A 72089-nucleotide genomic window follows, 5' to 3' on the forward strand; every position below is an offset into this window, starting at 1 on the left:
GTAAAAGGGAAATACGAGTATGCAGGGAAAGACACACCGGAAAAGGGGATTGCCTATTTCTCCTGGGTGGGTCAGGCAAGGGGTATCATCTACGTGAAGTCGGGACCGGGTTTGTGGCCTCTGCCGGGGGCAGGGGGGCTGAAAGTTCAATCACCAGTCGACGACTCTACCTCCAGGATCTCCTTTTACCGGGACGCGGCGTAACCACTGACGGCAAGCCGTGGGACTAGGCCGAATCCCGCTCCCTAGGCTCGAGTCAGTGGTGACGCAACTAACCAAACGCCGGCCCCTGCAGGTAGTGCAGCTTTTGTGGTTTAAGCTTCAACAGCCTCCTTTTTTGTTTGGTCGCTTCACCTGTGCATAATGTTAATATCTTCAGCAGTGCTCTGAACTTCTACGTATTGTAGTGCCTTGCCAAATTTTCCGCAGCGTGCAAGAGGCAATTTTATCGGTGCTAACGCAGCCTTATAGACCTATGGAGTAATATATTCGCCCAAAACGCCCCGGCAACGAAAAATGCATTGAAGTATTGATAGACTTCCGCTGGGGTGGCATTTTAGGCCAGCATACTAAGAACATCTGTCTTGAGTTTTGAGCACTCCTGCGCTCTCGTCACTGCAGGCTTTCGCCCCGCAGATTGTATTGTTTTTTTAGAAATAAATAAAAATCGCTTTTTGGGTTTATTTATCCACCATACCCTTTCAACAAAGTGAAATATCAGAGTGCCGATTTGAGACATTTTACCTGGCACCTTTCGTAGCGCAGTGGAATATTATGTACTCATCAATAAAGAGGGTCCATTTATAAGCACGAAAAATGCTTACAAGATTTATTGCAGAGACCCTACAGTTTATTTTGGAGAAAAGTAAAGAGGGTCCCAAATTTATAAGCACGGAAAATGCTGACAAGGTTTATTGCAGAGAACTTATACTGGATTTTGGAGAAAAGTCAACGACCACTTCAGTAGCAACTTGTTCTTCCAAGGAACAAGGAAACCGGCCCCGGACATCTGCAACCACCAGGGCAGCCGCCGCGAAGACAATCCTGAAAGCAAGAAAACTTTAATCGGTGCAGTCGAAAACAAACAGCTTATTTATTATTATTAAAAAAGTTATCTGTCTACGTGTATCAAGTGCACAACACCATAGGCAATGCGCATGAAAACTCTTTAAAAATATAAGTGCAAGAAATACAGCCCGCTTATTTATTCCGCAGCGAGTTCGCGTTTTCATACGGCAAAATGAAGTGCTTGTCATTGATAAAAAATCATGCAGCTAACAAATAATGGTGTTGTGGCAAATAATAACATACACCCTGAAGGCACACCTAAGCAATATTTGCAAAATGTAACAGCACGAAGGACGGGACGAAATGCACAAGAACCACAAGATGAGTGCAGCACTCGTATTGGGGTTTGTGTCTTTCGTCTCGTCCTTCGTGCTGTTATATTTTACAAATGTCGCACCAACTTGCCCAGACAATGTCTCCACCTAAGCAATACACATACTCATTCATTTAGTTCAGTATTCGAATTAAAAATACGAGTCATTGACCTTGCAGTACACTCATGGTCTTATTTCTATCAATATATTCCTGTCAATCGTAATAGCTATATAATGGTTCCAGTAAGCATTGATATGAGCATGTATTTTCCTCGTTTACATTGTATTTCGAAACGCATGAATAAAACGTACACAAAAATCAAATTATGTCCAAAGACAAAGAGTCTGTGCTCAAGTTTATGGTTTTACATAGATGGCTGTCTCTGACAGAACAAAAAAATAACCGCCATATCCACGAAGTGAATGATGTTAGAGGTGCTTGCTCGGAGATTATCGGGTAACACGCGAATCCTCCGTACACATTGTTCTACCATGATATACACACGTGACAATGTTGTGCAGCTGTGGCCGAACGTGTGGTCCAGGAACTCTCACTTGAAGCGCGCGTCGGCACCGCCAACCTCAGGTAGCGACCGCTTTTGACGCTTCGCTTCCGCCTCCCGGGCTCTCACCGCAGGGTCTTGGTGGCGAGCCCGAGCTGCAGCTGCGTTGCGAGCCCACCGCGCTGCTGCCTTGGCTGGGGTGTTCGTGCAGCGGAGCGGCAGCGATGAGTGTTCACTGTCGGCGAAGAGAAAGGAAGCGGGCCAAACACGAGCGGCAAATTAGAGGCGCCGCCCTCAAGGTCCCCTCTCTAACTAGCGCACGCGCCGAGGGTGGTGTGCGCCGGTGCGCCGCCTTGAGCGGCTACGCGCCATCTAGTGAGCATTCTTGAAAACACCGGAGAGAGCGCAGCTGCACCTATCAACTTTTGGCGGGACCAATGAGAACTAGTGTACACGTGGCCGACAGACAAGGCGCGAGCATAAGAAGCTTGGCGAGCAAGCTCCTAAAATAGACAAAGAAGCGAAGGTTGTGCTTGGAAGCACAACCGAGTGTGTAATAATTACAGAGTTTTAATTTTTACGTTGTTTGTGATATATTCAAGTAGTCTTTTTTGCGTCTGCGATACATGAAAACAGTACTCACGGCATATTTTTACGTTTCTATCTCTGTGCGAAGCACGATCAGCAATATTCTCAATGTTATCTACCGACGTTACTTGTACATGTTACTGCTTATCACCCACGCAAGCATCAGTCGCCTTATCACGGGTTTGCCATACAATGAATGGACTGTGCAAGAATAAATATATCTTCATTTTCAAATCAAGTGTTCAACTGATTTACTATATTCGCGACGACGCGGACCGCCCCGGCGTGGCCGCCGTCGAAGAATGTGGGATTGATTTCTGCAAGATCGGCGAATATCCTTTTTGATACGGACGCGGCTTGGGATAAGTGCGTTGAGTGATTCCAAATCTTCTACGTGGTGAACAAGATAACACGTACAAGCGGAAAAGACAAGTTCTGCTGACTTGTTGCGGCAAAGTAGCGTGTGGGTTCATCAAACCCTGGTGAAGCATTTAAGCCCAGCCATGGCAAGCTACGACGAAATCAAGACGACGGTTCGGAAGCTCCTGCATCCGAAGCCTTCGGAGCTACATGCTATGTTTTTTGTTCTACAGAAAAAAATCAGTTTAACCGCAAGGGCGAAGCAATGAATGCGATAGCAACAAATTGTAGTGTTACGCGAAGTGAGGCTGGCAGCTAACTCTTTTTATTCCAATCTCGCGTAACTCTACAAAATGCTGGTGAAAGAGAATACGGCCATTCCAGGGAGAGATGCTTTTTCCACACAATTTTTTCGCGTTGAGAGCGCACCACGTAGATGGAGGGGTACCAGCCGCCCACTGATGCCTGCCGAGATTGCGCGCGTGCCAGTGATCGCGACCGTGCCCTTAGAATCAAAGTTCAACGTTTCTGCTCAAGCGACAACCCCGCCCCAGCTAAATCACCACCTCACGTCTTTTCATGCTGGTTCAAAACGGGTTGGGCGTTTCACCTCTGCTTCGGCGGCAGTGCTTCCGAGTGCGGTGATGTTATCGCATGCGCCCTCCGAGTGACGGAGATGGGCCGCTTTGGTTCATCTCAGCTTCAGCCGCGTTCGTCGCCAACGCTCGAGCGCTGTTACCCGCGGTAGAACATACGATGCGGGGGGGGGGGGGGGGTCATCAATTCGGACTTTGTACGAGAAATGACGGTCATGGCACAAACCGCTCGAGACTGTCCATATAATTGTCATCACAATAAGGCCAGGCAGCTCAAAAATTGGCGGCCCACCACGTTACTGCTCTGCAAAAGTTAACCGAAAACTGCGTTTTTGGTGATAAGCAGTTAATGTTGGACGTCATAACCTGAGATCGTATTTATATGGCATCAAGAACGAATCTGTCCAGCAGTGCCATCCTGTAGAAAACAACTTTACGTTCCAGGTATACAACATGGCCATTACAGTGGAAGCTACGGTAAAACAGGAGCGAGACATACGCAACGAGGAAGGAGATGAGGCAAATGACATCCTGGGTCTAATGCAGGCAACTAGAACGAAGGAAAATACCGTGGCGCAAGATTCCAGGTGCTGCCCCTGCAACTGCAATCGCGCTCGGCATTTATTAAGCTTTAAATACATGACAAGTCTCAGATGCAAAAAAATGTACACATATCAAAAGCATGTCGTTCAAAATACGAAGTTAGAACTTTTCAAAAGAAGACGCCACATATGCAAAAGTAGAAAGGAAGTAAGTGCAGGGCGTCTACGAAATAAGCAAAATATTTTCTCTCTGTGAAGTGAATAAGACAAAAGTCATCGTAGAAGTATAGATCCAAGGGCAGGATGTACAGATGGAGGTCGATTTCGGTGCGTCGTTCTCAGTTGTGAGTAAAGCGACGTTTACATTATTCGAGGGGAATAAAATATATTAGCCGTTCGAGAATCGAGCTCAACGCTCGTACCCTGGTGAAAAGAAGGGTTTGCTGTGCGGGGTTGCGCAAGTGTTGCAGTGCAATTCACGGACCGGAAGGCAAACCTGCCTTTCATGGTAATAGAGTGCGAGGCAAGAGTTTGCTTCGGCGGAGCTAGTTTAGGCCGTTGGGCACTCGGTTGCATAGAATTCAGCAACTGAAGGTAGAAGATGTGACCTCAGGTTTTTCTGACGTGTTTCGAAGCGACCTTCCTGGCTTTAATGGACCGCCACTTCGCATTGACTTGAAAGCCGACGCTAAATAGGTGTTCGAGAGTTATGCAGCTGCAATAGCACTGAGTCCATAGTGTCGGAACGGAACGAAAACCGAAAACGAAAAACGAAAAAACGATATTTTTGACCGGAACGAAAACGTAACCGAAACGTTATTTATTATTTCGTTCCGGAGTGAAACCGAAATTTTGTCAATCGTTTTTCGGTTCACGAGAAAATTTCGCAATCCGGGACGACTGAGCTCATGCAATGTGAGCATATCTCAGGGTATAGTATTAGCGCGTACCTCAGGCAGGAAATCCAAAGCAAAGATATGTTGAAATTGTGCGAAAAACGAGAACAGTGGCCACCAGAGATGTTCATATTAACGCAAGTGGACTTTTGCGCGCCTGTCAAGCAGGCCAAAGTGGAGAGGGCATTGTCAGCGCTGAAGTTTGTTACAGCGAAAGCTGTTATGAGATCACAACAGCCGATTTTGGCTCCATAGTTGTCCGCAGCCGCCGGTGTACGTGACCGCTATCGCGTGGTATAAGAAAAAATTAAATGAGAAACAAATTTCTAGGATCCGCGCCATCTGCGTGGCAGTCGGGTCTTACACCACAGTGTCACGCTGGTGCTTATATCTCCATCGCAAAAATACTCTACACAGGCGTCATGTCGGGCAAGGAATCGCGTTAACATATGTAATATAGGGGTGGCCGAAGAGTAAAATAACAACCAGTCATCACACAATGCTAATAGCGCAACGAGTGTGTGGTTTAATGCTTCCCACCAGTGTTGCGGAGTTACCACTCCGGAATTGGAATGACTCCGGAATCTTCAACATTTTCGCGACCCAGCAATGGAATGGGGACAACGCTCGGAAGAATGGAATGGGAATGGAATTACGTCTTTTTCCGAAAATAGAGGACGTTTTCGTCTACGTGCTGTTGTTCAAGCCTCAAACGTTAGTAAGTCAGAGCCTCGCAAGTTAACACTAAAGCAGTATTTTTAAAATGGCTTAGCTGATTACAAGCATGGTACATTTATAAGCAACGCGCCTACTACAAACGGAGGCATAAGTTAGTGTACAAACAAATGCATTATCCCAGCAGATAACGAAGGGAGAAACAAATTACACCTGCGCGTTGGTTCCCATTGATACCCCCACCCGAAAGTGGCGAATACTCTATGCACAGCCTCATCTTTATCTCACGAGTAGTTTAGTACCTGACACACGTAAATAACCTTTGCGACAAGGAAGACATTGCATACCTGCGCACAGGCGAACACAGAAAGGTCTCCTCACCCCATCCATGCTTGCGAGGCGCGCTTGACAAGCGTGAGTGCTGACGGGCAGTGCGGCCCAGTGTTCCGTATTCGATGCAAAGGCGCTTTTGTGAGCATAAAAATACGCTATGTCGTCATTTTAGCATTAACAGATTTAAGCTTAAACAATATTGAAACACCACCATTCGTTCAAACATGTTGACCACGCAAATACTATCGGTAGCGAGAAAACTGCCCCTATGGGAATTAGTAGGGTGGTTGTACTGCACGATATATGTCACCAAGCCACTATTCCTCGACCTTGGCAACGTGTTTTGCGTACTTTTGCAGTTCTTAATGCATTTGATGACATCAGCTTTATGGGGCGTTCATTCTTAACTCGATAAAACTGTCAAGATGCCTTTTCTACGTTGAGGAATTACAGGAATGGAATTGGACTGCCAGGCCATTCCCTGAGTGCCAATGGGCTGAGTTTTTTTCATTCCGGGGAATTGAAAGGAATGGAATAGCGGCAAGTTCTAATTCCCCGGAATGGAATTGGAATCGAATGGAGGCGCCCATTCCGCAACACTCCTTTCCACCCACTGCAAAGTGCTCAGCCATAATTCTTCATTATCCGCCACAGCACAAAGTGCAGATAATGCCTTACAGATGTGTAGCGGGTACCGCGATTCTCCGAAGAATGAAGAAAAATGGCATAGTGAGAACTTCGCTACTTCAGAAAAATTGCGACTATTTATGACGTAGTGGGTATGTTGCATGTTTACTTATATTAGTTGCCCCAAGAGATAACAACGAGCTCTACAAAATCCGCTCTTCTAGCTTTTGCTGTGACTTGCTGCATGTTTCACACAGACCTGGCGATCTTTTTATCAGAAACGCGGTCTCGTACATCAGAGAGTACACTCAATGACGTGCTGCTTCTGAGATCGTGCTCACTCCCTTGACACAAAGAATTAGGCCAACTAAAAAAAATTCGTATTTTTCTTGTGAAAAAATAAATACTATGGCTTTGAAATGAATACTGGTTTGTGCTAGTTGGTAGGAATACGTGGTACAGTTACTTCCGCTCCTCTGAAGAACGTGTTTTACCCTTGTCCCACTTTAAGAGGAGAGCAAGTAACTACATCACAAATCCAATCTTTTTTTTTTAATGATTGCTTGACCTTTTTCATACCTTCTTTTTTTATACATAGAAAAAAAACCGTTACGAACCGTTACGGAACGTTTTTTTTTCGTTCCGTAACAGAAACTAAACGGAACTTTTTGCGGTGAAACGAACTAAAACCGAAACGAAAAACATTTCGTTCCGACACCCTGGCACTGACGAAAGACGGCGTGTCCACAGAAGTGGACGGCTTGGTGGAACAAAAAGTCCGCGAACCACTCGAATACCCTAACTGGGCAACTCCGCTGGTAGTGCCCAGAAAAAATATGAAACGTTACATCTCTGCACTGACTACCGTATCGCGTTAAACAAGGTAGTTAAAACCAGCGGGTATCCTTTGCCGCGGACGCATTGCCGACCTTTGGGTGAATCACAATATTTGCTAAGCTCGACCTAGCTTAAGCTTATCAACTTCTTATTCTGGATAATGTGTCGGCCTGGGCACTTACATTTAGGACAATAAAGGGGCTGCAGAAGCTCAAATTTCAGTGGAGCCGCTTGTGTTGCAATGAGTCATCCACATGTTGTCGGCGGCATTCCTAGCAGTAAAGCTTATGTTCTTCATATCCAGATTTCCCGACGTGACGCGTAAGGGCACACAGAAACACTTGAGTCTTTGTTGCCGCGTATGTAAAGAGAACAGTTAAGATTCAACTAGGACAAGTGCGAACTCGAGAAGGCGAACATTCGATTTTTGAGTCACGGGGTCGACGACGCAGGGACACACCCGAGCCGAAGCAAGACTGACGTCATCCAGCACACGCCAGTGCCCACTACCAAGAAGGAGTTACAAGCCGTTTTGGGGCTACTGAGCTACACCAGTTTTCTTGAGGACACGACTGAAGTGGCGGAACCTCTCTATCAGTTCCTGAACCGTGAATATAACACAACAGTGTACCGCTGAGCACCAACGGGCATTCGAGAGGCTGAACAAACTACTTAGCTCCGATGCCATAATTCAATCTTATGACCTCAGGCGTCCCTTGAAGCTATGCTGTGACGCCTCTCCAGTAAGGGTTGGGGCAGTGCTGGCCCATAGGGCACCTGACGGGACAAAGACCTCTAGCTCATGCTTCACAAGCTCTTGACACTATTGAGCATATCAACGCTCAAATTGACAGAGTGTTTAGCCGATGTCATCGGGGTCAAAATGTTTCATTAGTACCTTGCCGGGTGATAGGTCACGGTAATAACAGAATACAAACCTCTTTCAAGTTTGTTTAACGCGTACAAGCGAGTACCGGAATTACTATCACCGAGAAACCAGTGGATTTTTTTTTCTGCTGAGAACCGTTTTATCCATCACAGTCGAGGCGAAAACAACTCCAACGCCGGTGCACTGAGTCGACTGCCAGCCCCCGCAGACGAGGACGCACTGCAGCCCCTGGAAGCGTGCTTCTATGCCAAGCTGTCGAAGCTGATCAAGAAAAACAGTATCTCATGCCAAGGTGCACGACCGGATCTTCAGTGGCTGGCCATCGAAACAACTCGATAACACGGTTTAGTCTATCGCAGTACGGTTAGTCATACCATATTTCTGCTTTACCCACTCAAATTGCATGCACTAGATATGTGCTGACGGCAAGCATTCCAAAAAATATCTAAAATATTTCGAAATTCCCTCCGAAAAGCCCCGCTACGTGCTTCTCGTCAAACACGGTACTGACTTCACCGACGCGATCGTGTGTAGCACAATATTTTTCGTAGAAGTAATATATCACATGTTTAGGCATCAAGAATGTTTAATTTGCCCATCACTGTGTTCTTCATTCGTACTAGTGCACATAAATGGCGAAAGTAAGTCATGTGTGCAAATGTAAACGCCTTGTCGCAAAGTGATGTGCAACCTGCTCTTCAGATATTCTACAAGGCTTGTAAATTTCTGTTTTCTGAACTGATTTTATTTATAATTGTCACACAATGTAGCACAGGTGACAGCGGGATAGGCTTCTGCTTTTTTTAGCCAAGTGATCCGTGAGGAAAGCAAGGAATAGTTGTAGATGAAAAACAAACAATAAATATTGACTAAATGGTGCGATGAGAGGTGAAAAGAAAAAAAGTTCGACAGAACCACACGTTCTGGGAATCGGTTGCATGCGAAGCAGTCAGCGAGCACTTCTGTGCTGTATTCTATGGCATTGAGCCAAGCGTTACGAGGGGGATTGACGTGTTTTTGTTAGTGTAGCAGCTGTGTGCACATCGCTAGTCTACCAGGCACATCGACAACACTGGCGTTTAAAGGGTAGCTTGTGGTGCGACGTAACGTCAGCCCTCACATTACAGTACATACGTCAGTATTATCGAAACTGAGAACACTTTATGGCGCAATCATGCGAATATCATGTCTAAATTTAGTTAAAGTATTACTCCGGGGTTCGTGTTGTGTGCGTTTCAACTAAATGTTCACTCTGCTCTTTCTTACTCTTCTTCCTTCTTGTCTATCCTATCTCTTATTCCCCCGTTCCCCACCCCACGTGTAGGGTAGTCAACCGAGCCAAAGCTTGGTTAACCTCCCTGCCTTTCCTCCTCGTTTCTCCCTCTCTCTCCGGGGTCAAGCAATGCTTCAATATAGTTTGCTGAATCATAGGGATAGAAATGCAATGTTTATTAGACTGCTACAAAAGCAGAGCCAACACTTGCACCACAGACGTTAATCTGATATGACGCCTGCATCGTACGAACACATATCTAGTATTTATTGTTTCCTTGTAAAATTATATAGCCTGCACCAAAACCACAATTGACGCTGCACCGACATTACGCTTGCATAGGCTGTTTTTCCAAACAAGTTTGGGTTCGATTACTGCTGAGTTCCTAATATTTATTCTTTCCATTCGTCAGGTCAACGCTACCGATGTCGGTTTTTCTTAAAGCTCTCGCATTTAAATTACCGATGTCTTCTCTCGCCGTTCCTGAGTAGATATAAACTGTCGATCACCTGTGGCGCATACCCGTACACCGCGGCCCGTGGTAAACGGGTATGTGCCACACGTGTCTGGAAGAAAGGGTTTGATGACGTACGCGACGGGATTTTCACGTCATTCATGTCATGACCCGACAGTCATATTCGTCAAATCATCTTACCCTCCCACGCCAGTTTTGGTCTACACCAAGTTAAGGAGGCGATCATGAGCAGGCGGTTAGATAGATAGATAGATAGATAGATAGATAGATAGATAGATAGATAGATAGATAGATAGATAGATAGATAGATAGATAGATAGATAGATAGATAGATAGATAGATAGATAGATAGATAGATAGATAGATAGATAGATAGATAGATAGATAGATAGATAGATAGATAGATAGATAGATAGATAGATAGACAGATAGATAGATAGATAGATAGATAGATAGATAGATAGATAGATAGATAGATAGATAGATAGATAGATAGATAGATAGATAGATAGATAGATAGATAGATAGATAGATAGATAGATAGATAGATAGATAGATAGATAGATAGATAGATAGATAGAAACGCTCAAATTGCTAAAGGTTCGCTAGGAATGCCTCGAATTTATTAAATGGTCAATTGTTAACGCATTTCTTTTGTCATTTAAATAGCAGCCCTTGCGTCTTTTTTTTTCGTATCAAAAGCAAACTCAAGGTGATGGCCCGACGGATGGACACACAAATTGCAGATAAATTGGGTGTACTAGAAAAGTCACTCAAAACAGGAAGGAGTACAAGGTGTTCATGTGATGGGACACTTCAACCCCCCCCCCCCCCCCACCACCATATAAATCCCATTAAAATATTACGCCAGATAACCGGAGCAATGCGTGAATACTTGACTAAACGATAACGATAGGCCGTTGACCGAACACTTGTTTCATCATTCGGTGACTTACAATACTGCACGGTTACAGCGTTCAGTTAAATAAAATTCGTTTTGCGTCGTCACATTGAGTGCATGTGTTGTCATGCAGTCAGTTTAAATTTAAGAACGAACTTATCATGGCTCGTAAGCCTTCAGGTGGCCTTTATAAAAGCCTACTGGGAAACTCCTAATATATTTCGTGCGTTCGAAGACTTGCGCAGAATAATGCAACACTATAGCGTGTTCTGCATTTCTGATTGGCTGGCCATGCTCGGCAACACCTCGTTTTTGTAAATCACAGTGCTTGTGTGTCACATGGTGCGACAGAAACCACGAAATAACGTCATCGTAAAATGACAGTTTATACAGGATTAGATGTAACATAAGAGAATAAATTACTAGAATACTGTGTCTTCCTCGCATTTAGTCGCTCGCTGTTGCACAATATTGTTCCGTCTGCGCTCAAATCGCCCGGCATTTGCGCGACGGCACCACCCCATACAGCACTCGCGACTGTCAGAATGACGTAAACGTTTCAAACAGCTGATTTATATGCCTATGGAAGCGTACAGTTTCATATATTCACTTTTGACTGCAGCTACAAGCGCACCTTTCAAAGTGATTGAAAGGCAGCAAATCTCTATTACGTTTGGAATGCTCCGTTCCAAACGTAATAGAGTTTGGCTGCCTGTCAATCACTTTGAAAGGTGCGCTTGTAGCTGCAGTCAAAAGTGAATATATTTGAGTATAAATGAAGATTCGCTTGGTGGTATAACGCCGTCGAGCCGTTTTTGTACCTTCCGAAAGCATTCTGCGAAGTATGCTTTGCTGCTGATCCGTTTTTGTTCAGTCTTGCTACAAACTGCCTTGATCGCTAATAGCCCCTAAGCGATAAGCATGAGAAAGCTAACCAGCCGGAAACAGGCGGAGCCGTTATTCTACATTTTAGTTCCGAGAGAGCTTAGCCAAACTAAAATTGTCGCTTCTGCGCGCTTGTCGAGTGAGATCAGCCCGTAGATGATGAATGGTGCCAAAGCAGGCAATAGCGTTCGTTCTTCAAGAAAGAAAAGGGGATGTCTGTGAACAGGAGGGCCGTGTGATTGGGTGTTCAGGGAAAGTTGCTGCTTCCCACCCATGCGTGCATGCATAACGTAAGGTAGAAATGAACTAGGGCAGAATAACAATAGTAATTGTTAGCGCTTTACGTCACAAAACTACGATATGATTATGAGGTGCGCCATATTGGAGCGCTGCAGAAAGTTTGACCATCTTGTGCACTGACATTGCACAGTAGACGGGCCTATACCGTTTAGGCTCCATCGACATGTGACCGCCGCGGCCGAGATGGAACCCGCGGCGTTCGGGTCAGCAGACGAGGACCGTAACCGCTATACCACGGCGGCAGACAATTACAACAAGATAGGTCAGTTATACGGCCCCCACCCTTTGTTTCTGCGATTCGGTTTGATCCGCCACTTTTATGTGTACTGGTACCTTGCATTTGTTGCTTTCTTTGGAGTTCAAATAACGAACTCCTTCTCTTTGTAATATCCGCTGCCCTTTCGAGACTGAACCTATGCAGTTATTGAGGCATGTACGTGTCGTCTTCTTGGTGTTTAGTATCTTGGTGGTTCTCTTCTGCTCTTCTGTCTATAGAACTAGAATAGTTTCTCGCAGAAGGGACTGGTTTTTTTTTTATTTCGAAAGTCTGCCCTTAGGAATAGTAAATGGTGGTATCAAACATACACATAGTGTTTACGCATACTGTATCGAAAGGGTAATGTAAAGAAAAATGTAGATTTCGCGTAATTAGCTATTCACTTTTGTACTTACATGTCTCCAGCAATTGCGAGTGGAATATAAGACTCTTCCCGCTTCTACAATTGCATTGTTGGAAGGTTGCCAATCAGAGCTGAAAAGTGCATATGTATTTGCATGAGATCTACAGTTTTCCGCCGCAGATACATCTATAATTTCCAAGAGCAAAGCAAATTCATATTGAATGCCCTGCAATTTTGCCATGTGCGCGTGGATTACCAGGATGCATGGTGATCTCTTCTCTAAACCTCGGCACACTTGCGACTATCAGTTGCCTGGTGTGTGTTGTCGGCTGCGGTGCATATTCAAGCTAATTTAGTCCACTCGTATAGGTGTAATACTGCCTGAATATTTCTTTTCTTACTGTAAAAATGAGTTAATGTGGTATCTCCCAACGGTAATGTGGTCAGAGAACAGCCTATCAGAACTACTTTGGTCCTTTTTTGTAAATGGTCACTCTTGGATATAAATTATGGTCCACAGTGTGCCACATTCACGCCTATGGGCGTCTGTTCGGTTGTTTTTTATTTCAGCATAATGCGGATTGGCTCTGAAGGGTTGAATAGGATTCGCGGTGTAATACCATATCTCTTATGGTTGCAGTGCCAACCATAAGACATAATGAGGCCGGCTTCCCAGCGTACTGGTTAGCGTGAATGAACTTTTCACACAAGACGTAAGCTGTTCTCGCGAATTCCGCGACATATTATTGTAAACCCGGCATGTAACTCCCACACTGCAACTTCGATCATTATCCACATTTAGGGATTGCGCTCGAAAATTAGATTCTGACCGGTGCTGTACTACAATCGAAAATACACCGTGACACCAGTATTATTTTGCCAAGCGTGCTGCCCCTAAGTGGTAAATCGATGGAGGAACAAGACTGTGACCTAATGCATACGTATTAATTGCCCCTTTCCTTACTACTTCATTCCCTGTGGCTATCGTCACAAATATTCCGCTTCCCCTCTACATAGTATATGGCTGCTGTTTCTCTTAACACTTAAGCTTCCAACTCCTGAGATTATCTGCGCCATGCGTTCCGTGAGCTTATTTTCGATTTCGGGTCGGAGACCAGTATAGCCTCTTCAAATTTTTTGTGCCGTAAGAAGTGTTATAGGCTGTTGCTTTTTGATCACTTCTGATTACGCTTGGACGGCTAATTTAACAATCTATCTTTTGTTTTCGCTCGAAGGAATACAGCGACGCGAGTGCTCATCACCTCTCTGGGGAAATTGGTTCGTGTTAGGACATTGTCAAGGAAATTGGTTTGTTAGGAGAACCGGCGACGTAAATACTTGGGTATTTACGTCGCCGGTTGTAGCTGAGCGTGTCGAGGGGTTTGGCGCTGCGTTTGGGGAGACATGCAGGTGTATTCCTATTTTCGAGGGTGCACTATCAACGACAGCAAAATGAAAATATCGCTGAAAACAATGGGATCAGCCTAGGAGTGTGAATTATTTTGGCGCTGCAAAAAATATTCTACATGCAAAAGTCAGCAAAATCCACGTCTTGTCACGCAGGCACATGACGTTTGCAAACAGCGTTGCGGACGTTATCATTTATTATTGTATTACTGCGAAAACAGTTGGTTCAGAAAAATGCAGAGTTGAATGAATGTCGCAGCAAGAAACTTAAATGTCATGCGAAATAAAGCGAGTAGCTAAGCACCTTAGCATCCGACCTGAAATAACTCAATAAAACTTCGGAGCAAGCAAGCGTGGCCGCTGCAGCGACCAACCCCACGTTCCTGCTGTCTATCGCTTCCCCTCAAGCTGATCACTGAGACCACAGCGCGGACGAAACCATGAGTCTTCTGTCAATCCCTAAGCAAATCGGACGCGAGCGATTGCGCATGACATACCAAAGTACGCAGTTCCTGTAGGAGCCACGCTACCCCCCTCACCCCTGGACACGCTGTGGGGCTTTCACGCGACGAAAGACTCACTCAACGCTTGAACCGCGATCATTACGCTCCCCTCTAATTGTATCAATTGCCTAGATACTGACCAAATGACGCGGGGCGATGTCGATATGAACTTCACACGAACCCTTACGGCGATGCCCTAGCCGACTGCTGAAATGTGCTTCAAGCGTAGGTATAAAACATATTACAATGACAATAACGTGTCGCTGAAGCCCGCGATGTGGTGAAAAATAATCATGCGTTTTTTTTGTTTTTTTTTAAATACGAATGCTCTATAGTTCAGGAGAGTTTTACGGGACTTATGATCATGCGCAATTTTTTCAAAGTGCTTACTTAACCGTTCTGCCACCGTTGGAAATCCGCTGTCACAACACATTTCCTGTTTTGATTTGAATCTGGTTACGTTTGGCGCCATCCTTATTTCGTGTACTGCAGGAAAATAAATTGCATTCATGAATGAAGTTGCTTTAGCAGACTTTCTTTTGAAAACTAGCGTAGATATGGCGTTTAAAAGAATGGCGCAGAGGTCGCCTTAAAATTCTGAAGTATTTCTGCGATATCATTTCTGAACAACAGTTAACTTAGTCAAGAGGATACTGAAGAGCACGAAGTTGCTAGCGCACCTAAAGGCGAAGGTTAAATTTGAAAGCTTGACCAAATGGCCGAAAAAATCTATATCTACATACAGGGACAAAGCCACGCAAGTTACGCCCTGCTATTTTATGATGTGCGATATTTTTGCCGCTTGTTGTGTTGTTTGAAAAAGATAAGGACACTTTGCCCCATGTATACACAAGTATAGCAGTTCACACGACCCTTTGATTGACATAGCAATATGCCCGAGATATGTCAGGTACGTAGTAAACCAATAATTGACAGCCTGTCTTTCAGCACACCTGTCTTAGCTAAACACGAGGCAATGATACTTGAAGTTTCAGTGCGTTATGATGAATAAATCATCTCTGCGTCAAGAAGAATAGTTTCAATTATTTTGTTGTCGCAACATGTTATTGTTCTAGTAGTCTTCTCGGTGCTGTGACAGAGCACCCATAGTGTTGTTACACAAGTTGCCGCGGGCGCACAGTGCAACTACCCAAAAAATCACATGGTCCCTTATGCTTAATCTCTAAGAAGGATGCAAGGCGAAAGCCATGATCATCTTTTTTTTCTCAGTCGATTGCGCTGATGCCCTTACTCAAAGGCTTTCCACAAGCAACGTAGATTTCCCATCGGCTTCAAATGCATTTGAAGCATTGAGCACCTAGCGGTTTTGCAGAGCCTCTTGGGTCGGCACACCATTGACAAAGCGACCATGCTTGTGTCGACGTTATCATGCGACATCACTTGAATTGACGTGATGCTGACGTCATGGTGACGTTCCTAAATCTTAGCGAGCTGTGAGGCCATGGTGACTTCATCGTGATGAATTTTTTTTGCATCATTATTGCTGACGCCGATTGTCACTTCTTTCGTTTCATGAGCCTTAAAAGGTGTGGTGCGAAAAGCTAAGAAGTGCGCTTGCAGTTGCAGTAAGCATGTGCGGATAGTGCATGCGTCGCACCATGAGTACCTTCTTTTGGAAAAGCCACTGTTACATGTCAAAAAGATATAATGTTTTGAGTTAAATTTCTGAAGCGCTAGGGCTGTCCAAAAAATAATTTCTCACCTCATAGTGAAGAGGGCGAAAACGATCATGCACGCTGTCCAGTTGCTCATATTGACAGCCTTTTCGTGTGAGCTTATTTGCCAAGTAAATGTTCCCGCAAATTGCCTGAAGAAGTAAATGCAAAATGAGTTCATCTTTGAAACAATATGCTGTGGTAGCCCACGGGGTGAAATGTAGTGCATTTATTGAGACGTGCATGATCAACTGAATTCTAAAAAATTATCTTTAGTTCGGGAAGAAAGATAATATTAAACAGCATATTGTGAAACAGACTGTAAACAAGGTCCCAGGTTCCGTTAATTTTACTATGTGATGTTAACAGAAAATAGGACAACTGTACATTAACAAAGATGTTAGCAAAAGTATAAACGTTATCGAGAAAGGACATAGATAGGCTGGGTCACATCGGTGTACAGTGCTAGCTAATGCAGAACAAAGCTGATGATTGTGGGTGTTTGCGATCACAGATCCGGGAAGGCGGCCGCTGTCGAGAGAATTCTGGGAGAAACAAATCACGCCATGTTTTGGTTAGACATCACCTCATGGTAGCTTTATTAGAATTATCAATCGTAGGCGATACGTAAGCACGGGTAAAAGAAGCAATGATCACGGCTATTGTGGAGTCCACAGCATTCATTGTATAAAGGCAAGAGCACAGTTATACCGGCGGAACTTTCGTGCCGCTAATAACTTTGGCAGTGGGCGCGCAACGCTGATTTCACCCATGAATAATACAATAATTGGGGAGTAGTATTGTATAACGCGTCATTTGTAGCTTCAGTAGCAGCACAAAAGAAAAATCAAAATGCAAAATGCAGCCTTAGTGTTAGCCACAACAACATGACGCGGACCTAACGAAGTCCACATTATTACTTGCTTTCTTTCCAAGCTTGTTACTGCCGAAAATTCGACAGTAGCGAATGTTTTCTCTGAATAATCTAATACTTTTCAAGTGTGCAAGACGTTATGTGAAAAGAGAGCATCGACAAGGATACGAGCAGGCGACATATGTTGCTTTGAATATCGGTCTGTTCAATCTCTTTTTTCTACAATGAGGGTTTGAATCTGGACGATTGGGTGCCTTCATGTTGAAAACAAGTATTTATTCGGCACCTCATTTTGACTAGATTTCCAGTGCAGCATGACATTCTTGGACAAACGTATCCTTACCATTACCAATAGAGCTCATAGGTGGCGCTGGATAAGGCTACCCTCAATAGGCGTCGTGCACTTTAAACGTTTATTTTGCATCGTGGGTACGCGCATTGCGCAGATGCAACCTGGCAAACTTCTCCATCACCAAAACGTAAGATACCGGGCTCCTGAGACACTACAGAGCAACAGGCCATATAAGTGCCCATTACAAAGTTTGTATAAACGTTTTGGCTGAAAGAATGCAAACTCTCATAAATGAATCGGTTCGGCATCTTAGGCATTCACAACTTGACTTCTGTAACGAAGGTTCTTCACTTCTTTTACAGCGAAAGCTGCTATGAGATCACAACAAGGGCTGTTCTTGGCGCCGTAGTTGTCCGCCGCCGCCGCCGGTGTCCGTAACCAATATCGCGCGAAATAATAAAAAAAACGAAATAACCGCCATTGAAAATTTATCAACCATGTGGAATGATGGATGCCACCATCCATCATTATGGTGGATTAGGGTGCTGGAAGATGGTGGCATATGGTGCATGCTGAATGCTGGCGTATGATGGACGCTGGAGAATAACGGAGTGTGAAACGGCTCTACAGCATCAGGACCATCGTGCCTAGCTGCCGCACATAAATAATAGGGATGTAGAAAGCATTAGCACGAAAGAAACAAAAGCGCTACGAAAAAAAAGAAAAACTTCTGACACTAGAAATCGAACGTGCGACCTGCGGATCCTGTGCCGAGTACTATACCGCTGCGCCACGTTGACTTTTTCTTTCTTTCGTGGTATTTATTACAAATGTGTGTAATTAGCATACATAGCGAACAAAATACTCAAGGCTTCCTCTACCAGCGTACAAGCATTACACAGAAGTCCTAAAAGGGTATTAAAGCTCTATATTTCATGAAGAGTGGATACCAGTCTAGTTGAAACTCTAATTGTTGATAAAAGTATTTTAGCTGAAGAGCCATTTGAATGAAATGCAACCGCAATGATACCGTGGATTCCGCATGCCTGTCTGACATGCGATTTTTCCATAAACTGTGCATACCCATTAGTAATAGCATGTCTTAGGCATAGAATTAGGCATAGATTGTCTTTTGGGTGGCATGAGATAACGGATGCTATACGAATTTAAATCGAGTTGTTTTTTAAAAGCCCTTTGTAGAACGTCCCAAAAGAGTATGGCGTCTTCACAGCTGATGAAGCAATGTTCTACAGTTTCCGGAACTTCACAGAGGCGACAATTTTGAAGATACAAAGATGCCTTTGCGGCTTAACCAGGTCTTCACAGGCAGCGTCTGTGTATGCACTTTGTAGAATGTCTTGGATGTTGGTGAAATAGGCATTTTCTTCACACGCACAAGCACGTCGTGTCCAGGCAATCCAGCATATAGTGAGCGGTACAAAGGTGCAGGAAAGAACATATCTAATATGGCATTGTATAGATCTTTTCTTGAACTAGATAATAAATTGTCATTAGAGAATCTCACTGTCAAAAACCGCACTGATTCATACACTTCACGCATGAATCTTTGCAAATAGGGAGGCGAGGCACAATTAGAAGATACCACTAAACTTGGTAAAAGATAGACGAGATTCACTTGTAAAAATGTTCGAAGCAGCGGATGATCGCAGTCCCGAAAAGAGAAAAAAACTGGACACCAATTGTGTAATAAAGCGATGCATCAACCCAAGACCACCTACACAAACTGGTCTAAAAACATTGTCACGCCTCATCGGCTCGTAACATGATGACCAAATAAAGGTGGCAAAGATTCGGTGAAACTTCTGAATGTATACCCTGGAACAATGTAGTACTTGCAGTACGTAGAATAATTTTGTTGCCAGGAATAGATTACATGCTTTTCCTCTGCCAAAAATTGAGAGGTTATGGGGAATAAACGTCTGGGCGTAACGCTTTAGGCTGCGTACACGTTCTTTCCAATAATGTGCGCTTGACTTATATGCATCCAATGGAACGCCAAGGTATTTCGGTGGCACACAAGACCATGCAATACCCTCGAAATCCGCTGGTTTATAAGCCCACGGGACAAACCACAGTCCTAAACTTTTAGCAAAGTTCATTCGTGCACCAGAAATGATTCTGAATTCCCGAATAGTGGACACCACTGTTTTTATACCGGAAATGTTTGTACAAAAGAACGCCAGGTCATCCGCATACGCTAATACTTTCACCTCATTTCCATAAACACTGAAACCATGAACATTGCAAGATGGAATCGCGCTTAAGCACAGTGGTTCCAAATAGAGGGCAAAAAGCAGTGGTGACAACGGACAGCCTTCCTTCACAGAAGAGTGAATCGACACAGGTTTTGACAGGTGGCCATTAACAATCAAACGAGTTGAAGAATCACTGTTACATAGTTTTATACCTTTGAATATAGTGGAACAAATGTTAGCATGATCTAGAAGAGAAAATAGAAAGGAATGACGAACCCAATCAAACGCCTTCGCTAAATCTACTTGTAATATTGCCAGTTGGTCATACGAGTGGGAGGAATGTTCCAATACTGTGCGGGCGTTCGTATTAGACCACCTTTCAGGCCGCAGGTCTGGTGGGCGCCAATAAGAATTGACATTGCAAATTGTAGTCTGCCTGCTTGATAGTATTTTTGCAAAACTTTTATAGTCAACGTTACACAGTGTAATCGGTATGTAGCCGTCAACATGACGAAGCTTTTCTCTATTCGAGTATTTCGGAATTAGGACGGTGTGGCTTCTTGTAAAAGATTGAGGAAGGGTCCCCAGATTCAAACTCTGCGTGAAAATGTCCAGCAGTACCGGGCACAGTAAGGATTTAAAGGTTTTGTAAAACTCGCCCGACATTCCGTCGGGTCCTGGCATTTTTCGACATCGGTAACTGGTCAACGGCGAGTTCTATTTCTTTTAAAGTGATTGGCCCGCTCATAGACTCACACTCTTCGTCAGATAAAGGAGTCACAAATGACAGAAACTGCGTTACGAGATCTTCATTCTGTTTTTCATAGGAATCGCTGAACAATGCTTTGTAATAAGCTTCAAATCCTGACATGATTTCACTTGTAGTAGTTACCAATGACCCTTGCGAATATAAATGTGGTATAAATTTGTTTTTTTGCGTTGCGGCATTCATCGAGTAAGGCTTGACGTGTGGGTTCGTCTGAATGCAAGTTACGAGCGTTGCGTGATCGAACACGGGCACCTCTGTAGCGTAAGGTGTCGTACCTCTGGAGTGCGTATTTGGCATTAGCGATTTCGTCTGTGTTACAACCAGGCGCCTCACATTCGAATTCATACAAGTTTTGAAGATTCTGTAGTAACATCTTTTGCTCTAATCTTCTGTAAAAGCCCCGTACTGATCCGATTTCGATAGCTACTGTCCGAACTTCTTGTTTGAAAAATTCCCACGAGGCAAACGAAGGTATGTCAGCGGACAGGCAACTCCTCAGGGCTACGCGCACGCGAGCAGTAAATTCCTGGTCACTCACAACTGAAGAGTTGAGTTTCCAGAGTGCCCGAATGACATAATGCAGCGCTAAAAACACACACACACCACAAAGTAAGGAACACAAACAGGCGCTACTCACAACTTTAATGAAGATTACAAGAATGTGGCACATATATACACATCCCAATGCGCAAAGGCAACGTCACAAACTATAAGGGCGTATCATATCAAAGATTTGAAAAAAATTGTGTTCCGCATTGTACAGGAAGACTGACGTCTGACTGACGCAATCATCATTCTTCTCTTTGATGTAGAAAGCCTCGAGAAGTTCACGCGACGTTTTATCATGGCTTCTGCCCAGAATCCTCACATCCTTAAATCTTGGAACACAAGAGCAGGTCGTACAATGCGCCGAAGGGTGCGCAGTGAAATCCTTCCTTAGATTGTTTGCGTGTCCCCTCATGCGGTCATTAACACATCTGCCCGTTTGTCCCACATAGGACTTCCCACAAGTTAGTGGAATTTCATATACCACCCCCGTCGCACACCGAGTGTATGGGGTGGCATGCTTGACTTGGCAGCCCGTCTTTGAGGCGCCCATGATGCGGGGGCACAGTTGGGCCAGCTTGTTGGGTGCGGAAAAAACCACAGCTACATCGTACGTGTGAGCCACCTTTTTCAAATTGTGGTTCACCTCATGCAAGTAAGGCACAACAACCGGCCGTTGGCCGCTCCGCTCACCGGCTGTAGCCGCGTTTTCCCGCGCCCCTGCTCTTAGCTTGCGGTGCAGAGATCCTGCCACAGATGTAATGACCGAATGAGGGAAGCCGGCTTTTGATAGCCGATCCAATTGGTGAAGAAAGCTGTCCCGCATCTTGTGCTCACAAGACTTTTTGAGCGAGGATCCCAGACACAGTGTGGCGATGGCCCTCTTCACCAGCTTGGAGTGGGCAGACTCGTACGGCAACAGTTCTTTTTTTGCTCTCGGTAAATAGCACCAGCAAACGTGATACTCTGAAAAAGTTAGTCTCAAATTTAAAAACTGTATGCTATTTCCAATGGGGTTCTCATGGTTAAAAGTGGGGCATTTACCATTAGCTTTAAAAACATCTAAAACCCTGTCGACCTCGGAAACTTTAAAAGAACACGCGTGGTTCATCACAAATAAAAAGTCGTCGACATATATAAAAACCTTTAAAACAGGCGTGCCCATGAGGCAGTTATTGTTCTCATCTACTTCCGAGAGGAAAATGTCACAGAGTAAAGGTGCTACGCACGAACCAATAAAAATGCCCTTCTTTTGAAGGTACAAACGGTTGTCAAAGGTGATAAAGGTATTCTTAAGGTAAGCATCAAGTAAAAATAAAAATCAATGTACACATATGCCTACGGCATTTTGAAACTGAACTTCCCCATTATATTCAACACATTTCTTAACCGTAGAGAAGAGAGCGTCATGTGGCACAGAGTAAAACAGTTCTTCAATATCTGCAGAAAAAGCGTAGCCAATTCTCTGCATATCCTGAAGGAACCGACATATTTATTCGGAGTTACCAACACGAAAAGGATCACGAAGATTCAGCTGTTTCAAGCCCTTCAAGAGGAATCTACTAACATGCAATTGCCAAGTACCGCGTTCACTCACAATAGCTCTCAAAGGAACACTAGGTTTGTGCGTCTTAGCATTGAAAAAAAATTGACAAAGCCCCCCAAGCACTCTTATCTATGTTTCTCGCGAGTTGCTGCAAATTATTCTTATCACAAAGATTGAACATGTTCTTCTTCGCTCTTGACATGGTAACTTTAACCGGCGCGAAATTTCTTGTGAACAGCCTGTGATGCTTTTTCAGTAAACGAATCCTTAGGCATTACAACAAAATTGCCCTCTTTGTGAGCCTGTAGAGCGCAAAGATTATTGCCTTTTAAAATACCTAGTCAAGCGCCCTAGGGGGGCACTTTTTCTAAGGCAGTCTTTGTTAGCATATTTTTGTAGGCAGTCCATACCTTCTAGAAGGCATCTTTCGCGTTGCTCAGAGTTCGTAGTTCCCGCCAAACGTCTGTTCAGTGCTGCCAGCTCATGCGCGGGTATCCGAGGAGCCACACCGTATTTGGGTCCTTTCCCAAGACTCCTTGCGTAGTCTTCGGTAACGGACGCACCTCCCACCACTAGCAAACCAGTAGTACCGCTATTTCCGTCCTTCTCTTGAGGCTTTCTAAGGTGTCCCAGTAGCTTGACCAGGACGCTATTCCAGGCAGCCTCTGTGGTTTCATGGACGGTGCGCCTAATGCCTTGTAACTCTCTCGCCGCTATAAAGTGCGGGTGACGAGAGAAGCACAACAGTTTTAGCCAGTCATGACATAGACGAATCTTGCTCCACAATTCGGACCGTAGAATTTTGCACACCCGTTTAACGTGGCTCCATGTCGGTGTGGTAGTGCCGAAGAAGGCAACCACTTCGTTTAGGGCGAAGCCTTTCCTGGTACAAAAGCCGATGTATCTCACCCGACAGGTAGCCTCCACGATGTTGGCGATGAGTCGGAACACATTAGGAAAGGTAGGAGACACAGGCGAAGGGAAAGCAGGGCCCACTGTATGAGAAATATACTGCAGAAGAAGGTGTCGTTGGGAGAGTTGGTGTTCAAAGTAAGGAACACAAACCGACGGGACAGGCGCTGCTCACAACTTTATTGAAGACTACAAGAATGTGGCACATATATACACATCCCAATACGCAAACGCAGCGTCACAAACCATAGGGGGCGTATCATATCAAAGATTTGAAAAAATTGTGTTCCGCATTGTACAGGAAGACTGACGTCTGACTGACGCAATCATCATTCTTCTCTTTTATGTAGAAAGCGTCGAGAAGTTCACGCACCGTTTTATCATTGCTTCTGCCCAGAAAAAATATGCTAACAAAGACTGCCTTAGCAAAAGTGCCCTCCTAGGGAGCTTGACTAGGTATTTTAAAGGCAATAATCTTTGCGTTCTACAGGCTGACAAAGAGGGCAATTTTGTTGTAATGCCTAAGGATTCGTTTACTGAAAAAGCATCACAGGCTGTTCACAAGAAATTTCGCGCCGGTGAAAGTTACCATGTCAAGAGCGAAGAAGAACATGTTCAATCTTTGTGATAAGAATAATTTGCAGCAACTCGCAAGAAACATAGATAAGAGTGCTTGTGGGGCTTTGTCAATTTTTTTTCAATGCTAAGACGCACAAACCTAGTGTTCCTTTGAGAGCTATTGTGAGTGAACGCGGTACTTGGCAATTGCATGTTAGTAGATTCCTCTTGAAGTGCTTGAAACAGCTGAATCTCCGTGATCCTTTTCGTGTTGGTAACTCCGATTAAATATGTCGGTTCCTTCAGGATATGCAGAGAATTGTCTACGCTTTTTCTGTAGATATTGAAGAACTGTTTTACTCTGTGCCACATGATGCTCTCTTCTCTACGGTTAAGAAATGTGTTGAATATAATGGGGAAGTTCAGTTTCAAAATGCCGTGGGTGTAAGTGTAGATTGCTTTTTATTTTTACTTGATGCTTACCTAAAGAATACCTTTCTCCCCTTTGACAACCGTTTGTATCTTCAAAAAAAGGGCATTTTTAATTGTTCGTGCGTAGCACCTTTACTCTGTGACATTTTCCTATCGGAAGTAGATCAGAACATTGATAACTGCCTCATGGGCGCGCCTGTTTTTAAAGGTTTTTAGATATGTCGACGACTTTTTAATTGTGATGAACCACGCGTGTTCTTTTAAAGTTTCCGAGGTCGTCAGGGTTTTAGATGTTTTTAAAGCTAATGGTAAATGCCTCACTTTTAACCATGAGAACCCCATTGGAAATAGCATACAGTTTTTAAATTTGACACTAACTTTTTCAGAGGATCGCGTTTGCTGGTGCTATTTACCGAGAGCAGAAAAAGAACTGTTGCCGTATGAGTCTGCCCACTCCAAGCTGGTGAAGAGGGCCATTGCCACACTGTGTCTGGGATCCTCGCTCAAAAAGTGTTGTGAGCACAAGATGCGGGACAGCTTTCTTCAACAATTGGATCGGCTATCAAAAGAGGGCTTCCCTCATTCGGTCATTGCATCCGTGGCAGGATCTCTGCACCGCAAGCTAGCAGGGGCGCGGGAAAACGCGGCTACAGCTGGTGAGCGGAGCGGCCAACGGCCGGTTGTTGTGCATTACTTGTAATAAGGTGAGCCACAATTTGAAAAAGGTGGCTCACAGCTACGATGTACCTGTGGTTTTTTCCGCACGCAACAAGCTGGCCCAACTGCGCCCCCGCATCATGGACGCCTCAACGACGGGCTGCCAAGTCAAGCATGCCACCCCATACACTCGGTGTGCGACGGGGGTGGTATATGAAATACCATTAACTTGTGGGAAGTCCTATGTGGGACAAACGGGCAGATGTGTTAATGACCGCACGAGGGAACACGCAAACAATCTAAAGAAGGATTTCACTGCGCACCTTTCGGCGCATTGTAAGACATGCTCTTGTGTTGCAAGATTTAATGATGTGAGGATTCTGGGCAGAAGCCATGATAAAACGGCGCTTGAACTTCTCGAGGCTTTCTACATCAAAGAGAAGAACGATGATTGCGTCAGTCAGACGTCAGTCGTCCTGTACAATGCGGAACACAATTTTTTCATATCTTTGATATGATACGCCCCCTATGGTTTGTGACGTTGCGTTTGCGCATTGGGATGTGTATATATGTGCCACATTCTTGTAGTCTTCATTAAAGTTGTGAGTAGCGCCTGTCCCGTCGGTTTGTGTTCCTTACTTCGAGGTGTGTGTGTGTTTTTAGCGCTGCATTATGTCATTCAGCAAGCCCCAACTCGCCCAACAACACGTTCTTCTCCAGAGTGCCCACTGCGGCCTGAAATATGATCGAGTGTTATGACCAATCTGCTCCACAACAATGCAGTGATCTGAGAACGAGATAGGCTCCGTTTTGCTTGACAGGTCGTGAGAAATAAGAGGCGCTGAAACATAGATGCGATCAATTCTAGTGTGAGTACTACCCTGTGCATGTATATATGAGGGCAATCTATTTAATGCGCCTATGTCAACATGTCCCGCGCTTTGAACTATCAGAGAGAGCACTTCAGCACTCTTATCGCTGCGGCTAAACCCAGTACGTTCACACGGACTGCAAAAACAGTTGAAATCACCCATGAGCAGAATGTTACGGTCAGAATCTAGCAAAGTGGCCAAGCTTTCAAAGAAATTAGTGCGCCGCGGTGCATCATTGAAGGCATATACATTGATTAGGCGCCACGGCAAACCATACAACATAAAGTCGCATTGTATAAGCCGCCCCACTTCATCAACGTTATAAGCAACAGAAGAATAAGGTAAACTCTTCCTAAGAAACAAAAGGCAGCCCGCCGATAGGCCTACAGCGTGCGAAACAATTACATCAAATACGTAGAGATATGGCCTCAAGGCCCTCTCCGTATCCACTTCACTCTCGATCTTCGTTTCTTGAACAGCGACAAAGCCAAGGTGATGGCTGAACAGCAACCGGCGGAGCGCACCTGCTTCTGCTTGGATCGAAGTCCACATACGTTGATCGTTGCAAAAGTGACTTTCTGAGGCAGCGCCATGGTGTCTACACTTTTATCAGAGCTGCGTACACCGGTCTGGTGGGGAAGGGGTGCGCGAGTGCTCCCCGTTACCACCACCAGGCTTTCTTGATCTTGAACGTCTGCACTTTCCTGAATGCTTTGATGGTCTCGGACGACGTGATTGTCTTGGGCCAACCGCCGAGTCGCTTTCCTCACTCGCCACGAGGTTTGGCGATGCAGGGCGCTTACTTATAGAAACATCGACGGATTCTCGCACATCGGCACTAGTTAGCTTCTCACGTGGCGTTTCTATATCAGCATTGCTGCTGCGGCTTTCCTTTTGTGTCAAGACTGACTCATGTGCAGGTACCGCTTCCTTCTCTCCGCTGTCTGTCACATCTGCGGTGTTTGACGCTTGTTTAGATTTCTCCGCTCCAGCACATTCACTAACTGCGTCCTTGTCAACGGCACAGGGCTGAGCGACGGCAGCACGTGGAAGGTCTCCTGTTGCATTGAGGGCTTCCGTAGCGTTCATGATATGTTCTGGATACGCATCTTCATGTGGTCGCATGCGATGTCGTAATTTATTGGCATACGGCGCCACACATTCTTCAGCTGTATGTCCAAAACGCCGACAATCATCGCAGCGTGGTGTCCTGCAGCGTCGACGAATATGTCCTACTTTGTTGCAACGAAGACATAAAGGTGGCCTGCCGGGAATCAGCACTAGGCTTTGTAGACCGCAAACTGAGAGTAGATGCGGAAAGTCGGAGACACGGACTCCGTCCCCAAGTGTCAGCACAACGTCTCGGTTAAGGGTCCTCATCTGTTCCATTTCTGACACCCTCCAGGTTTCCGCTGAAATCGACTTGATCTTTCCTAAAGGCTGAAAGGCTTCGTGCACATAAATATTTTCCAGGCGTTCAGGGAGCCATAACAGCTTCATTTTAACTTCCGTGGGTTCAGGGTCTATCACGACGCATCTTCGTCCTCGAACAAAGAATTCGCCACAGGTTACTATCTTCACTTTAGATAGCGCAGTCCTGCAAGTAACCATCCAGACATGCGACATTTGAAACTGTCCAATCGAGGTTATATTGTAACGGGCTGAAAAGGACAACGAAGAAGACAAGGAAGACGACGACGTTGACAGACCCTGCAAGCTGGGCGCCATCTTGCCAGCCGCTGAGTTTATTCCCTGTATATATATTGTAAATATATTCTCCCCGTAAGAGCTTTGGTGGAGGTGCGGGGTATTAACTTCACGCAAGACGAAGCTTCGCAGCGGGCGCCTAGTTGCCTCTTCAATGGCGACGGAAGTCAACGATGCCGACCCTTCAGCGGCTACTGTGCGTTCTCCAACCGGCCCGTCAACCCTCATCTTGGAGCCCCCGAGAGACCCAGGTACCTTTTCGGGCACCGATAGCGTTGACATAGAAGACTGGCTAAAGACATAGGAGCGTGTGGGCGTACGTATGCGATGGGACCCAACGCTCATGCTGGCCAATGTGATCTTTTACCTAACAGACACCGCGAAGGTCTGGTATGAAACGCACGAGGAAGAGCTGACCAGCTGTGAGTTATGCAAGCAAAAGCTTGGGGAGCTATTTGGCAGACCTCTGGGACGTCAGCGCTCCGCCCAAAAAGAGCTCGCGTCTCGCGTTCAGACATGCACCGAATCCTACCTTACGTACATTCAGGACGTGCTTGCTTTGTGCCGCAGGGTGGATTCGCAGATGTCGGAAGCCGATAAGGTTGCCCATGTCATCAAGGGTATAGCAGATGATGCCTTTCACCTGCTTGTATTCAAGAACTCATTTACCGTACAAGACATCATTTCCGAATGCCGGCGCTTTGAGGAAGCCAAAAGCCGCCGTGTTCTCCACCAGTTTACACGCCTACCTAACACGGCTGCTACATCCACCTGCGAAGACCCCCGCCTGCCTTCTACGGGACGATCCAGTGATGTTGTCCGCATTGTCCGCCGAGAAATCGAAGCCGCTGCTCCGCTCACGTCACCAACCCTAAACTCCGACAACCATCACGCCACCGTCTCTCTCATCCAGTCCGTCGTGCGTCAGGAACTGGCCAACGTCGGCCTGAACAACATCTGCTCAATTCATCGACCTGAATATGCTCCACCAACTCCACCTGTTGCTGTCACACCGAACCGACGTTTTTCCGCTCCCCCACGTTATCGTAACCCGGCGGAATGGCGCACACCAGACGACCGGCCAATATGCTTCAACTGCGGTCGTGTAGGCCATATTTCTCGTCACTGCCGTTCATGGTCTAACTCGACACCATGGCCTTACTTTCCGTCCCATCGCCTCCCTCCCGGTAATCCACGCTCATCGCCGCAAACACAGCCGCTCATGCCTGGCACTTCTTTGCCCACTCGACTCAGCCGCTCACCTTCGCCGCAACGCCGTTTTTCCCGCTCGCCCCCATCTCGTCGATTGCCGTCCCCAAGCTCCTTCCGGCGCTCACCTCCGGAAAACTGACGGGAGCAGCTCCTAGAGGTGATGCTGCATCACGACCCGATGCCAAAATCCTCTACTGACCCTGCCCGCACATCGGAACCTTATCAGTGTAGACGTGGACGGTGTACCAGTTACGGCCCTTATTGACACTGGCGCGCACGTGTCTGGTATGAACGCTGACCTCAGAACACGCCTAAAAATGTTACTCCTGCCCCAAGCCCTGTGGTCCGAACGGCCGATGGTGGAACAGCTGCCGTGATTGGTGTGTGTTCAGCTCGTGTGACCGTCGCCGGACACCACACATCGGTTATGTTTTACGTCCTAGAACATTGCCCTCACGACCTAATTTTGGGACTTGATTTCTTGTCGGAACACTCGGCCTTGATAGACTGTTCTGCCAGCGTTGTGCACCTCGCTCTACCTACTGCTGTTGACCCTCCCGGTTGCCCTCCAAGCCAGCTCTGTTCCGGAGACCACCCTCGCCTTCCTCCACGGACAGTTACTTACGTCGGTGTTCACCTGTACCACCTGTACCCGACTGTGACTATATAGTGTCTCCAAATCTTGAAGTCCTGCTTTCGCAAAACGTTGCGTTTCCGCACACTCTCGTTACTATAACGAACAACACCTCCTGTCTACCGCTAGTGAATTTTGGCCTATGTCCACAAGTTCTCCCTCATGGCATTTCACTTGCGGAAATCATGCCGGCGGCCGACTGCCACATTTCAACTCTGAGTTACGACAGAGATTCGTGTGCAGAGAAACCTTCCCCTACTACTCCATCAGAACAAGGTGCCTTAACTCAGATTATTGCACCCGATTTACCTACCCAACATGCTGATGAACTGCGCGCTCTCCTTGCGTCCGTTTGGGACATCTTCGACCTTGGCGACCGCCCTCTCGGACAAACGTCAGTTGTTAAACATCGGATTGACACAGGCGATGCGAGACCAATTCATCGGCGACCCTACCGCGTCTCCCATACTGAGCGACAAATCATCCAAAAAGAAGTCGACAAAATGCTTTCTCGGAATATCATCGAGCTTTCCAGCAGTCCATGGGCGTCTCCTGTTGTACTTGTTAAGAAGAAGGACAACAGTTGGCGATTTTGCGTTGGTTATCGGCATTTGAACAAGATCACAAAGAAGGACGTCTATCCTCTGCCACGCATTGACGACGCCCTGGATTGCCTTCACGGTGCACAATATTTTTCTTCAATCGACCTTCGCTCCGGGTACTGGCAAATTGCCGTTGACGAGATGTACCGTGAGAAGACGGCCTTTATCACTCCCGACGACCTTTACCAGTTTAAAGTGATGCCGTTTGGTTTGTGCAATGCGCCCGCCACGTTTGAACGTATGATGAATGCCCTGTTGCATGGCTTCAAGTGGTCCATCCGCCTCTGCTACCTGGATGACGTAATCGTTTTTTCTCCATCCTTTGTGACGCACCTTGAAAGGCTATCGAAGATCTTATCTGTCTTCCGTAAGGCGGGCCTGCAGCTAAATTCGGCCAAGTGCCACTTCGGCCGTCGTGAAATTTCTGTGCTCGGGCATCTCGTTGATTCCTTCGGTGTTCGCCCTGATCAAGATAAAATCCGGGCTGTGAAAGATTTTCCTGTGCCAACTTGTTCCAAAGACGTTCGCAGTTTCTTCGGCCTCTGTTCTTACTTCCGTCGTTTTGTCAAAAACTTTGCCGACTTCGCGCGCCCTCTCACTCAGCTCCTCAAGAAAGACGCTGCCTTCGTCTGGGGTCCTGAGCAAGCGGATGCGTTCTCCAATCTGGTACAACTGCTTACCTCTCCACCTATTCTCGCCCACTTTGACGTATCAGCTCCAACAGAAGTCCGTACCGATGCAAGCGGTCATGGCATCGGTGCAGTCCTGGCCCAGACACAACAAGGTCGGGAACGCGTTGTTGCCTATGCCAGCCGCCTTCTTTGTGCTGCTGAGCGCAAGTACTCCATTACTGAGCGCGAATGTCTGGCGCTCGTTTGGGCAGTCGGAAAATTTCGCCCCTATTTGTACGGCCGGCCATTCACAGTCATCACTGATCACCATGCCTTGTGTTGGCTTTCGTCCCTGAAAGACCCTTCAGGCCGCCTTGGTCGTTGGGCTCTGCGCCTCCAAGAATTCGACTACTCAGTTGTCTACAAAACCGGCCGCTTGCACCAAGATGCCGACTGTTTGTCCCGATATCCTGTTGACCCCCCAGACAGTTCTACGGCCAACCTTTCTACCAACGTTTTCTTTCTGTCCGCTTTTCACGACATTGGAATCGAGCAACGGCGGGACACCTTCTTGCACGATATCATCCAAAGGCTAACATCCGCGACGCCCGACCCTTCCCTTAGAATGTTTGAGCTTCATGATGGTGTATTGTACCGTTGCAACATGCGTCCTGACGGCCCCGACAGACTACTCGTCGTTCCTCCTTACCTGCGTGAGACTGTTCTCGCCCAGCTTCACGATATGCCGACAGCCGGTCACCTCGGCGTTTCACGGACCTATGACAGAGTTCGCCGGCGCTTCTTCTGGCCTGGGCTGTACCACGACGTCTCCCGTTATATTGCTGCCTGTGATCTTTGTCAAAGACGGAAAACACCTACTACCCATCCTGCCGGACGCCTTCAGCCGCTCGACATACCATCAGAGCCATTCTACCGTGTGGGTGTTGATCTCCTTGGCGCTTTTCCTACGTCCACTGCGGGCAATAGGTGGATTGCAGTAGCAACTGATTATGCAGCCCGATACGCGATCACACGGGCTCTTCCAACTAGCTGTGCAACTGACGTTGCCGACTTTCTCCTCGAGGACGTCATCCTACACCACGGCGCCCCTCGGCAGCTCCTCACCGATCGAGGCAGCTACTTCCTTTCGAAAGTGGTTGATGACCTCCTACGCTCATGCGCCACCAAACACAAGCTTTCAACTGCTTATCATCCGCAAACCAACGGCCTAACCGAGCGCCTCAATCGAAATCTTACTGACATGCTATCCATATATGTCTCCGCTGATCATCGCGACTGGGACACTACGTTACCGTTTGTCACCTTTGCCTATAATTCTTCTCGACACGATACCGCTGGGTTCTCTCCATTTTTCCTTTTGTTCGGCCGCGACCCTACGCTACCTTTCGACACAGTCATGCCGTCCAAACTGAGTTATACGTCGGAGTACGCTCCGGAGGCAATAACGAAGGCCCAAGAGGCGCGCGAAGTTGCTCGACGCCGACTAGCGGACTCGCAGGAAACCCAGAGGCGTGTATATGACGCCCACCATCGTGACGTCCACTACGCGCCCGGCAATCTGGTTCTGCTTTGGTCCCCCACGCGCCGCCTGGGACTTTCCGAGAAGTTACTCCCACGCTATTCAGGCCCTTACCGCATCTTACGCCAGGGGACCGACGTCACCTACGAAATCGCCCCTAGTGACCCCACCGTCGTTCACCCTCGCACTGACGTAGTTCATGTTACGCGGCTCAAGCCCTACTACTCGACTGCCTCCTGATGAGCACCGGGTCGGTGCTTCAGCCGCCGGGAAATAATGTAACGGGCTGAAAAGGACAACGAAGAAGACAAGGAAGACGACGACGTTGACAGACCCTGCAAGCTGGGCGCCATCTTGCCAGCCGCTGAGTTTATTCCCTGTCTATATATTGTAAATATATTCTCCCCGTAACAATATCAGCAAGGTCTATGATATTCCGGAGGGCATCTCTAAAGTCCTACGCTCGGTACGGACGGCCAGCAAGGTCTGCATGCAGGAAAACGGAGTCAGTGAGGAGCTTACCAGTAGGAAGACGGGGCAAGACGATACGGTAGTCATTACTGCTGGTAGAAACCTGGGCAGCACCTCGGCTTGAAGCCGATTGATCCTTTGTAGCGGAGAACATCAAAAACACAACCATTCCGAACGGCGTCTTCGTCTCTCTCATCGCCACGCTGACATGTGTACTGCTATGTGTAAAATGACTAGTCAACGCAGTAAAGCACCGTTTGGCTTCAGCTTTGTATGTCTCATCCTCGAGACAGACGCGATCTTCACCTAAAATTTCCATTGTTATTAAACGGATGCAAACTGCTGCCGGTAACGAATGGCCCGTCGATAATGGCAATAGGGCTAACTTTCTTTTACAATTCACAACGTAACTTCAAAAGAATATCAAGTGGTCCAAGGAGCGGGTATAGTTTAGCGGCTGTTACTGCGAAATTTAATAGCTGTTTCTCGCTCTTTCCAAAGGGCGACATGTGCAGAGGCTTTATGTCGACTCTAATCTCATTCGATAAACATGCGCGTACAACTGATTTAGTATTGTGGTGTTTTTGTTTTCGCAAAGTAGAGCGCGGCCGTGCCAGCGCACTGATCTGACGCTCTATCATTAGGTACAACTACATAACAGCTGGGCCAAAAACGAGTGCAGTACGCGAGAGAAATACGTGATCATATTGGTATAGTAAGGCGCACGAATTGACAAGTTTATGCTCTCGCATACGAGTCGGAGAAGTGCCGGCGAGTGTGACCGGTGGTGGTTGGTGACCGGAGGCGTTTGCTGGAAGCGCGCCACATCGATGCTCATCACTTCTTGTGCGTACACTGTGCATAAGAAAAAATGCTTCATTTAGGTTAGCCGATGAGACAGCTATGTTGCAAAGTCATTCGTACTCGTCGGAATCGTGTATCCTGAAACCCAGAAGCGCCGATGACACGTAGACGGACTCAGTCGGTACTCTAGGCTTAACCCTTGGTGGAAATCATGGTGGTAGAATATGATGGTGAAAGTCATACTCGGTGGGGCTTATCTCTACGCAGGCCGAAGGGCTGCTTTCTGGTTTACCCACTGGAAGGGGCATTTGGGCAGCAAGGGCTCATTTACTTCTCGACAACAACGCGGCGATGTAACAAAGTTACTGTCGCTGTTCACACCGACACCTCTTGACTTGTAAACATCACAATACAGCATCACATCGCGGATGTAAACCTGACAAGTATGCGCGCAAAATGTAAATATTCCCGGCTGCTGCGCTCCACAAAGCTTCAGGCGGTTAATGACACCGCATGAATAAAACAAGAAAGCGTGCTAGAAAGCCCAATGATCGGTGATGGCTTCTTTGCACTGTAAACATATTTTTCTGCACGTTGAACGGCAGAACATTAGAAATGATATTGATTTCACATAATGCCACGTCCACTGCCATCATGCCACCATCATCCGCCATGCTTGCATCATGGCACTGTCATCCAGCCTGTTCACCAAGCCATCCACCAAAACATGTTTTGCATCGTCACCGTCAGCCAGCATTTTCCACCTAACACAGAAGCTTGCCGCCACCACCACCATTTGCCGAATTAGAAACCATCTTCAGCACTAGCAGACAAGGACGAAGGAGAGTCACCATCCACTTCAAGAAACAAAACGAATGTGTTTTTAAGTCTGGGCTGAATGTAGAAATAATTATTGCACTAGTTCTTTTTAGGTTTGCTTGTCTGTTGTGTTAACTTAGTAGTTTTATATCTTCATATCTACAATTCTTGGCCAATCCCCCAGTGTGGGTATGAGCCATGTATGGAGGCACATCATCATCATCATCATCATCCAGTGCATGAAGCATTGTATGCTTCATGCACTGTTCTGGCGAAGCACAAAGACGTGCGGGAGATTATTGAAGCCCAAGCTATCTCTCGCAATAGTGACACGTGTGTGAGCGCACCGTCAATTGATCTTTTGGATAGGGAGAGGGCCTTTCTGGTTGGCTAGAGTGTAGAATGAGGTGGCGCACTGTGCATGGATAAATAGATTGCTGTTTCCTGGAAATAAAAGTGTTGAAGTTAGCGCATTGTAGTGTCGTCTCTCCTTCGTCCTTGTCTGCTAGCGCTGAAGATGGTTTCTAATTCAGTATACCAACAAGCCCAAAAGATGGCACCATTTGCCGCCATTTTTTCCACACTCGCCATCATCCGCCATTATGACCACCACAGCTTCCACATCCACTATTCTTTCCACCTTGTCCACTACTGTTTCCACCATATCCACCAGGGATTCAAACATCCACCAACGCAGGATTTTCAGTAGGGAAGAAAAAATATCTGGCATGGATCGAACTTTGTTCCATCCTAGACATTTCACACGTTAACGTATGTTATGAAGCAGGCGGGAGAGTTCAATAAAAACCGGGCGTCACACATTGCGAAATACGTAACACGTAACTAGTGGGCCTTTTAAAGCTTCCAACTCATTACAAAGGGCTCATCCATAATAATTCATCGTCATCAACCGTCGCATCAACAAAGTGCAGATGATGCCTTACAGATGGTACCTTGCTTCTCCGCAGAATGACGAATAATGTCGTGGTGGGTGCTTCCCAACTTCACAAAAATTATTTGTGGCGTAGTGGGTATTTTGCTAGTGTACTTCACTTAGTAGCCACAAGAGATCTAGGCGACAAGGCAAGACTTTATAACGGGCTCAAGAAATGCCGCTCTTCCAGCTTTCGCTGTGACTTGGCTGCGGTATCCACGCAGGCCTGGCGTTTTTTTTTTTGCGACTTGCCTGCAATCCAACCTCATCTCATCTGGCATCTGTACATTTCGGCAAGTCTCAGCATAAGACGCTTTACGAGTACCCGCAACTCACGAAGCCACGAAATGATCAACTGCTAGTGAAAGAGGAGATCACACATCATACGAGCACCTCTGGCGGCCCACCTGCCGCCGGCCGTTCAGGGAAGTTCGAAGTCTTCCACCTTGAGGTTATACGCATGCTACAGGCTGGTGTTATTGTCATTCCTTCAGCAACAGCTCTTCAACTCGCTATGTCGCACCAAATTAGTTCGATGGCGGCTGCGTCCTTCACGTCATTTGCGGTATTTCAAGGGCGTCCCTACTTCGGATCAATTTGCGCTTCTCCGCGTGCGTGGTACCGGAACTAACCTCCCAAGAAAAAAAAATTCGGCTGATCGTACGTACCGTGGGAGTCGATGTTATGCGAAGCATGCGGCGGGTAGGTGACTGAGGCGTGACATTTTTTACTTAGCGGCACGTCACAAAATGATATTAAGATTTGCAGAAATTTTATACGCACACACACACACACACACACACACACATAGTGCTACGTAGACCAACATCAGTGGATGATGTTTGTCGTATTCGTAGACTATCTGGGCGTATGTGGCCTACGTAGCCTTGTCTACAAAGCGGCTGTCAATCAACCTGGCATCTTCCTCGGTCAGCATGAGGCCATCGCCGAGCCTCGTAAGAAATGAAGAGGACACTGCGTCGTTCTGGTGGACGAAGTGCACCTTACGCTGCGGTGATGTGGATATCATATGTAACTTTCATTAATGTATTCCTCCGGGGTCGAGCAATGCTTTAATATGGCTTGCTGTATCATTGAAATACAAACATAATGTTCATTAGACTGCTATAAAAGCGGAGCCAACACTGGAACTGCAGACGTTAATCTGATATGACGCCTGTATCGTAGGAGTACACATCGCAGGAGTATCATGTAGTGTTTATTGCTTTCTTGTAAAATTCGATAGCCAGCATCACAACCACAATTGACGTTGCACCGATATTACGCCTGCGTAGGCTGTTTTTCCAAACCAGTTTATAGACCTGGCGTGGCTCAGTGGTAGAATACCTGAGTGCCACGCAGAGTGCTTGGGTTCGATTCCTGCTGGGATCCTAATGTTCATTCTTTCCATTCGTTGAGTCAACGATGCCGACGTTGGTTTTCCTTGACGCTCTAGCATTTAAGTTACCAATGTCTGTTCTTGCCGTTCAGATATAAACTGTCAATCACCTGTGGCGCATACCCGTACACCGCGGCCGGTGGTAACGGGTATGTGTCACGCGTGTCTAGTGGAAAGGGTTTGACGACGTACGCGACAGGATTTTAGCGTTATTCATGTAATGACCGGGAAATCATATTCGTCAAGTCCTCTTACCCTCCCATGCAAATTTTGGTCTACACCAAGTTAAGGAGGCGATCTTGAGAGCACCCAGACGTAGGCGGCTAGATAGATAGATAGATAGATAGATAGATACGTAGATAGAAACGCTCAAAGTGCCAGAGGTTCGCTAAGAAATGCTTCGCATTTAAAACATACGGCATGGTCACTTTCATGGCCGCCTACCATCAACTTCGAACCTAGTGGAACTCCGAAGACAATCGAGCCATACAACAGCATACAAGAGCATAGTCGGTTGGATCCCCTGTCCCGATGTGCCGGATTCACAAGTCCTACGTGAGCCCACTGTGACAGGCGCTCCTGTTGTGGGTACTCTGGGGGTTGCCCACCGAAAGGCGCGATATCAGTAATAGGCTAACTGGTCAACGCAGACACTCGCAAGTCGTAGTCTACCAGTGCGGTCAAAGTGGTCATGTGAGGCGGCAATGATTTGCGTGCCGTAGCGCGAATGCAGAACTCTCGGGAAACTGCTTCGGCCGGCGACCCTAAACACTGGCAGCGTGTCGCCGCCCACACCCACCAATGCCAGGAGCGTGGAACGCTGTCCGGTACGCGCAGTCGAGGAAAAGCTGGTGAGTCAGTCATCGTTCCCTCTGTTTGCCTCGTAGCGCATGTGGAGTCGTCAGAACCGACGATGACAGTTAAAGCGCTCGGCATTACCGTACCTGCTCATCTTGATACTGGTTCCAGAATCCCTTTAATCGGTGATGTTTTGCTAGAACAGTGTAAAGCTAAAAATATCAAGTACCATAACGTACATGGTCAATTGGGAATGGCACCAAACCACGTACCAAACGCTGAAGGTTGAGTTCGCTTACGGATAATCTTCAATGGGAAAACGAAGCGCCAGCGATTTGTTTGTAGGCTGGGCTATCAGTTCCAGTGCTTCTCGGCCAAATTTTCTTGCAGACGAGGGGTTCACACTCGGCTTTCCTGCAAGAAGCTACAGCCTTCATGGAGAGTCCGAGGCAACACCCTTTGCGGAGAAGACAGGCTTCCCGCCTGTACCAGGAAACACGGACGGCGTGGCAGCCATGCACACCACCCTGCCGTCAGCAGTCATCCAGTCCCTCAGCGACTTCAAGGGAACGAATTACCAATGGGAGCAGCTGGAGGCCGTGCTGATGCCGTTCTCGGGAATGTTGACGGAACGTCCCAGAAAGACCTAGTGCATCGCATCAATACTGGCGACCCCCGGCCTTGCGTTGCAACCCAAGACCGCTGAGCCAGCACGAACGAGCCCATCTCGATAAAGCCCTGGACGAGATGTTCGAAACAGGAACCGCACGACCCTCGGAGAGTCCATGGGCCTTCGCGGTGGTACTGGCCCCAAAGAAAGATGGTACGGCACGTACTTGTGTGAACTACCATAGACTCAACGCACTAACGGTGAGATATTCCTATCCTTTGCCAGAAATATTGAGCGTAACCTACGCGCTGGGAAATGCAAAGTTCTTGTACTATCTACTGCTCTCATGGGTACCTATAAATTGAGGTGCACCCTGACGATGTCCATAAAACGGCATTCACATGCCATAGACGCTTGTTTGAGTTTGCGCGCATGCGCTTTGGTCTTTACAATAGTCCCAGTTCCTATCAGCGCATGATGGATATTATCTTGGGTGATGCAAAGTTTAATTGTGCAGTTTGGTACCTTGGTGGGACGGTGTTTTCGCGCACGTTTGAAGAGCATCTTGAACACTTTCATACGGTGGTACAGCGCATATGAGGAGCCGTTCTAGCAGTCTATCCCTGGAAAACTGTAGCTCGCTACTAATAAGATCAGCTTTGTTGGGTTTGTTGTCCACAAATGGATAGTAAAACCAAACCATATCAACTGAAGGCGATTGCAGATGGCCCACTGCCCCGAATTACTAAGTGCTTGCAAATGTTTCTCGGAATGATTCCTTTTTATTGTTACTTCATTTCACAGTGCCCAGATATATCCCGATCACTAAGTTATTGAAGAAAGGCGCGAAATGGCTCTGGAGTGGTGAGCAAAAAGCAGCGTTCGACACGCTTCTGAAAGCGATTACCAGTAACGCCCATCCCCTAACTGCCAGATCTTAACAAACCTTTTGTGTTACAAACTGGCACCAGCGATTAAGGGCTTGGCGCAGTACTTTTACAGGAATGCACAGGCGCTCTAAAGCCCGTTGATTTCGCAAGCCACACTCTGACTTGTGCGGCACGCAACTATTCGGTAACAGAAAAAGATTGCCTGACTATCATTTTCGCATTACAGAAGTTTGACGTGTTTTTGGATGGTGCTTTCAGCCAAGACAGTGCTTGGTGATCAGTCAGAATGACTGATCACCAAGCACTGTCTTGGCTGAAACGGTTGCCTAATCCCTCAGGACGATTGGCCCGATGGGCACTTACCTTGCTGTGCTACGACTATGTCATTGATTACAAGAAGAGTAGCGCTAATACAGTTGATGGCGCAATTTAACGTGTTCCTTTGTCTACTTAACCGAAGATCGAGCCGGAAAGAATGTCTGTGATTGCGACATTACCTGAGACCATGCAGTCACATTGGAGTACTTTGGTCACTAAACAGGACCTTCTTGCAGCACAGCATAGCGATGGCCTCTCTCGTAAGGTGTCAGAAAAGCTGGCGAAAACCTGGGGAAAGTTCCGGAACAAGAGGAGACCGCTGGTTTCGGTACTTTTCCCAGCTTGACGATATTAATGTGGAGCCACCGTTTTTTGTTGTTCTTCCTCGCAAACTTCGCAAATAGTTCATCAAGCACTACCATGACATTGTTTCAGCTAGTCACTCTTTAGGGCAGAAGACGTATGAGAAGTTGTGTCGTACCGTAACCTGGTCAGGTTTGAAACAGGATGCATTACGCCACGCGCGTTGCTGTTCAGTTTGTCAAAAGGCGAAACCACGTGGTGGTTTACCGCTAGGGACAATGCACTCAGTTGAGAGTACGTCGCCATGGCAAATATTTGCATGCGACGTGACGGCCCAGTTTCCCATGAGCCGGCGGTGAAACGAGTATCTGCTTGTTGTGACTGGCCATTTATCAGACGAATTGTTTCCTTTGCGCAAGCTCGCTTCGCAGAAAGTGTGGGACTGCCTTCTCTAAACCATCACGAGGTTCGTATTCCCTGCACGGCTGATAATGCACAACGCGATGTACTTCACCACCAAGCTGTTCACGGATTCCTGTGACGCCCTGGGAATTCATCACAAGCGCACGTCTGTGTATCACCCACAAGCCAACATCACGGAAAGAGTAAACCGAAATCTTAAATCTATGCTTGTCGCACATACTGAGCGTCACATAGACTGGCATCTCAAACGGGCGGAGATAGCGTTTACAGCTAGAACGACAGTGAATCGCTCAACAGGTTTCACTCCTGCTCAACTTAACCTGGGTAAAGAATTGAGTTTCCCGCAAGACAGTGCTTTGACATGTGAAACCAGTCCTCTGAGACTTTACGCAAAGTTTGCAGGTGAGCTGAGGCAGAGGATGACTGACACTGTACAACGCATGGAACAGGCAGGACAGTATGATAAGCGTCGGCACAAAATTAGCTTTGAGGTTGAGGACTTGGCGTTGAAGCAAACACGCCCCCTCAGCGACGCCTCGAAAGGTTTTGCAGCTTCTCTAGCTAACAGGTGGGACGGACCGTATAGAATCACCCAGAGATCCGGGCTTTCGTGCATGTTGAAAGACTGCCTGACTAATCAAGTGTGTGGGCCAATTCATTTCTCAGATCTTAAAACTTTTTATGCACGACATGATGCAGTTGCTGGGGATCCAGACATTCCTCACCAGAGCTTGGCCAGCCAGCCTCCGACACCGCCAAGCAAGTGGTACAACTGGCGTCCTCGGTGACGAAAACAAGAGGGGTTTGGGAAGGCGACGCCCATTCCGTCACCTGTGTTATATTTTCTTTTACGCAGTTTCGTTTTCCATTAATGTTGAGGGAGGAAGCATTTGTAAGCCCTTTCAATCTACCCTGATGTTCTGTTCGCCCTGTTGTTCGGTGCTCGGTGCGTATACTTTTGTTGGTGTCGAGAAGCAAATGTTGAGATTCTGTTCGTCCTCGCTACGCTTTAGGGTTCCTGCTTCCTGCGGCCGGGCCTTCTGGAACATACTCCGGTCCCTACCCCGTGTTTTTGAGGGCGGGGTGTGTGTGAACCACGCAATCCAGCAATCGAGAAATAGCGCCACGTGTTTCGCAGTGACGGGCGCGTAGCCCAGCTGCGCGCCTTAAAAGGAGCAGCCTGCGCGGGGCTCAGGGAGAGGTGCCTTCGCTGCCAGGAAGGACGGACGCTGCCGCCCGCGCTGGCCGATTGCTGCTGCCGGAAATCATCGACGCCGCTTCGCTGCCTCATGTCATTGGACCGACCCCGCCGTATGCATCGTAGCGTTAAATAAATTATCGTTTGTTGTCATTTGAAGCCTCCGCCGTCTTTGCTTTAACTGCGGATCGGACCACAGCAAGCCTAGTAACCACAGCACTTAAAACACCCACTCGTGGTGCTATTCGCAAGTTTTGAAGCATGGCGCGATTCTACGCTTCTGGCACGCAATATTACCTTCGTTGAGGAAACCCCTCCCACTAGCAGACATTCGTATAGGGATTTTTCGAAGTCGTTTCGAGGCATGGCGTCGCTCTGTGGTAGAACTGTGGCGAGAAAAAAAAGTTAGGAGGGAGCGCGCCTAGCGTCCAGAGGCCAACCTCTTCTGAAGCCGCTGCCTCGTCGTGTTCGTATCATAGTTCCCATGATGCTCCTATATCATTTAATATATTTAATAGGAGCATGGCAAAAAATCACAGCATATCCACGGAGTGAATGATGATGAGTGGGCGAAGCTGCGGAGGTTCATCGGTAAACCGTGAATCTTCCGTGAATTCTGCTCAGTACATCATCACCGACGTGAGATCGGGCGCGTTGATACTAAAGGTTCGATGAGTTATGACGACTTGCAGCTCACTTTAATTTTACATGTACGCTGTGAATTTTCATTGTTTAGAAAACCATTGCTTTAGAAAACATCTGGCGTCTTTCGTTGGTTGATTTCATCAATCAACGGCGTTTTGAACAAAATTTTTATTGTTTAATCACGCACAGGAGAAATCTCACCAGGCACTACCTTGGAGGTAAAGAATGGCTGCTAATGGGAATGAGAGACAGAAGAAGTCGGCTTTTAGCTAACGCTGCGAATTTTTGATTGTTCAACAACGCACAGGAAAAATCTCCCACCGGCACCACCTTGGAGGTCAAAGCGTAAGACTGGTTACGCACTACGACTACGACTACGAGGGACGAACGGGTGCCGCCTTAAGGAGCTTCGCCCCTAAAAATGGACGAGCGCGTGCTCCTCGTGCTTCACGCTCCGGTCAAATTTCCCAGCATGCTCCTGTTCCATTGTTTTATGGCTGCGCTTAAAGATCGTCCCGTGGCGCTCCTTCCTGTTTTTTTCCTCCTTGGGTAGAACACCTGCTTGCCATGTAGATTGACGGGTTCAATTCTTGTTCGAACAAAATCTTTGTAATATTTATTTTATTAGATGCGAACCAGCTTATGGCGGAGTTCAATCCGGTGTGCGGCGTGACCACCTTTACTGCACATGCGTTAGCCCTCTCCACACACCTCCTCTCCACTCCCACTCCCTATCTCCACTCCCTCCTCGTTCAGGTAAAAGGCTCGCGTTAGGTCGTACACACGCTCAGACACTGCGCCGGCTACGCTGGTGTCATGAGTTCCAGCTTCAACGTCGGCGCCAGTCGCATTAATACCTTAACGTCTGCCGAGATCACGGAGCAGCGGGTGGAGCAGCGGATGACTCGACGCGCCGAAGCGCAAAGCAAACGGCGGCAAGCGGACCCAAGCACCGGGCTAGGGAAGCCCAACGCAAACGGCAACGTCGGCGGGAAACTGCTACGGATGAAACGCGGGCTCGACATGCCGGAACGCAACCGCAGCGTCGCCAAGCAAACGTGGTGTGTGCACCCCCGTGCTGCTTCGCATTGCCTCATGGTCCCCTTTAGAGGAAATAGTGTCATTTTTCGCATCTCTCTCGATTATTCGGTCACGGACAACGTGAATATTTCGCTAACAACCAACAACGCCGACACAGACACCGGAATTTCTACGCAACGAGCACTTTAACGCTATCGCGTTATTACCGATCTCCATTTGTGGCGTTTTTTTAACACTAAATTGTTTTATGCCGCGGTCCATCAAGACTTTCATGACGTATTTCCGTCACAGAAATACGTCAGCAAAATGAAGGCCATCGGTTGGCAAAGAAAAATTTATAACAAAGAGTTCCGGTGACGGGAGTCGAACCCAAGACCTCTCGGTCTGCGACTATGGCTAGCAGGCGTTTAGCCCACTGGGCTGCCGCGAGACACATTACGGAGGCTACATGAACTCGTCTTTCATCTTTCACACTTTCCTCTCAGAGCGCTCTTGGATGTATCGATACTATGAGCGTCCGCTTTATAACGCGGCGGTGACATGTGTGCCACCAGGTTCGAAAAAAGAATTACACCATCTCCCACTAAACGAAACCATGCGGCCATGCGAAGCAGCGCATAGGTCGACCTAAAGTTCCATTCATCACGGGCACCTTGCCCAATGTTAACGCGTCCTTACGGAGCACAGAATTAACTGTAGTTGCTGTTGCTGGTACTCGTCCTGAACTCTTGTTGGAACACGCCGCGAGGGTTCATCGCGTGTCTGGAGAATCTCGTTCCCCGACGCCATCACGTGACTGCTGATAGAGTGTAAGCGGGAGAGGCCACAGCGTCTTACCCGGCCCCTTACACAGACCCGAATGGGCTAGCGCCTGCCAGCACACGTGGTTTTGTTGAATCGCCGCATCTGGCTCACAGCATCGCATTTCCAGCACGGGAGTGGCTCGGAGGATTTCCTAAAAACGGTCGCTTCGTCCACGATGCCCTTCCCCTCTCACAGATCGTAGTTCGCCCGTCCATGACGTACTCCTGCCTCTCGCCGATCGTCGCCCCGTGACGGTTGCCTCGTCCGCCATGCCGTGTGCCTCTCAAAGACCGGGGCTTCGCCCGTCACCGACGTGCTCTTTGCCTCTAGCCGATCGTGGTCCCGTCCCTGAACTTCTGTGACCGACTCCCACTCCATCTTTCCTGCCTTCTTCTCTTTTCTGTCGCGCCTGTCGACCTCCTATCATTGCCTTTCCTATTCCTTTCTACTTTTCTTTTATCCTCATCTCCCCCCTTTAAGGCACTGCGCCGTGTTGCCTATAGGCAGACAGAAATTAGGTGCCTTCTTTTTTCTAACGAACCACTACTACTACTACTACATTGCAGCGCAGCCCAAAAGACACTAGCATTTTCCGCGCAGCCTAAGAAACATTAGTGTTTTAGAATAACATATCGATGTATTTTCTAGTAAAGGAACACACCACCTAATAATTACGGATTGACTTTCCGCCTCTGATATGCGTAACATTTGCCCTTTGATCGAAATTGTTTACAAATATCAACGGCGCTACCAGTTCAAGATGGCTCGGTGTTCAGCAAATGCTTAAACTTCGGCCGGGTGTCTGAATCGGGTGACAGACAGACAAACAGAAAGACAGACAGATCAAAATTTCTGCGTTTCCCCAACATAGACTATCGTCTTTAAAAACGCGCCGTTGCTACGACCGTCCAGTTCGGCATGTTTCCAATAGAAGTGTAACTTTTGTCAACGCTTTAACACACCGCGAGGAGGCTGCTTTAGCCCAAGCCTCGCTCATACCATCCATCCAGATCGAAAAATAACTCTCCGATGCTCGCCTGGCTGTCGCACCGCTTTCCCCACTCGCCCTTTGAGAATTAACGGTCAGGCCAGGGTAGAGGGAACGCACGACACGCGTAGCGTTTCTCTTCGCGGTTTACGATGCTTTGAAGGAGTGCATACCGAGTTGCAGTGTTCATTATGTGCTTGTTGATGCCGTCTTTCCGCGGGATTCACCATGTGCGGTGTCCACGTATAGGTTAAGAACTTCAGATACAGCAAGGGTTAAATCGTGATCATGGGAGTTAGTCGTCGGCACGGAGAAGTGCCACTAGGCGTCAACGTGAGTGCATCTACATCAAGCGGTGCTATGTCTGCCAAGCAGTAGGCATTGTTCAGGCTCTCATATACCAATGCACTATACGCAGTCAACTACTTCTGTGACGACACGTTTAAGTTTCGTGTTATACCGTTTCTTATGACAGAGGGATCAGCCATCTTTTTCAAAAAGAGCCAAATGCAGAAACCGAAACTGTGCTAAATTTCACCGGAGCCTAAAGCGCGCCTAAGTATCTTTAACTTCTAAAACAGTTGGAATAAAAATGGGACAATTCCTCATTCTAACGTGAACTCAAAAAGGCATTTTCTAATAAAAAAAATTCGCCGCTTAAAGGCCAACTCCGGCGATTTTTCGAGGTCGATGGACCTCAATGAAATTCGCTGGGTACGTTCCTTTGCACGTTTCCGTCATTTATGCCAAATTACAGGCCTGCGCAGATTGTTTGCAAATGAATTTTAAAGATTGTCTGCAAACGCCCTCCTGGCTTCCCACAATTATTGGCAACATTGCGTCTGTGACGTCAGTATTGGGAAGGCGACGGAAATGACACAGCCGAGGGCACCGCTAACTTCGGCGCTTCGGCCGCTACAGCGAGCGTCTGCTGTGCACAAGGCGACAGACAGCGTTGGTTTGGCCGGCGCTTCGCTGGTCGTCCCGGCTGTCACAGTTTTCATACTGCGCGCCGGCGTGACCGGCATGCCTTGCACGACTTCCGGTTCGTTCGTAACAACGTCTACGTCATACGTAGACAGTACACTCAGTTGGGTTTCGGTTTCGGTGTTGCGCTTTTTTGCTTATTTAAAATTATTCTCCAATTTGCCGAGTATTTCTGCTATCGGGCCCGTAACAGGAGCGTCTCAGGTAGGGTGCCTTGATGCGCGTTTTGTTGCGCGTTTGGTCCAGGGTGAGGACATCTGCGGCGTCTACTGCGGCGCGGCTGCCATATTTTAGCCCACGGCTTCTTACCGGCGTCTCACCCCTCTACGGCAGCTGTGCTGAGAGGCACAAGACGCGGGGCAAAAAATGGCGTCGTGGCGGCATCAGCCCCTTCAAAGAATGGCAACACCCTGCACAAAACGCGCAACAAAACGCGCATCAAGGCACCCTAGTCTCAGGAGCATAAAAGCGCCATCACTTTGACATGGCCAAAAAATCGCCGCAGTTGGCCTTTAAGAAACTAGGGTCTTTAGAATTATGTATCTATGTATTTTCTATTAAAGGAACACACCACCTAATATTTACCTAGTGATATTGCGCCTCAGATATGCGTAATATTCACTTTTTGATCGACAACGTTCTTAAGTATGAACAGCCGTACTAGTTCAAGATGGTTGGGTGGTAAGCAAGTGGTTCATCTTTGGCCGGGTGGCTGAATCGGGTGACAGACAGACAAACAGAAAGACAGACAGACCAAAATTTCTGCGTTTATGATCACCAAGAAAGTCTCTCGTCTTTAAAATGAGCCAAATTTGCATCTGTTTCAATCAAACTGAGCCACATTCATTAAACCAGCGCTCCGTCAACAATCGTGACCAAAACTACACACATGGTCTGATCGAATCTGTTCCATTTGTGTCCGCGTTGTTTTGCTGTCTTGTTTACGTTGAACAGTTAGTTTTTTTAGGGCGAGTTGGCACTTACTAAAGGACATGATGTTGTAGAGCAAGACTCGAATATAAATAAAGAGTAAGGGGCCGGGTTTACTGCTTCTTTTTGCCTCTTAGCGTTTCTTTTCGAGTTTAGCGCTACACTATCATCTTGTTGTTGCGTTCCAAGACGGTATATTTGAAATAAAAGATACATGAAATGAAGATATTCGGCCCCGATCTATCCCTTGAAGAAGTGAACCGAAACAGCACGGCATAAAACGAGCTCAGAAGAAGAGCTGGAGCACTTTTCAAGGCCTTAAATATATGCCAAGGCCAACGAAACGATGCCGTCAGTCCATAATGAGGCGCCGTTTCCCATGAAGCACCACTCGCTCTTCAAGTCTAGTCATCGCCTTACGCACCTGCGACGAAGGACGGTACAGGAGGAAGCACAAGGAGAATGTTAATTTTATCGCAAAATATTGCTATATCGTACATTCGAATCGATTTCAACTTCTTTTACGAGCTAATTCAAGCCAAAATAAAATGTTCCAATCTATAAGAGCCAAACACAAAGTTTACTCCTGAATATCGACGATAGTGGGCTATATAGATTTTAGCCACATTATAAATTTGACTTATTTAGGGGATAGGAACGCAGTGGCAAAAATTGTTGGAGCAGGCTTGAAAATATTTGCAGTAGCAAAAAGTGCGCTTTTCTCAGTTTATCTTGAAGTGCACTTGGCTCTCTTAGAAATAAAAACGCCAGATATGTTTTGCGTCAAATGACGAACATTTCTTCATATATTCTATTATTACGCCACGCTCCCATGCTATCCCAATGTAAACTGAACTGAAGCATACGAATGCGTTTTATAAACCGATGATGCTTAAAACAATTGCTAAGCAGCACATTTCCTATGCGCACTTGAATATTTCGCGTTGGCGGACTAACAGCGATCTGCTCGACAGCGCGTAAGGTCGATATGAGAAATTGCACGTTTCAGGTAAATTCCGACTTTATAAATAAAAACGCCAGGCCTGCGCTGAAACCGCAGCACAGTCACAGCGAAAGCTGGAAGAGCGGCGTTTCTAGAGCCCGTTATAAACTCTCTTGTGGCTACTAATAAAAGTACACTAGCAACGTACTCACTACGCCACAAACGATAATTTTTGTGAAGTTGGAAGCACCCACCGCGACATTACTCGTCATTCTGCGGAGAATCGAGGTACAATCTTTAAGGCATTATGTGCAGTTCCTTGATGCAACGACTGATGACGATGAAGACTTATGACTGAGCCTTTTGTAATCGGTTGGAAGCTTTAAATGACCCACTAGTTACGTAATTCGCATTGTGTGACGCCAGGTCGTTATTTCATTCTCCCACCACACTTTATTACATACGCTAACGTGAGAAAGAGATAGACAAAGGGAATTAAGTTTATGGAGACCCTGAGAAAATGCATCATGGGAGCCTTATGGGCTTCCTTGGCAACCAACAGAAGTGCACTTGCGAGGAACCCACTACGCTATAAATCATAATTTTTGTGAACGAAGAAAGCAGCCACTACGCAATTTTTCGTCATTCTGCGCAGAACCGTGGTATCTGCTAAACACCAGTAAGACATTATGTGCACTTTGTTGATGCTGTGGCTAATGACGATGAAGAATTATGGCAGACCCCTTTGTAATGGGTTGGGAGCATTCAACAACTCACTCGTTGCACATTTCGCATTGTGTGACGCCTGGTTACAGAATTCGCATTGTGTGACACTTGGTTGTTATTTTACTCTTCTACCACGCTACATTACATATGTTAATGTGGTTCCTCCCCGACATGAAGACTGTATAGGGTCTTTTTGCAAGGCAGTTTCAAGCACCGGCATGGCTCAGAGGTTGAATACTGGGCTCCCACGCAGAGGGCCCAGGGTCGAACCTCGTTCCATCCTGGAATTTTTTTCTTATTTCGTTTTTTTTTCTTATTTCGAGCGATATTGGTTACGGACACCGGCGGCGGCGGCGGAGAACTACGGCGCCAAAAACGGCCGGTGAAATGATCTCATAACAGCCTTCGCTGTAAAAAACGCCAGGCCTGCGCTGAAACCGCAGCACAGTCACAGCGAAAGCTGGAAGCGCGGCGTTTTTAGAGCCCCTTGTAAGCTCTCTTGGGGCTACAATACAAGTACATTAGAAAGGTACCCACTACGCCATAAATCACAATTTTTGTGAAGTTGGGAAGCACCTACTAAGCCATTATTCGTCATTCTGCGGAGAAGCGAGGCACCAGCTGCACGTCTGTAAGGCATTATGTGCACTTTGTTGACGCGACGACTGACGCCGATGAAGAATTATGGCTCAGCCCTTTGTAATGGGTTGGAAGCTTTAAACGGCCCGCCAGTTATGTAATTTGCATTGGGTGACACCTGGTCGCTATTTCCCTCTCCCGCCATGCTGTATAACATACGTTGACGTGGGAGAGAGACGGCGGGGGGGCGAAGAACTTTACTAAGACCCCGAGGAAATGGATCATGCGCTTATGGGCTTCCTTGGCAACCAATACAAGGCCACTTGCGAGGAACCCACTACGCTATAAATCATTGTAATTTTTGAGAAGTAGGGCAGCAGGCATTGTGCCATTTTTCGTCATTCTACGCAGAGCCGTGGTACCTGCTAAACGCATGTAAGGCATTATGCGCACTTTGTTGATGCTGTGCCTGATGACGACGAAGAATTATGACAGAGCCCTTTGTAATGGGTTGGAAGCATTCAACAACCTACTCGTTGCGCAGATCGAATTGTGTGACGCCTGGTTACAGAATTCGCGTTGTGCGACGCTTGGTGCTTATTTTACTCTTCTACCACGCTATATTGCATATGCTAATGTGGTTCCTTCCCGACATGAAGCCTGTATAGGACCTTTTTGCAAAGCAGTTTCAAGCACCGGCATGGCTCAGAGGTTGAATACTGGGCTCCCACGCAGAGGGCCCAGGTTGGAACCTCTTCCTTCCTGGAATTTTTTTTCTTATTTTGTTTTTTTTTCTTATTTCGAGCAATACTAGTTACGGACACCGGCGGCAGCGGACAACTACGGCGCCAAAAACGGCCGGTGAAATGATCTCATAACAGCTTTCGCTGTAAAATTGAAATCCTAACGCAAGTTTCTGTGATCGCGTGATGGTCCTTTCGTTGGGCCGTTGTAGAGGCTGACTAGACTTTCAGTGGTGATTTTTACTACCAATTAACCACGTAAGTGATGAAAAATGCAAGCTGCACCTAATATTCAAGCCACTCATCAGTAGTATCCACTTCGGAATGTTGCCGGTAAACAACGTACCTTTCGTTATGTTACTTCTGTACCTGAAGCGCCGTCAATCTATTGGTACTCTGTGAAACATGTGAACTCAAAGCACTGATAACACTCATTAAAGCTACCTCTGAAAGAACAGAAATCTCATCCGTCATGCCTTTGTTATTTTATTCTGTCACGCGGTAAACATATGGCCTGACGTCCATTCATTGTGCCACTCAGGTTCGTTCGACTTATTAGTTACAAAAATTAGAACGATACCTAGGCTTGTTTAAAAGAAAGTCAAAGCGAACGTCATACTCTGCCCCACGTTCAATATCCTTAGTGATATGAACTGTATGGAATTAACTACGAGGACCGAGTGGAAAGGTTTACCTGCAAATCTGTCTCTGACACAGAGGAAGTAAATGCGTCAACGAAAAAGTCTTTTAGCCATTCGAATAAAAACAGGAAGGCTTAACCGGGAGACGTCCATCTTTTATCTTATTTTACTCTTTTCCTGATACTAGCAATTTGATCAGATATATTTACAGGAGTGGGTTTTAAGTGCCTACAAACATTGCGGACATGCTTTTACGCACGGATAGAATTGTTAGTTGGGGTTAAATATAATACGTTTGAAAAATATTAATGATCATGCACCTATGTTTTAAGCACTTTAAAAAGGCATTTTATCTCAGCTGCATATAAAGCACTACAAAAGAAAATACAAAAAAATGAAGCGCATGAGATATAATATTGATAACTTCCACTATGAACAATTACCAGTTCTTCGCTCTGAAGACGACAATTTAATTAGATTTATTACAATGCCGGCGTATATATCGATCCAATAGAACAATTCGTATGTCCGAAGTACGCAATAACTCCTAGCGCGCATGCGCTAGAGAAGTTGACCAACTGCCACTACTAGCCACTAAAATAAAGAAGGGAAGAAAAGGGCGGCAAACACGAATTTGTCACTCTTGGGGTTTTTGTTTTTCTTTTGTCGCTACCTTACCCGGATTCAGCGGCAGGAGTGTTTCTAATATTCTATGCAGTTCCCTTCTGGAGACAAATCATCTGAATATTAAGAGCAGCTATATAGAGATTCCTCTATGTTTGCATTTTCGATTAGAGTCGTTTACTATTATTACTATTACTATATATTTTTATTTATTTTTTACTTTTTAATTTGTTTCTGTCAATAATGTGTTAGTAATAAACTATTTCTATCGGCACCTGTACATTTTTTTCTATTCCCCTTCGCCGATCCCCCAGTGTAGGGTAGCCAACCGGAAGTGTTTCTGGTTGACCTCCTTGCCTTCTTCTTTCCTGTTCCTTCCTTCCTTCCTGTATATTTTATAAAGCTATTTAATCTCCTGAACAAGGCACTGTTCGATTCGCGGTCGACTCCCTGGGGTGGGTTGTGCCACTTGACTCAGGAACAGCCAATAGAAACTAATCAATTTTGATTTCCGGATTTAGAAAGACTTTAATGAAGCATTTAGATTAACCCTGCGATAAACACGCTTTCCGCACGTTTCAGCTTCGTTGGTTAGCCACCTGTAGGGATTGTTCTTGCGGTGGTTCTCGAAAATATATTGCAGTCTCAACATTTGGCAATGAGTAAGGAGTTTCAGAAATTCTGTTTATTCTACATATGGATGTGAAGGTATAATGAATTGTCGGTAGTAAAAATGGCAAGTGAAGATGACGTCCAAGATTACGGAATGAGTTGAAATGCTGCTTTGAAATGAACGTGAAATAGTAGGGTAACCAAAAAAGAATGACCTCTACTGAAAGTACCCTTGAAATGAAACAATTTCTACATATGAATTAAGAAAATATATGTATTTAAAGGGGCCCTGCAACACTTTTTGAGCAGGGTCAAAAAGCGCTGCCAATCGGTAGCCGAGGCTCCCGAGAACACACGAGCCAAATATTATAGCGAAGCGAGCGGCCTGGAAGTTACAATAAATTCTCAAAGTCAGCTGAAATTCGCTCCCTCTTCTCTCGACAAATGATGTATTAGTCCGCAATATATGACGCGATTGTCGGCAGTTCCACCATTGGCTGATGTTATAATCACGATAACACCCTCATTATTACCTTCGTTGTTAATTTTGAGTTCAATAAGTAGATAATATGTATGTTTATATTGTGTTATGCCGTTAAAACACCGAACAAACATTAATATTAGCACTTCCGGTCTCACCGACAGCTCGTCTGCTCGTAGTTGCGTGGTTGCGTTTTCTTCACCATGCGCAGTGCCGAAATCGTGAATATTTCTGTGCTTTTGACCATCACCGGTTGCCGTTGAGAGTGGCAGCCATTCGAGTGTTACCTCGTCAGCTGGAAACTGCATCGTCGGCACGTTCTCACGACTGACCGAGGCAGCGGTGCAGCATTTCTCCGATAACAATGCTGGCGCCGGCTAGTTTAGGATACCTGTGTTTGCTCTATGGCGAGAGTCCCGTTCGCTGTCTGTTCAGTAAGTCATCGAGCCGTACCTCGGCGTATCCTCCCCGTAGCCTCACGTTCCCGAGAAACCGCGACACAGCAACCAAGCAGACTCGCATTTTCACGGTAGCTGCGGACATCCGGGGGATGGGTCCGCGCCGGCCCGATGCCCCACGATCCTTTCTTCTATTCTTTAGATCTTTGTTGTCAGCCCGCACTCGCTGTGCGCCCGCATTCGAAGAGCAAACAGCATCGAAGTACCGCCACTGGGAGAAAGGTGCACGCAGCTTTGCCGTGTTCAAGCGCGAGCAGTGCGACGAGGCGGTGTATGGGAGTGTGGGTTGAAACCCATCTCAGCTGTCATTCGTTCCAAACGCGCACGCAGGTTTGCTTCCATGGTTGGTAGAGCGATGAAAACACTACGGCAGTTCGAGGTGCACACCCAACATTACCAAATCGACTCGCAGTTTTCAAGCACGCGCGATACACGGTGCGATGGGCTCCGCTCGACGACGACCACGCAAGCCGACCGGAAGTGGCGCCACAGACCACGTGGTTGCCCCGAGACGCCAGAGAGAAAAAATATGAAGAAAAGAATGCCGCCGGCCCTGGCAGTGCCTCATCGCACCTCTGTCCTCCCTCCCTTCACGACCCTCGCAGCTTTCCGCGCGCTCGCGGCGTTGAGTTGAGGGAGAAAGCTGCGGAACGTGACCTCTATAATTTGGTAACACCACTTAGACTTGACGGATTCGAAAAATTTTTGCGGCATATGACTCGCGAAGAGTCCTACGTCAATAATGAGACTTTTCCAATATAACCAAGAAAGGTGTTCAAGGGCCCCTTTAAGAAACAATAGCAAGCAATGTGGTAGTGTTGCCTTCACAAAGGGTGAAACCTCACATCGTTACGCCATAAAATATACGAGACACTCTAAGACTGTCACACTGTAATACGAGCTGCCAAAAGATAGCTAAAGTTCGAATTTGGTGCGCGAACTTGTGTCTAGCCAGGTAAACAACGATGAAACCGCAACTTGTAAGGAAAATCTGAGAGGAAGCTGAGAAAAATGCCAACATTACATTAATACACAAGGAGGGAGATGTCAAAGGCTTTATAATGTACAGACACATGAACTTTTGTTCAGTGTTAGTCGAATAGTTAGGAAGTTAATTTTAAACATCTTAAGAATAACACTTCACTTAAGCAACCCAGACAGCAAGCCGCCTTTATAAAAGGGTGCTCCACAATCGATCACAGCCATATGATCGATCAGAAAATTGAGAAATCTGCCGAGTACATCAGACGTTGTTCTTTGTTTTTCGTAGACAAGAAAATGTATCCTGCTAAGAAATGCGATTAGTACTAGAAGCATTTTGTTATTAAGCAGTGCTTCAAAGATGTATTTATTTATATTTCAAGTCTAAAGCTGCCTAATGCTGTCTTTGTTCTGCACTAGAAAAGCGGTATAATTACGGTCGCGAAAGAGGATAGACAGAGATGCAATCTTGGATACGCTGCTTACTGCATCCTAGGAAGAAATAAACGACAGCATTGGCAAAATATGCGAAGAAGTTTTGAGGGAGATTTGCAAGTTTAGCTTGGGCATTGCTGCTGTTTTGAACTAATATATATGCATATGTTTATCAGCACGCAATAAAATGGGCTTGTTGAGACTTTCAAGCGTGCATACTACATTTTCGTTGCTGGCGTAATGCGGGCAAGGTGCCACGGTGCATCTGTCGTATTGTCACGGGCATACTAGCGCCGCTTGCCAAGATTTCTTTAGAGTAGGTGGTTATTAGAAGGGGAAAAAAAAGCTGGGGCGAACGTTCGCACATATCGTCTAGCGATTACTGAAGGTCTGAAAGTTTTCGTAGCACTTAGTAGTTTATCATATCATGAGAACTGGCTATCATCCTTCATGTTTTCATTGTGACTTGTACATTGTGCAAATTTCCTTGATATAATTGGAGTGCGCCACCAACAACATATGGTGAATTCCATTGGCAGATTCGGAGCACTTCCGGTAGCAGTTTATCTGCTCCATTCGGAGAAAGTCTGTTCCATTTTCGGATTGAGTGCTCCCTGTATATTTCACTGGCAGATCTGGAGCAGCGCCAGATTCACACCACGGAGCAGCTCTCCCTACTCCGCGAAAAGCGGCAGATTCGACCGGAAGTCGCAAGCTCCCCGCGCGTGCGCAGAGCGTGACGTACCGCGTGTGCGATGAAATATGCTGTCCGATCGCGCCCATTCTCTCCGCTCGCGCCCGTGAAGGCGAAAGTTGGGCGAACCGCGAGGAATGCTGGGCTCTTGCGAAGCAGATGTACGCTAGCGCTCCCTACCGTTTCCTCTGGCAAGGACGCTTGTGTTCCATTGACAGATTTCCTTCGGATGCTCTCCATGAAGTGGAGTGCTCCGGCGTAGAGTTCGTCGGCCACTCCGAATCCTCCAATGGAATTCACCAATAAATAAATATATGTTTATGTATGTTCTGTTAAACAATGCCCTTCATTCCCGTATACGCTCAAAAGCTCTCAATACCGATTTTTTATTACTTCATGCTTTATAACATATTGAACTCTTGTATCTCCAGCGCCTTTCAATTTCTGCGTAATGCTCGTTATTTATTGAGAACTGTGAGTGTGCGAATACAGGAACTTTCGAATATTTTTCGAATATTGTTTGCTATTCGATGTGATTCGCGCCGGAATTTTCTGACTCAAAGTATTTGAACTTCCGGGGAAACGCATATAACGGTTCAATTCCTCTTGTCTTGTAGCCTTCTACCGTCTCATCCTACGTGTTTTCGTGCTATTTTCATTCGTCATGTAGCACCAACTCGCCCAACACTCTATTCATCTAGGTTTAATTCCAATAAAATCAAATCAAGGCGCTTCTAAATGATGTGCGTAAACCTATTACTCCTCGCGAACTTCGATCTATCGAAGGGTTAACGACCGGTTCCACACCCTGACACTGTTTTATACAAAGTATCTCGATCACTGCGCACAGTCTAGAAAGAGTGCAGCGTAAAAATACGAAGCGCAGCTTCTGCGTACCGTAGCTAATGAAATGTAAGGCGCACCGAATGTCTGAGTTCTAAATAAAAATGCATATGCGCGTCAAGTAACAAGATCATTTATAACTATGGCATGTCGTAATGTTGACGACCAAAAGAAAAAAAAAAAAGGCAAGCAAGATGCCCCTCATAGAAAGTGAAATTTGTTCTACCGGCAGTTTCTTTCCTTCCCTGATCCACTTTTGCTGGCCTTAAAGTCATTTCTGGATACCCCGCGAGCGCGTGCCGTTTCAAGGGCCGTTACCTTGACAACCTCGGTCCACACGGAGCTGCACGAGAACGCCTACGAGCTGGTCATCGAGACCTGGACATTTTCTCATTTTCGAGCATTTTCTTGGTCGGCAGGCCACTGAACATGTCCATCCTTTGTTTCCACCATTCATCGACACAGGCTTCTGGTACGGAAAAAACACGCGAAGTAGTTGTCTCGAGCGCGCGAAATAACCTTTCTTTGATAAGAGCGTTCGTATTAAAAGGGGCGCGTCACCATTACCACTACGCTGGGGACAAACTTGAAGCAAATGGACCGCAGTTGAGCATGAAATGAGTCCTGTTTTAATGTGCGTTTCCATCGCCACCTTGTGATGGCGATGTTACTACATACTGCCACTGGCGGTCGGCTCTTGCTATTGCCGGAGAAGTGGTTCCGGTTGCGTGCTGGATCGACTCGCTTTGCGAAACGTGCTTTCCGCGTAATGTCTTAGCGTCTCAAAATCATTGCGATATAAAATTAATTATTATCACCCGGAAAACGGCGAAATACGAGTTATCCTGGCTCGCGGAAATATTGCACGTTACGTCACCTGCGTCACTGCGCCACAGCTTGCCCCACAGTTTCGTTATGACGCGGCGGACAGCGAGCTGCCGCTTGGTGTACGGTGGCCGGGAAGAAGAAATTTTCTTTTTGGCCATGTTTTGTACTACATTTTAACGCCAAAGCATTACATGGCCAGGTTTTCGAAAGCACGCATTCGACCTGCGTCCACAAAAGCCGGGTGCGGAAAACACGTGACCTATCCCAGCGCCACCGACGCCGGCGCCAACGAGTAAAGTGTTCTCGACACCACATTGGTTGTACCAGATCACATAAACAAACACAACTCGGCCTCTGCATTCCCTCATTTTATTATGAAGAATGAGGGAACGCCGCATAGTAGCACCCCTCCAGTGCGTCACCAACCTAGCCAAAAGAAATGCTTTCATGTTCCTGTCTCGTAAGAATATGCTTAAGAATCCTCAGCAGCATTTTTTTTTGTAATTTCGCTTCAAAATATTCCACAAATGCTCGAGAAATACTCGAAAATTATTCGATTCGATTGCGCTCCATCTTTATTGTTCGATTTCGCTTCGCACCCAAAATTTTGCTATTCGCTGGCGCTCTAATCATAAACCGTGATACGCGTCGTCAGTCATAACTGCCTTTCAGAGATTAGCACAATAATGTTCGGCTCCCTGAACTTCTCTGAGCATACTTATAGCCCTCGAGGCATGTGCGTGGAACGTCAGTGTTTAATATTACGTTTTTCACTACAAGAAGTACAACGTTGTGTTTGCTCGGATCGACAGGATATTTCTGATTGTTATTACTGTCCTTTTCAGCGTCCTATGTAATGGTGCTTATGTCGACTGTCCACTTGCTGTATCTACCAATATGACACCAACCGAATACCGGAAGTTTGTCCCAAATATATTGGTATTACTAACAGAGGTATGGTTTTGTAGCAATCGATGTGTGTTGAACATTGTTTGATGAATGCGGGTGCTGTTTATCACAAATAAAGAGCCAGCAGAAAACAATCCCGCTTCAAAATTTGTTTGTGTTACTGGTGCCGTTGGTATCATACGATGAACAATCATTCGGCATAAATCAGCAATTTATCAGTCACAACTTTACAGAACTACCGGTTTTGCTATTCTTCATTGATAATTGCTATAAAAATAAGAACAGAATGCGTTATGGGATTTTCTGCGAACTTTAAACTTTAGGTGTTTTGTCAACCTCCTGCGTTAGCTTCCCCATTTAGGCGACAATTGAGTCCGACAACCTTCTTTATCATAATCATCTTCTGCATAGCAATACACTCCATTCGGTATACCTTTATACAAATGTCAAACGTTGGCCTCATGGAGTACCTCGTTTTATCGTCATAATTTTTTGGCTATTTAAAACCGACATTTTACGTCTAAGGTCAACAATACTACAAAAAGAAAGACTGCATTATTATAAAAAAAGAAGATCACTCAAGTAAAAAACAAAATATGAATAGCGTTTGTCGTAGGTTCAAGTACCAACGGCCGACTTGTGCGCTTGAGATCATCGATTCATCTGCGACGATTAGGTTTCGGTGGTCAGCGTTGTTTGATATGTGTGCTGGTGGATGAAAATTTTCATTTGAACACATATCGACAGTTTATTGCTATAATACGTCCATTTTATGTACTTTATGGAAACCGAATTTGTATCGAAAAGTTGCAGCAGCTTCTACAGCTGAACATGATATGTCTTTCCGTGAAATTGGCTTTTTAAACTACAAATTCAGTACTGATTCTGTAAATTGTTATTCAGCTTCCTGTCTGAGCTTTATGAACTCGACTTGAAAATGATGAGAAGTCCGGAATAAATCGCAGATAAAAAAGAAGGCTGATCCCTCTGTCATACGAATCCTTGTAACACGAAAGTGAAACGTGTCTTCACAGAAGTAGTGCTTATTGTGTAGTGATATATGAGAGCTTGTACAATGTATGTTCCAGCAGTGTGTTCCAGTGTATGTTACAACAGTGTGTCCTAGTGTACTACAGAACGCTGGGAGGCACTGGGACAGACTGTACAGCGTGGCCAGTCTCGCCCAGTGCACTGAGAGACGCTGGGAATACTGTACCCAGTGGCCCAGTGTCTTACAGCGCACAGGGAGGCACTGGCCACGCTGTACACTGTCGGCCCGCGCACTGGGAACAATGGCGCCACTTGGGAAAAATAAAGGTGCGCTAGGTGTACTTCGTATGGGATTTTTTATTCAGTCGCGAGACTTCGAAAGGAAAACTTGTCGAATATTTGCAAAATACTATTCTATCCTGTGCCCTACGCATATCTAGCTTTGGTTTTAGTTAGGCGACAGGCGTACGTATACGCTAAACACACTCATCTGTCTAGCGAGCGAGCGTGTGCTTTCGCTGAAGTGGGAGATCGAGCGTCCTGAATGTAGTTCATATAACTGCATCGAAAGCACTTACAATTTGCCACACAATATGAAACCCGTATTACTCTGATAATCAACATCAACCGACTCCAGCAGTCAGTCCTTCCATATGGACTCGTACCGCTGAAAGCTGCATGTCACCGGCAGCAGTTAACCGCTGTAACGCTCAATATCCGCGTTTTTAGCTTCTCTTTTTCGTAGCCGAAGATCCAAATATAACCTTGCTTGAGTTAGTTATGATCAAAAGTACATTTCAATGGCTATCGGATTCTTCGTAATTTAATATCCAAGTTCTTTACAGCCATCGTGGCGCACGGAGTACAGCTCTAAGCCTAATGGTGGGTTCGGCTAGAGTTAAGTAGCGTGGCTGTATAGTACGCGGAACGTAAAGAAGGACAGCAAATATGTCCAAACGGGTGAAGAAAACTAAAGTGTTCTGTGTACAGTTCAGATGCACGTTGTTTTCTACATAGGTATGACTAACAGCTTAGCGAGTCAGTGCAATTGCCGCGATACATTTGCGAATGCGCTAATATGTTTTGCGGCAACACGTTCCAGATAGATGTACTGATCTTAGGCAGCACATAACAAACAAGTTAACTATCTTCTGTTAGGCTGTCGGGAGCGCGAAGAGACTGAAATTTGCGTTTCTAATCGAGAAAATTGAAATACTGGCTACCGGAATTATTTATAAGATGAAAAAAAAGGCAGATCCCACGTACCACGGGAATCCATGTTATGCGAAGCATGCGCACGAAGGTGGCTGTGTAGCAGTTTTTTCACATTGAGTGAGACGTTGCGGAATGACGCTCAAGAAATGTGCAAATGGTATACGCATGCACCTATTTTGAAGACTCGAACATGTGTTATATGACCAGTTGTTTATAGTTGCTTAACGATGCCAACCGCAGCATAGGCGCTACCAACACCTGACGCAGTAAGCTGATATGTAGTGCTTATATTCTTCAATACTCGATAGCACGAATTCGAATAGGACAATGAAGGAACACAGATGCACAGGACAGGCGCTATTCGCAACTGAGCTTTATTCAGAAAAGTTTTCCTAGATATATACAAAGCCGAGTGGCACGAGCAGGCACACTGCACGTACGTTACAGTCACAGTTGCAGTTGTTACAGTTGCGTTACGGTTGATATATGCTTGTACTTATCCGTTATGACGGAGAACGCATGCAAGTTTCACGAACTTTTATGCATGTATGAAAGGGGTCCTTGGAAGTTCTTGAATAAGGTCATTATCACCGTGATCAGGGAGCACCAGCAGCTGGACAGAACTTGTTATCGGATCCGTTCATGATCGCGGCTACAAACGGTAAAAGAGTAGTGAAGTGCGAGGTATAGTAGAGTTGGTTGAAACCGCAGATGGCTCTTGCGAAGAAATGATCTATGATGCCTCGTGTCCTGGACGTGGTACCGAGGTCTTGTGATGCCCTGTTCACATCAAAGCCGTCTTTTATGCCGTCTAAGAACCAGGAGTTGTTGGGTTTCATAAATCAATGCTGAAGTCACCGGCAATCATGAGGGACATGGTCCTCTCGGCAGGGTTATTGTAGGAATCGTTGGCCCCGGTTTTTGCGTAATCCACGTGTTCGACGTTGCGGACCACGTGGACGAGTGGATAGTAGACCAGCGTCTTCCAGGTGTGCTATGTCTTCAGTTCCCTAACTTTCCTTTCGTCCGCCGCTGTGGTGTAGTGGTTACGGTACTCGGCTGTTGACCCGAAGGTCGCAGGTTCGATCCCGGCCGCGGCGCTCGCGTTTCGATGGGGGCGAAATGCTAGAAGCCCGTGTACTATGCCATGTCAGTGCACATTAAGGAACACCATATGGTCAAAATTTCCGGAGCCTATCACTACAGCGTCACTCATGATCATATCGTGGTTTTAGGACGTAGAACCCCTGCAATCACTATTATTATCACTTTTTTTCCGTGTAAGTGTGTATGTTCGCGGTTAGTGCGTTGATTGAGACTATGTTATCACCTCAGGCACATACCCGCATAACATGAGCTCTGCTATACATGTATGTGCCACACGTGACTGAGGGAAAGGATTTCATGACGTACGAAACAGGTATTTTGCGTTATTCACGTCATGACCAGTGAATCATGCTCGTTATACACTCATCCTATGCTGTGCAAATTTTGGTATATTACAGCCTATGGAGACGACTAGGAGGGCGCCCAGACGTAGGCGGCTAGATAGATACGTAGATAGAAATGCCCAAAGTGCCAGAGATTCGCTAAGAAATGCTTCGCATTTAAAAAACATATTCTCGTCTTCCAAATGTGGTGTAGCAGTCCGATCGGGTGCTCGGCCTCACTACCTTTCCTGTATAACACGATGTGAAGAACTCTCACTGTTCTACTGCACGTTGTGTTAGTAATCGAGTGTGTCCTTAGTAACGCTTGAACGCTTATTGCCACTGTGTGATTGTACTTTTTGCTTTATTGGTGCTCTTATTGTGGATTCTAATACTCCAGTGTAATAAATACTATGAAATAAAAAAAAAAACGTGTGGTGTGGCGGTTACATGGTAGACTCAAAATGTACGTTGTGTAGAGGTGGTGGGCTCGACTCCTGCTGGGCGGGTTTTTTGTTGTTGTTTTTTTATTTGTCGCAGTGCTCGTGCTTCAGTCCCAATTACGATCTAGGCATGGCCACAACTTTTAAAAACAATTTAAAAGCCCGATTTCGGCTCGTAACGGGTGCCTCAGTGTGCAGTGCGCCAGCGTCCAGCGTGCCTCGTGCAGCGTGAAAGCGTAGCAGTACTCAGAGCTACACTGGTCCAATAATCATGTATCGTACTGGGACACCGCCACTGGGTTTTCCAATAGGGAGCGTCAAAATTTAGAGACCAAACCCTGCAGAGTGTTTTAAGTGTGAACATTTGTTTATTATTTACTTCATTTATTTACAGGGTTTATGGTGGTTTCATAATAGAACAAGCAGAAACCCTGTAAATAAACGTGTCAACATTTCCGGCCAAATTAGGCGAGCTGCCGAGAAAATGCCTAACTTTTACGAAATAGCGCACTAATTTTTCACGCAGCATAAAATGGTGAGAACAATCATAACTATGAAAACTGTGACGGTAGGCATCCTACCCGAAATGGAGTAAGGGAAATAATAATCAAAAACAAAAAATATATATTATTTTGCTCAATAAGCGGGATCCTACCAAAAACGCGGGAAGTTAAGCTATGATCTTCTCTATGAAGAGAGATTCAATTGAGGTAGACAAGGCATTGGGCCGAATAAAAAAAAATAAATCAGCGTTTATTCTGATCTAATCCAGTGCTAACACTGCGTTTAATGCAGCGCTAATATAGTTATTGAGTAGGTCTTGGTGTAGTTCCAAATTCCGCGCTAAATCATGCGCTACTGTCCTTGTTATGTAGGCCCTGGAATATATTATATATATATAGTTCTAAAGCGCGCACTAAATCATGCGCCAATGTCGTTCTTTTGTAGTCTTGGTGTAGCTTTAAATGCAGCTCCGCTACCGTGAAACCTGAGGAAACGCGTAGCATGGGCAACCCAGCGATTCCCTTGGCGTTCGCGCGCTTGCCGAGGAGGTTGCACCCTCTCGTGCTCGCTTCCAATGTCAGCCAGTTGCTTCAGAAGCGTTTTTCCCAATTTTAGAGTCGCAGTTTGTATTTTCTTGGGCCTTGTTATTTTATTTAGCACTGGATTTGAGCATTTTTAGCCTTGTTTTAGGCTTCTATTGGCCACTGCGTGACTATGGGACAGCACCTATTGCGTGGATGACAAGCCAAGCCCCTAAAGTGCAACGCTCGTAAAATGAGCTTTGCGGAAGTAGCCGGTAAGGCGGAAGCGTCACAATGGCTTCCGGGGGCTCTTCCTGCACAATTGCAGTAAGCTGGCGACCAAGCCACCTGCCCCCTTGGTGAAAGGCGAGTGCTGCTCCCCGAAATTCATGGACACCCTTAGTGGTTTCCCGCAAAGCTTTCTCCTCCATAGTTGATGGCCTCACGGCCAGCACAACTCCCCTAACGTGGGCGCCCATGTACCGCGAAAGGGAGGGGACACATCTCCCAACTAGAAGCGTACCTGCGTGAATGGGGAGTCGTGAGTCTGTACCGCATGTAAGCGTGATCCCCTATCGTTGCGCCCACTTTCCTTCAGGATCACGTAAGCTTCATCACGCGAACCCTCTCAATCCACTGTTTGATTCTCCCGCCTTACATAAGCTTCATCACGTGACCCTCTTTCTGTTGCGTCCTCTCGTGAGACCCCCTCCTCTCTACCTTGGTAACGCTAAAACACTGCAAAGGAACGCACGTTTCTGCTGGTTATGTCATCCGAAAGAGCGTATTTTTGCGATTCCAAAGAAGCTTGTATGCTTCGGTGGTAGCACTGTACCGATATGAAAAACCTATAAGATGAAAATGTCTACACGCCGCGTGTGAAGGACTGATGCTGACAGAAGCTATACAACGATGACCGCCGCCGCGGCCAATTGTGCTTGTCCGATATAATCAGAGCACCCTTGCACACTTAGCCACAATGAGTGATAACTCTACGAGGAGCAAAAGCTTGCTTCGCTAGCCAAACCTATCCACGAACTATGTATAAGCGTTACTGCATGCGATCCAAGCAATTGGCTGGCACAATCGAATGGTGCAATTTCCAAGCAATAAATAATTACCAATTGGATCTATTGTCATTTACAATGCAGAAATGCCCAAATAGTTGCATTAAGATCAAAATTATTTGTGATGCTAAATGTCTCAGGGCTTAGCAAATGATAAAGCCTATATCTAGGCGTAGTCGGGTACTTGCAATACGAGCGCGTAACACAAACATGGACTTAGGAAGACAAGGACACGTGCTTACTGTCAAATGAACGTTAGCTGCGTTAATTTTTTTTATCCTCAATGCCTGCCCATATCATTCAGAATACCTATAAGCATGGTAAAGTAGCAGATAAGAAAACATATATACTGCAGACAAAAATGATGACATGTGTACAAGCAGGACGGAATGCAAGCGCTGCTGCGCAACAAGGTTATATAAGGCAAACTAATCCAGTGATGACAGTGATGACAGATCTATACCTTTGAAGGTACACTTCGAAAACCCGGCGTTAAAATACGAAAAGCAAACAGGCGCAGGGCATTCAAATAATTACCGGGCCCTGGTAATAAATAAATTAAGTCAATGGATGAACATGCCACGAAAAAACAAGGAAAATCCGCCTGCGAATGAAACGACTAACCCCGCAAAAAGCCATTTTGAAAATCACTCTCGGCGTCAGTTATTATAGGTGAAGCCTTGCTGACGCACTTACCTGGGGCGTAAAAATGCCGCAGGTAAGTGCATGCAGGCCACCCGCTTTACTAATAACGCGAGTTCGATTTTCTATACCTTTTTGTTTAGCACTGGTCATATCGTTCTGACGTACATTCCCCGTGTTGTTATTGTTCAAATGTTAGTCTATTAACGTGCTTTTACTTATCAACAGAACAAGGAAGTAAATTTCATGCGCTCTTCGTGTTTCGATTCTCTATTCATGTAGAGAAAAGAATGAACCGCCGGTCCCATTTTGAAGCCCCTCGCTGACCTCTTTTTCATTTGAATGCACTGACTCGACCCCTTGATAACTATTGCGTAACTACTCGTCTCCATGACAATTTTCAATATCGTTCGCGCGCCAACAGGGGTGCCTGGCGACAAAGAACACTAACACTCACAGCTTGTAACTAGGCACTGTTCGTCGGCATTCGTGTCGTTTCAAAATTGTGTGGACATCATCCGGGTTTCCTCCTGCACCTGGTTTTAGAGCAATGCATCCAACGCTTCCAAATCCTTGCTTTTGAACTCGTTATCTTTTCATCAGGACATTTCACTTATCTGGATGCGACACCTCCAGATAAGTTCTCGCTCATCCGAAGCGCCACGACGCGCGTTGCACGCGCGTCGTGGCGCTTCGGATGAGCGAGAAGAGCCGACAAGTAGCTGGGACAGTGCGGAAAGATAGAAGGCGTGTCGTAACAACACTGGCCGTTTCGGTTTATCAGGGAGAACTTCGGCACCAAGCTCGCCATAATAGCGCCGCATGTCTATATTACTGTCCGTGAAGTGCTTCTCGCAAACGTAGTCGCGAGGCGTCAGCTGTCGGTCTTTTCTTGGTATGGCGCGAACCCACGCTTCCAACCTCACTGGGTCACTAGGAACTTTGAAGGTAATTACCTTCTGCTTGCAGGACGCGTACCCACTGCTGCAGTTCGGCACGAAACATTTCCGCCCCATCCTGAAGAAGCACTGGTCGAAATCTGCAAAGCACTCTCCTTTGTCGCGGTAGTCGCGGCGTGAAAAGCGCGCGCAAACATCGAGTAGTCGGCACCGCCGGCGCAGCGCGCGGAAGCCACTGAGAGCGCTAAAGAGAAAGAAAACCAGAACATCGCGAAGGGAACTTTCCCTCCCAAGGCCCCCTACGCATGCGCGCGCACTACATGCGAGCGAGGAGCGAGGGGCGCGTGCATCATGGCGTGCATGCGGTGGCAGCCGTCGTCTGCTCAGGGGCCACTACTCGCAGTTCGTTTCAAGCGCTGTATGGCCTATAATTCTGGCAGTATCGATAAGGAACTGCAGCTAAAATATCTGTCATATCTACCAATTGATGTTACAGACAGAAATCTTAAAAATTTTACATTGCACGAGGCGCTATCACAATTTCTTTGCGTCGCGTCCATAGAAGAGCATGTAAAATATGGCAACTAAAACCCCTTGATATTCGCAATGCCCATAGACTGTCGCGCCGCCAAGCGGAATTCAGGAGCGTCCTCTCGAGGAGGGTTAGTAGACGACAAAATGGCAGCACTACGCAGTCGCTCCCTTGTTCGGCTGTGCTAGCCTCAGCGTTAACGCGTTGGCAAGAAAGGAACACTACGACTTTGCATGTTCCCTGCATCAATGAACAAACCGGGCCCTCCGTGACACGAGAAATCTGATTCTTTCTTGCGAGACGCGAAGTTTTCGTGAAAATACGTGGCAACTCGCGCTTTCAATGCTAGCCCAGAGCGTACACATACTAACAGCTTCGCGAGGCTTTCTGTAGCCACGTAGGTTAGTTAAATGTTATCGTCTGACATATTCAGTTGAAGCTCACCCTGTTTTACTCGCATATAGCATTGGTCAGTGTTTCTTGTAGTGCATGAGTCCCATAACACTGTACTCGGGAGGTCGCGCGGGCTCGCGATGTGCTTTTGTATAACTGAGCGATCTCAAGTTGGCGATACATTAAAATAGTGCCTCTATCCTTTGTAAGCAAAACGCTGTTACGAATCGTGCGAGCGACGTTTCAATCATTCGAGGACGCGTCTGCTCGACGCCTTTCGTGGAGCGAACGCTTTCCACGACGTCCTTCCCCAGTGTGTTGGGTTTCATAGCCACCGCTGCGCCGCTTGTTTTTGTAGGTTTGTTGATAGGTGGCAGCACACTGCAAGCGATTTGCTTGTTGACCGGTCTGAGAGCGAAGTGTTCTCCGCGCCCAGACGTCTCTCTAATTGTTAACGTGGTGACGCGGAGTGGTCGAAGTCGTTCGGCGGAAGAAATTCTTCAGATTGCTTTCACCGGTGATGTGTAAAAAAACCACATTGACGCCGAGGATTTTTCACTGGACGTAGAAGTCTGTGAAAGCACCGAGAGTGACAGCGACGATGAACAATCAGCTGCTAGCTCACGAGGAGAGAGTTGCACTTCACGTCCTCTCGTGCGTTAATGTTCTTTCACGCTCGTAAGTCACTTTGATTGTATTTAATGTATAATATCCTTGAGCGAGATCAAAATAAAAGCATAGTTCCTCTTGTGCATTGCATGTATCACGATTGTTGTGCTTATTATGGAACGCCGCATGCCGCCAACACGCTCGAGCTCTACCAGCGAAGCGATATGGTTTGAGCGATGGAACGTGCCAGGGGCGTAGCCAGAAATTTTTTTCGGGGGGGGGGGGGGGGGGGGTTCAACCATACTTTATGTATGGTTGAACCCCCCCCAACCCCCCCCCCCCTTGGCTACGCCCCTGGAACGTGCAGTCACGGCCACAATCCATGCCTCTCGGCTAACTTCTTCGATGTTGCGAAAAGCATACGTGTGCATTCTTTTCAATATTCATGTTTCGATCCTGCTGATCGAACCTGCAACATGCGAGTGAAGTGAATTGCACACGTCTAGAGTCTCAGCATGGCTGTGACACAAGCGCTACTGAATGGGATGTTAAATGGTTGTGTTCCGTTGAAGACGTAACTCCGCGTTCCCGACTGCGCAAGTAATGACGACGGTGTATTACGTTTGCAAACCATCAATACGTTAAACATGTGGTCCCATGCAGCGGCGATGGCGCTACTGGCTGGCGGCCTACTACTGCCGCAAATCTGTCAGGCAGGCTCGGTACGTACTAGCTCGGTGTGCCGTTCAGCTCATACGGTAATTCTAGTTGATGCAGTTTTATGTAGCACGCACAGGATTTCGCAAAGCATCGTTATGCACGGTAACGGAGCTGAAGTATAACCTTTCACACCACAGCAAATAATTAGGTGGCAAGTACTTAGCACTTTCCATGGTTTGGGAAAGTATTTTAGTCTCATATCCATTTCAGCACAGCTCATGACTTCATCCGGTGAAAGTGGCACGGGCCATACGTCCGCACGTCCTATCTGTTCCTATGCTAACAAACGGGTTGACCCTCCTCCTGGCGCCATCTTGAAAAGCACAGCGCGCCACTTATAGGGAACCCAAGCTCAAGTTTGCGGCGCGACGACAGCGCCGCGCCAGCCGCGCTGCGGCTCTGTCGGAAAACTCTGAACCGCCGCACGGCCGACTCAGCCCCTTTCACGGTAGCGGTAGCGCACGTGCGCTCGCGTTCTTCTCTCGGTGCGGGTAACTGTGGGGCCGTCAGCTCGGCACGTTGAACCGAGAGGCTTGCTGTGCGAAGCTGCGCATTTCCACGATGGCAGAAGCGACCCCGCGGAAGTGCAAGCGTGGTCCGAAGTATTGCGCTTTAGTGGCCAGCCACAACAGTGCAGACAAGGCACACGATTCACGTGTTAAACTGTATCGGTTCCCGGGCGTGTCGCACGAGAAATAAAGGCGACAAGCGTGGATAGCTGACAGCGCTGTCTCGCCTTCTATTTTGGCTGTCTGAGTTCATCGCTTTCGTTCGTTCCGACTACCTGAATCGGTAAGTAACGGGGAGCATGCACGCAGCGAATACAGCAATGATTACTCGCTGTCTTCTCGCATTGTTAAAGTCCAGTTACGGTTGTAGGTGAAGCAGCTTTGTGTTTTGATTCCCCGTGCTCGTGAGACCTACCCGTCGTTGCTGAACGTTCACATTCGCGTTATACCGTTAGCGTTGCGCGGTTGGTTGAATTCAACTGAACTCCGCACATTGTCAGAAGTTCGGCGCCTGCATTTCACGCGTCGGGAAGGCTGCTTTATCACGCCGGAACGTACGTCTGTGCATTTTCAGCAAGCTTTGACATCGTTCTGCAGGTTTGCTTTGTTTTTGTCACTTTATTGGGGTGATATATATTTAAGCCGCTAAATATAACTGGCACTTCATACATGCTTTGCAATTGCAACCTTGAATTAACCACCTTCTGACTTTGTGCGATTTTCTAGCCGCGTTCACGCAACAGGTTTTATACGCCTGTCAAGTCGATATCATAAAAAGAGACTGCAAGCATGACGCGAGAGCCGAAAAAACGAGGCGAGCAGTTCATCTTGCTTCACAGTGGTTGAAGCTCAGCTAGCTGCCTCGCGTCTTAATCGGCGGGTGATTCTCCAGCGGCACGGAGGACTTGACTCTAACCTTCTCAGGAAGAAGTGCCATGGCCGTATAATCTTTTTTTCGCACGCCGCCAACGTTTGTTCACGAAAGTACACGGCTGCTACTGTAAGCATGCCATATCAAAACAACAATCATATGATTCGTAGTCCACGCCGCAGAACATCGATAGCGTGTACGGCTTCATTTCGGAGTGCATGTGGACCATTATTCATCTTTAACGTGACAGAATGAGACTTACCTCGAGGTATACGTCCTACACGGTGTAATCGCGACTTGGGAAATGCATTTCGCTTTGAGTCGGGCGTGGTTGTCGTAGATCGTCTGCTCTTCACCGTTAACGTGATTGACGAGCCTTCCTCATTTTATCAAGTTCGCTTTGCGGAAGTGCCAGTCAAGCTTGAAGATCCTTTTGAAGCCGCACTGCACGCGGTACATTGTGAGACGCCGCAAGTGCACCGCGAGAGCTCTGCACGTGCACGGAAGCGAGCGGCAACGCTAGAGTGTACTAGAACTGTCGAGTGGCGTGAACGCGCCTCGCCGCCTGATGCCTTCCGCGTCGACCGTAGCGGCGGCGCTGCAGTCGCTCGGTACTGAAGGCGCGCGGCGCCGCGCGCAAGAACTGGTGGGCGCGTTGGCACTGATGCGGCTTTCGTTGCGTGTCTATCATTATTAAGCGTAGGGCTTGTCGTCGTAAGCCTTAATGGACGAAACTTCAAAGCTTTTATTGGATGCTTGCTTCATAAATGCCTTTGAGAGATACTGCAAATCAGTTCTTGTAGCCGAAGTGACTGCTTGAAGGTACGCAAAATATAAAAATGAAAATGGGCTGATACCGACCGTGAAGATTCACGTTCTCGATGTAATTGAGCCGAACTCATTGCTGGGCTAGTTACATTACTGTCAATTAACTAGACGCCGAACGACCGTCAGAAGAGACAGAGGAAACAGAAAGGGCGTGCTTTATTCTGATTTCTTCTGTTTTAATGCTTTCTTCTGGTGGTTATTCGGCGTCTAGTTTATTCAGAGTAATTGCTCTATTGGAATTTAACTGTGCTCAAAAAGCTGTGTGCTGATATTCTGCCGAAAGCACGCCGAACATTTACCGCGCGTTAAGCTGTGTGTACGGTGCGTATCTTTACAGATGCCCTGTCTAAAAGGTATTGGAATTCAATGGCAACTCGACCGGTACAAATAACGGTCGTCCTCAGGGGCGTTGCATGGATATTGTTATTGGCGCCGGGTAGGGAGGTGAGAGTTTACTGCCCGTATTTGTGCGTGTGAATATATATGCACATATATGTAAAAACATGATATCGCAAAGCGTAGAGCACCACCGGCCCTCCTGGCTTGACTTTTGACACTTAACAGATAAAGCAACAAAATTATAATACAAAGCATGCATTGTGAAAAAGAAGCTAGATATTGCAATTCATCGATAGGTCAAGAAAAGTGCAGTATAAGCAGCTGCGCATTGAAAAGGAAAACTGGTTGTAGTGAATTTAGGCAGAATAACCGACGGGCTATATTTACATCTGCGCATTTTAAGATGCTTCAGATAAGCCCTGATGCATGAAGTTTGTGCCTGAGCGCGCCTTCGGCTCGGCTCCTGCAACTGGCTCGGCTTCCTGGTATTTTAGGCACTCAGAGGTCACATAACCGATGCATAGTAACCGCGGAAGCGTAGGCATGCGCAAGGGGGGTTCAGGGGGGTGGCCGCCCCCCCCCCCCTAGTCACCTAAGAGGGGGGGGGGGGCGCAAGGTCTGCCCCATACATTGACTTAATAGGGATTGGGGGGGGGCCCTGCGACGAACATTTGCCCGACTTCGCCCCCCCCCCCTGAAGGTTGACCCTGCGCACGTAAGCACGCTGTTGAAATAAGATAGCCTTTCGGCATTAAAGACACTGAGCAAAACTGGCAGAACTCAGCCGTCACTAATATAAATGTTGTGATAGAGTTATTTGTACTCAGGTTACTCATGAAACAGTCGAGCGCATATTGAGCTCATATAAGGATCAATGCTCTGGATATCGAAGAGACTGTCGGCAGAAGAATGGTAGGCTTTCGTCGCTCGTTTTCTATTTCTTCGTAGTCACTTATACTTCTTATAGTGTAGCGCGGCTCGAAGTGTTGCTTGCAAAGCGCACAACAATCAGTGAGCAGCTAGGTGCAAAATCCGATTGTCGCCTTTTTTGGGGGCCGGCAGGCTCCATAAACAGGGAATATCTCGGAGCAATTTTGGCACGCCTGCATATTCACTCATGCACCAAGGCGCGTAGCAGGCGTTGAGACACCGATTAAAGCTCAGTAATGTATTAAACGCGCTCAAAACGTGCAATTACACGCTTTCGTAGGCTGCGACGCGCGCGCGCCATATGCAGACGCTCGCCATAGCTTCAGTACAAAGTGACTACAGCGCCGCCGCTACGATCGCCCGTCGGAGCATCACCCGAGATGCGGCGCGGCCGCTTCGTTCGTTCCACTGCCCCCTTCTAGTACACTGTAGCAACGCGGTGGCGAGAAGGGAAAACGCTCGCTGATCACGCCCCAGTTTCTCTTTTTCTGCCAGAGATGGCGCTGCCTGTCAAGAGCAGCAGCGCCGCTAAGCGTTGCTTGGGAAGCCTATAGTTCGTGGGCATTGTGAATAGAAAGTAGCGACACTCTCCTCCGCGCGCGCGTTTTCCTCCTCAATTCTCCTCGGATTTCTCCCCTCCCCCGGCCGGCGCGCTGCGCACGGCATGCTGAACCCTCCACTGGCTCGCCGCAGCCGCGTTAAAATCACTGCGCGCGCTTGTTTGATCGGCCCCTTGAAGCGTCAAATGAGAACCTGTTTCTTAAGCAATAGTCATGACGAAAGTGGGCTTCCGATAGAACAAAGTGACAAATATATTTTTAAAGACGCTTCGGTATACACAAATAAGCGCTTCGAAAAAAATTGAGTATATCAACTGGCGGCTGAGCGGTTTACCTTCCCGTCGCCGCCTCGGCTGTCCTTAACACTGTGTATTAACGCATATAATGTAACCAGCATAAAGTATAGGCGAGAATTTCTTTCATAATTGTGGTCTTGATGAGCTAAAAGAAGGCACCCAAGAAGGAATGTGGTGGTTTATTAAATTGGGCCAAATGAGTGAGCCCGAAGCCTTTTAGGGGCGAAGCTCCTTAAGGCGGCACCCGTTCGTCCCTCGTCGTGCTCGTAGTAGTGAGTAACAAGTCTTACCCTTTGACCTCCAAGGTGGTGCCGGTGGGAGATTTCTCCTGTGCGTTGTTGAACAATAAAAAATTCGCAGCGTGCGCGTTAACTAAAAGCCGAATTCTTCTGTCTCTGTAGAAGTGTAAGTGTTAGCTAAAAGCCGACTTCTTCTGTCTCTCATTCCCATTAGCAGCCATTGTTTACCTCCAAGGTAGTGCCTGGTGAGATTTCTCCTGTGCGTGATTAAACAATAAAAATTTTGTTCAAAACGCCGTTGATTGATGAAATAAACCAACGAAAGACGCCAGATGTTTTGTAAAAACAAAACGAAAGAACGCCAGATGTTTCTAAAGCAAAACGAAAAAGACGCCAGCTGCTTAACGAAAGACGCAAGGTGTTTTCTAAAGCAATGGTTTTCTAA

The 72089-nt window shown here is 46.8% G+C and overlaps 1 long non-coding RNA gene across 2 annotated transcripts; it reads right to left on the reverse strand.

The window, feature by feature from the left end:
• Window positions 1–882: 882 nt before the first annotated feature.
• LOC125759666 (uncharacterized) lies at window positions 883–50060 on the reverse strand. Of its 2 annotated transcripts, none has more exons than XR_007417286.1 (4): window positions 49948–50060; window positions 16316–16420; window positions 12735–12813; window positions 883–1044 (listed from the first exon to the last, which is right to left on the reverse strand). It is a non-coding gene; the product is annotated as an uncharacterized LOC125759666 (long non-coding RNA). The 2 variants fall into 2 exon arrangements; XR_007417287.1 differs by lacking the exon at window positions 49948–50060 and adding an exon at window positions 32771–32884.
• Window positions 50061–72089: the final 22029 nt, after the last annotated feature.

This window comes from Rhipicephalus sanguineus, chromosome 8 (genome assembly GCF_013339695.2).
Source record: "Rhipicephalus sanguineus isolate Rsan-2018 chromosome 8, BIME_Rsan_1.4, whole genome shotgun sequence".
Classification (NCBI taxonomy): domain Eukaryota; kingdom Metazoa; phylum Arthropoda; class Arachnida; order Ixodida; family Ixodidae; genus Rhipicephalus; species Rhipicephalus sanguineus.